Below are 58,162 nucleotides of genomic sequence, written 5' to 3'. Positions count from 1 at the left end.
CTCAGTGGTACAAGTGGCCTGAGTTAAAGCAAATAGGCTGGACTGCACAGGGTACCACAACCAGATCCAGAACAGCAGAATCCAAGGGTCACAACACAAGTGCAGCCCTTGAAAATCATCTTGCATCTCTCCCGATGAAGGAGAGCTGGGAGGCCAGACTGGTTGCTAACTGCTCCCGCAGCACTGCCAGGCTCCCTTACACCTGGCATTTGCCCCTGCAAGCAGAATTTAAAAAAGGCTATTTTTCCTTGAATGTGTGTATTGTGTCCCTAATAGCCCAGAACCCTGGTCCCTTCCTAACAGTGGCCAAATCTTCCCCCATCCAAACAGCGTTTCTCAACCTTTATTTCCTCCCAAATCATCCCAACCAGAAGATGAGTAATATAGTCCCTCATACTTCAGTTTCATGTCTTCTGACTGGCTGGCCTGTACAAATAGAATAGCAAGCCAGCTGGCAACAATTTATTTTTTGATTCTTCCTTCTTTATCTCACTACTGTCCCACCTCAGCCTTCATACCTTCTTAAAATCTTAGGTGAAATCAGCCAAGATTCAGAAGTTATTAATTGGTGGCAAGAACTGCCAACTCAATTTCCACAAAGAAGGTCAGATCATACTGCTTGTTTAAGTATCATGGCTTCAGTGGCGTAACAGTGGTTTCTAACAGGAGAGGATCTAATCAAGGGCTTTCTTTACTTACTGATATCATTCCAACTCCTGATTCCAAGTGTAAACTCCTCAATGCCACTGGGATTCCCCAGTGGAACCCCAGCATCACAGGGATCTTCTTGTATCTGATGCAGAAGGACAGTAACAACTGAGGAAGGTATCTTGTAGAACAGTTCTCTGACCCTGCAGCCCTGTGGAGCAGGTAAGACCTGAAGTCTCAAACCAGGATGTTTGCTGCCCACACCCACAGAGCCCATGATCTGGTTTGCCCCACATCATTTTTTGAGCTGAGAACTCAGTAGGAGGCCCTGAAGACTGAGAGAAGTCCCCCCAGACATGACAGGCAACTGCCTTTAGGCCCAAGTCTAAGAAATAAGCTAGAAGCGTCACAAAACACAGCTTTTATTTCACTGTTCTGTAATCTCTCAGTGCATCAAAGTGCAGCAATAGAAATATAACACAGCAGCAACAAGGAGGCACTTTGACCTGGAAAGGAGAGGGTGAGACATACCCTCTCCCTCCCTTCTCTGATTCCCCTCCCTCCGAAGTCCCATGGTAGAGCAGGCTGATCCATGTAAGTCACTGAACCACAGACCCATGATGGCATTACCACTCAAGCAGCAAGCAGAGGGAAGCAGGGGCTGGCTGCAGCCAAACACTGGGAAGAAGCCTCGCTCCCAGCTGGGTCCAATTGCTCTGCCCAGCTAGCATGAAAGATGGTGAGAGAGGAAGACAAGGGAGGAGGAACAGAAGGAAAGACACAAATGTGCCCTAAAATCCCATCTACCTTCCCAGATTTCTTCCACAGGACTTCATGCATTTGCTTCATTCATTTATTTTAGCCCAGAGGAAATGCCACAGTAATTAGAAGCTTCAGTACAGCCAAGTCCTTGGGACTTGACAATGCCACCTCCTGCAGCACATTTCTACCACCATGGTGTCAAGGGGCTTTGAGAACCACCTTTGCACATACACATTGCCATAGGCAGAATGAACACACCACACTTGGAGCAACAAGTTCTCTCCTCCTGCTTGAGTTTGGGTCAGTCTGAGTAGCTCAAGGGGATACTTAAAGGGACCTGTACGACTCCTGCTGCTTCTAAAGCCCTTAGACTGCCCGGAAATCCCTTTAGATACCACCAGCTGGCAACAAGCCAACCGTGCTAGCATAAAGGAAGTGAAAAAGGCCAGCCAGCCAGCGCAGCTTTTAGCCCAGACACACAATGCTACTGGCTCTGGGGAGGAGCACACAGAGCAGCCCAACTTGTCAGCATTCCTGAATGGGAGAGTCCCAGGAGCTGGAAGGGTGAAACCAGCCCTGGGTCTGAAACAAAGGCTCAAGCCTACAGCTTATGGGGGAAAAAGGGATACTGGAGGGTGTGGGGGATAGTTGGGTCTCCTGATTACCCTTCTAGGAATAGAGAGGGCTGGGTGAAGGTGAAAGAGGGAACCAAAGCTAGCCCAGAGCAGGCTTGCAGTTAGCCCTAGTTGTAGCAGGTATGAGAACAGAAGGGCAAGAAGTGAGTCAAAGATTAGAATGAAGTTAAAGAAGGAACCAGAGGAGAGATCCTGGCTGCAGCCCAATGGAGCAGGGACACCACAGGTCCCAGGGTCCCATGCTGTCATGAGGCAACAGGGAATAGAGCCCGAGGTGCCAGCCCTGTTTGTCTCTTATTGAAAAGCAGTGTCAGCCTGGGAAGGAGGAAGTTCCCCCTTTGTGCTGGGGGAGCAGGGAAGAGGCGGCTACACAGAGCAGTTCTGGGGGGAATCTCTGCGTAACCTGGACAACCTGAAATTGAGAGCCCTGGGTTGGGAAGTAGCTTTGGGGGGATAGCAGGGAGAGAACAGCCTCCAGGAGACCCACAGTCCAGTGGGCTTTCTGGAGAGCAGATGGGGCCAGGAACGCTGGCTCAGCACAGTTCCAGGCGCTGGCACAGACTTATTTCTCCAGAGTCAGAAGGAGAGTCCACAACCTGCAGCACATCGACAGGTGAGGGAGTCCACCAGCTCTCAGCGTGCACTGCACCAGCTGCTCCGCACCTTATACGTTCAGCTTGCCAGCAATGGTCATGAGGACTTTCAGGATGGGCATGAAACCAGACACCTCACTGAAACTGCTGCTGCTGACCACCTGGGTGTGAACCAGGAGACCCTGTTGGTAGTTCCTAGCTTCAATGCAGTGGGCAATCTCATGGAGACCCATAAGGATGGTTGGAGAGAGCTGTAGGAAGGGAGTAGAAATAAATCAGAATGCCCAGCACTGTTACACAGGCCCCCGACTCCCTCCATACCCTTCCCTCCTGATCTCTACCTAATCCTCACGAAACGCAACACCTACACAGCCAAGCACTGGCAGGAGGAATAGCCTGCTCTCTCCCTCAGTTTCCCAGCCCATGACAAATATTAAACCAATACCCAGGCTGGGTTGCAGTGAATGCAGGTCCTAGGTAATGCCATTTCAGCACTAAGTGAATATCTGATGTATTTGTGTAGGTCAAAGGTCCATCTAGCACAGAATCCTGTCTCTGTCCAAGCATAATTTGGACACTCAGGGAAAGAATGTATGTTACAAGGATTCTTCCCTTGATTGATAACCCTCCAGCAATTGGCATCAGCTGTTTCAGTTTTCCAAGCTAGAGCTTACACTAGATTCACACTTAATAACCACCCCGAAAACATTCCTTTACAACTTCCCATTCCCATCTGGAACCTGTCAATATATCAGTATCCTTCCTGGGGGAAAAGTATCCTGCAAATACCTCCCCAGCTTTTCCTTACATTATATCTGGGCCAAGGTTAAGGGAAAAAAATGTATAAGGCAGGCTGGATTCAAGGAACATGATAAGGTTTGGCAATCCCTAGCTTTCTTAAGAGGATATGTGCTGGAAATACTGAGGCAGACACCAAGGCCCACAGCCCAGGACAGAGGTGAGACCAGGAAACCAACTCAATCACAGGGAATGGTGGCACCTACTTACCGCCTGCTCGCGGAGCTTCTCGTACAAGGTCTCCAGCCGCTGCAATGCATCCTCCAGCTTTCTTCGAGTTTTCTAAAGTAAAATAGGCATTGCTAGCTCTGCCAGGGATTAAAGCCCACTGCTTCCAGTATCAGTTTGCTCTTGTTCAGCCCTCCCCTCTATTCTTCCCACAGCATCTTGCATTTCAGCGGCATCACAACCTCTGCCAGACAGATTACAACCAGAGACTGTGATACAACCAGCCATGACCTCACTGTGCATGTATTTATGCACGTTCTCTTCCCAAGACAGGAATTTGTTCCCATCTCCCAGCCTAGACATTCCTCCCTTGTAACAGTGTTTGCAGACTACACAACAGAGCAACTACTAGAAAGGAGGGAATATACTTTTTAGTCCAGGCAGCCACCAACAAGAGGATCTGAGTACTGATGAACTGGTGGGACTGACCCTATTGGGGTCCCACCTTGGATAATCCACTCACAGGTACATTATCATTATACTGTGGATAGAAATACCTGTCTCTGGGCAATGCTGGGACAGGCCTGGCACGCTCAGGAGCTCAGGTGCATTGTATTGCTGTACAAATCCAGCCCCACAACTTCCATGTCAGCTTAGAGCTCAAGAACATTAAGCCCAAGCCACAGGTCTTTCCATCCCTAGAGGGAACCTTTAGGTTATCTCCCAGAAATTGCTATACTGCACTCCCGGAATGCACACAGCAAACATGCTGAAACTACTGTTACACATAAGCTGTCTGACCCCAGGACAGTTTGACAGGCAGGGCTCAGTGCTTTTCCCAACACCTACTAAGTAGAAGTCACCTGGAAGGCTTCACGGTAACCCCAAGGTCTGGGAAGACCTTACAGCCTAATATAACATGATGTGTCAAACACTGTTTTGCTTCTGAACACAGCCTGGCCTGATACATTCATGCGATGCAGCACACGTGCCAACAGCTTTCCAGGAGCTGAGGTGGAGAAATTTCAGTGACTCAGACACAAAGATCGTCTGGCTTTCTCTCTCAGCCAGGATATCTCAGCCTTTCCCTTTAAGCTCTGAGGATGGCTGGCAATACCAGCTCTGCAGGAACTATCTGCAGATCAAGCCAGTGAAAAACGAAGCTAAATCAGCTGGGTCATTCCTTCTGCTTTCCTCAGAAAAGAGCCAGTAGGACAGAACCATTGATCCAAATAGGCAATGAGAAGTACTGGGTAAATCCTAGAGAATGCACCTCAGTTCCCATGAGACGAACAAGCCTATAGCCTAAATGAAGGAGGGAGATGGAGATTAACCTCGCTATATGGAGACGACTCTCCCTCTCTTACCCTGACCAAAGAAGGAAGTACATAGAAGTCAAGCATCAGTGAGGACAAAAAAGCCAAAGGCCAGAGAAAGGAGGACTTACGGGATCAGTGGCAATAGCAGAGCAGCGCTGCACCAGCCCTTCAAAGGTAGTCTTCAGCCCCTGGTGCTCAGGCGGCAACTCTTTCCTCTCAACTCTCTCTGCAGGTAGCTGGTGATACTGCCAAAGACAGAAGCAGCTGAATGAATACAACAGGAACATGTAAGGCTGGAGCAGACAAATCCCCCTTCTGCAACTATGAGCAGAAAGAACGTCACCCCTTGGAAAATCCAGAGAATACCTGGAAGCACTGAGTTATATTATCATCCTCAGACTGCAGTATAGTTTCAGGCCGCTGTGGATTCCCAACTCTCAGCAGGCCGACAGCCTGTCTGCTCTCCCTCCCTCCCAGACATACCCAGGTGTCATTTTCCACCCTGGCAGCAATTCTAACTATTCCTCTAACACTCAGGCAGAGATATGTTACAAGGACAAAGGAGCAGGCACAAGCCCTGCAGCTGCCAAGCAATAAGAATCTCAAAAGCCAAGTTGTTTTTCTACTTGACAAGGAGCTGGTGGCTGGGGAACACCACACTTTCCCTGGATACCTGCAGGCTGCCTTCCTTGGGTGCTCCTGGGGGTGACTGGCCAGATTCCTGCAACCTGGAGAGCGAAGGATGGATCCCTTGGGGCTCAGTGGGAAGGCTCATTACTGGAGCTGTGATGGGAGCTGGAGGAGTAAATTTCTCAGGCAGCTGTCAGCAAAAAAAAAAAAAGAAAGATTAAAAAAGAAAAAAAAAATCACACACAAAAAAAACAAGTCCAAGGAAGAAGGGTTGGTTACACTCCCCACAGTCAAATTCAACATCCTTTCTAACTTGCAGAGAGCCCAGTTCTCAAGATGTGTAACACATCCCCGTTCTTTGAAGCCCCCTGACTCAAGAGCATGGGGCCCTTCCTCTTGCATCCGAGATGAACAGTCAAAGCAACAGCATGAAAACCCCTCTGGAATTGTTCAATCAAAGAGATCCGTTGCCCCTGAAAGCACTGGTCCTCAGAAAGCCGCCTTGGCTCTGCGACGGCACGAGTCCTGAATGTAGAGATTAGCAGCAGTAAAGTGTCCAACAGAGCAAGTGTTGAAGAAAATCCCACGACATGGGGGGAGAATCCTCTTGCAAACACTTCATCGTGCCCCTGCTAAGCCAGAGAGTCAGGATAGATTCACTCTGACAGGGCTAGATCAAAAGGAGATGGCTTTAACAAGAGGCTAATCCTGTTGTAGTGAGCACAGCCTGAAGCAGGTTCCCAGCTATGCTGCCAGAAAAAGGGCGAGAAGTCTCTTCCAAGCTAAAGAAGAGGAGTGGGGGGCGGGAATGGTGCCAAAGAAGCTTCTCATTGCACCTGCCAGCAGGCAGCAGTAATAGAAATGGGGTATTGAGAGCATTTGTTGCAAAATAGCTCAGCTTACAGGTCCTCCAGTGCAATCACTACAAGGTGGAGAGCAGCAAGGCAAATGCAGCACACAGCTCAAAGCTACACCTGTCCCAATTTCTTTCAGAAGGTGCCATCTCAGCGCCTAAGGAAAATCACTGTGGGTCTCACCGTGCTTAGGGGAAATGCTGCCCCCAACAGTCAGGTGCTAATTTAGCATGATCTTTCAAGCTGCATCAAAAAAGGTGCATGGGCAAGGGGATAAGTTTAAATCTGTATTTCTAGCAACAGGTGACTGTAGTCAGCCTGGGAAGTACTGAGAGAAGATACAGCACCACCACCAACATAACCATGGTACAAAACAGCCACCCTGCATAACGGTATGTGAGTTTGGATGGCAAAGAGTCAGGATGATTTAGACTGCAATCCTAGTATTGTATATCATGCAGGATCAACATGGAATGAGAGGTGCTGAGCGTGATGAGGAGCAGTTAGAGGAATGCATCTTTTGCATGCAGCTCCCTGGGTAAAAGGCAACCAACACATATTCTAGTCGAAAGCTTACCTTTTTTTTCTGAAGGCCTCCTCTTGCAGATGGATCGGTCCAAGATTCCTGAGCTGTCAAGAGACAGAACAATACACAGATGTCAGACTAGGAGAAGATGGCCACAGCTGAAATTTATGGTTTGGAACTCCTATCAGCAAAAGGCCCATGTCTCTAATTCCCCCATCACTGCACCTTCAGACCATTTCAGCTGAGGAATTTGAGGTTCAGTTCACAGACCCAAGAACTGCTCTTGATTTCCTTTCTCCTAATTACCTTCTCAGCATCTGAATATGTGCACAGGCTTCAAGAGGTGACATCTGATCAGACTGTCCTGGTACCCCCCTAATCCCACACAGAAAGCCTTTTCTTAACTACCTGAAGCCTTCCACATTCTGCACAGGCTGCAGAAGTCAGCCTCAAGAGTCAGGTCTGGATGTTAGTCAGGACCTGCATGTAGAATCAGGGATTGCCTGGGGTTCCCCAGACAGAGAATCTAGTGCTGTGGTTATGCAGCAAAGGCTACTCTATGGGTGAAAGGGTTTCTCAGGAACACTTACAGGAGTGCCTCACTGTGGAAGTTCACAGCGGTGCAGGTTACTGTGATAGGGGAAGACTTCAGAAGTGGGCTGAAATTTTCCCTTTCCAAAAGGATACTCAGGAACAAAGCTTACTAAAATTTGCTGCCTTCTCAGCTAGAAAGGAACAGACTTGGCCAGCAAAGTTCTTGGGAGCAGAAGGGTGTCTCAGCAGAGAGTCAGTGGTACCTAGCCCTGAACCTCTCACTAGGTAATTAAAAATCCATTAGACCACATGACATCAAAAGACCTTCAACCACACTTCATTTTGCTACAGCCAAATTCCAACTACCTTGTCTATGGCTGTCTTGTAAGGGTACCTGGATCTCTAGACAGAACCTCAGTGCTTCTTTTGTCATGACAGTATTAATAACCTCAGGCCCACGAGACGAGCAGGATCTGTGAGAAAGTGGCATAATTCTATGGGGCAATATCAAAATTGCTGGAGCTCAGTGCCACACTTAATGAGCCACTGATCCTCAACTGAGCTTTAAAAATCACAGGGGAAAGATGCAAAAGGTGCTTCATTACTTTAATTACCTTTATTATTAAAACTCTGGCAGCCTCTTTTTGCCCTCCCTTTTCCCATGATTTCAAGACTCACTCTCTGATGAGTTTGGATCAGTAGTTTAATTAAGTTGGCACTTATTTCTAGCTTGGGGATTCTGTGCCCTAGAACTCTGCTGGCCCCCACCGAGCTTGTGGCCTAGCAGTCCCTGGCACTATTCCAGCCCAGTGGCACTTTGAATCCTCACAGGAAACAGCTATTTAAATTGTAGTCTTTAAGCCAGGCACTTAATCATCAGACACGAGACAACAGGAACCTGCTGCATTTTGCTGGGATAAAACCCTGGCTATCTTGCCTCTACTACTTGTGAAAGACAATTTCTCAACAACCCTGAAAAGAACACTCCATAGCAGCAGTCTCCAGCAATGCCTGTCCTAGAAAAAATACAACTGTCACAAGATGAAGTCAGGGATTAACCTAGCCAGACGGGAGATCAGCCAACACGTTACTGTCCTTCACCCTGTCCTTGATGCCCACCGAGAGCATGGGATTTCTACAAGCAAAGATCTCTCTTCACTATGCTAGTGAGAATTTCTCGACGAGCTCATGTTCAGGAGTTTAAAAAGGAAGTATGTCTGGCTAGATTTAGGGATCCTACAGTCTCTTTCCAGGCTAAAAACAGTACACATCAAAACCTGGGCAACAGCAACCCTGGTTGCACAGCTCTCCAGACATGCAAGGAAACAACAAACAGCAATGAGCAGGCATGCATGCATGCATACTAAACATGCACACACCCCCCACATTTCACTGGAAGCAGCAACATTGCCTCCCCCACAGCTCTGGAGGCTTCTTGGTGTACTACCTGCGTGATCCATGTGGGGATCTAGCCAAGGGAAGAAACCTGAAAATCAAGGTAGGGTGGGAGTCATCATCACCAACAGCTTTTACTCAGCAAGTAATATCCCTGGATACTATCCCTAATAGCTTTTCAGAAGGAACTTGCACAGCCTTAGTACACTGCAGAGAGGAAACCAGAGGAGACTCCATGGCAAACATTTTATGGCAACAGGAAATGATGAGGAGAATTAGAGCACAGCACACAGGAATTTTATCTTGAAGCTAGGCAAGGGGCATCCCACAGACAAGGAAGAACCACCTTGCTACCCCAGCATTTCAAACGTACTTTTCATTTAAGTTACATAAGCAGGGATAAGATCGGAAAGCCTTCCACCAATAATCCCCCAGGAACTAGCATCCTTTCAGTCAGACCAGATGCCTCTGGAGTGAGTGATTACTCAAGGGTGCGCTAAGAACCTGAATAGACAGCATCTTGTAACCACAACCCAGGGGACAGAGAAGCTGAACAGCCTGACTGAAACTGTCATCACTGCTGTATTCCACCACCACAGCAAGCCTCAGCACAACGAACCTGTAAGGTTAGCCTCCAAGAATCCCACATCTAGCCTTTAAGGAAACAGACCAGAGCTCAGAAGGCCCGTGTCCATTATGTACTGCAAACTGCCTCCAGGAGTGCCCAGGCACCCAAGTCACCCAAGCAGTACTTACCTGTGGGAGGAGGAGGAAGGCTGGCTGCTGGCAGGGGCTTAGTAGATGGAGCTCCAGGACCACCCTGAGGGTAACCCATGTTCATAGGGCAGCTGAACGGTGCTGAAGAGAAACCTAGAGGAGACTGGCTGGCCACAGGGAAAGGAGAAGCTGCAGGAAGCTGAGATGATGGGAGCGAGGCTGGAGTGAAGAGGGCAGGTCCAGGTGGTAGAACACCAGGAGATGTCATGGGCATGGACTGTCCTGACAGAGGAGGCTGGCTGGGGAAGGAAGCAGGACCACCAGGTCTGGCTGCTGCTGGGCTGAATGGCTGAGACTGTGACAGAGCTACAAATGAGAAAGAGTGCATCAGCATCACTTGTTGTGTGTTCAATCTACTCCTGGTGCTCTCCTTCATCCCAGTAACTCTTCCCTTCTCCAAGCCATGCCCTAGTGTGTCCATGTGAAGTGTATCCCCCACAAAGTTAGTAGTGGCTCCTCCATCCCTATATATGCTTAACAACAGTAGTAGTGCAGCAACAGTTACTAGAACTAGAAATGTCAGAAGCGCTGAGAAGCTTCTCTGACAGCTGACTTGTTCTTTTTAAGTACAACAGACCTGTGAGAAAGAGGTAAAGCAGCCATCTCTGCTGAAGGTTTTGGTCTGTGGAAGTCTACAGAAGACCTGGAGAACAGACACAACTATCAGGCAGTGCTTACCTGGCCCTGAAGCTGTTGCTGGAACCATGCCCAAGTTGTACTGTGGGTACGGGGGCCCTCTGGAATAGACTCCTGTTTGCAGACCAGCGCTGGCCTGGGGGGCAGCAGCAGCATGATGAGGTGTCATGGACAACGCTGGCACTGGCTGAGGTGTGAAGAGGGAAGGCACTGAAGGCTGAGGGGGTGCCGAAGGGGTAAGTGACTGATAGCTGGGCTGCAATTACAAAACGAAGGACTTTGAAATGGCTAAAGGAGTCATGTAAGACACATACATAAAACAGATGTACTTTCTGTCCCTGTCACTTCTCAGGCAAGAGATGCTGCTGCTTCTGTCAGTGCTCTGGATGGATTGGATCAAAGGCCTGATTGCTACCTGGAGCACAAAGGACCTCCCTCAAACCATCACTGTGTTTGGCGGGAGAAGGCAAAGAGAACAAGCCTGGGTGCTTCCTTCTCTGCCGGCACAAGACTTGATGGCCCTTTCTTTCCCATCACATAGCTTGCTCTAGTGGCTGGGAAACACACTCTTCAGCGTATTCCCAGCCTTTCACAAAGATTTGCCCTCAGTAACCAACTTCTACATAGTCACTTCCTGGAAGCAAAACCAGAGGAAAATAATAAAGAAATAAAGAAGTAAAAGAAACTGGACGCAAAACTTCTTGAACACAGTTTTCTTGAGCCAGGAACTGAGACGAAGCCATACTGCACTAATTTTACTGAGATCTGAGGGTGAGATGGCATAGGAGAGTGAACCACAGCCCCCTTTTTGCTCAGTATGTGAGATCTCAGACACTATTAGAAGTGGCAGTGGATCACTGCGCTTGTAGTGGTCTTCCTCAGTGACTAGATGTGGGTCAGGACTTTGTGAAAAGAAGCCGTACAGCCCACTTTTGCATTTTTAAAGAGCTCGTGTTTGCTCCAGCGAAGAATATCACTGATGAGATCCTCAGCACCTGCAGTCTGCGCCATCTCACATTACTTCACATGCCTTCCCCAACCCAGCAGCCTTCTTCCCTCTCCCCAAGCCACGAGCACTTGAACTTAAGGCCTACCTTCTCTGGATGTTTGGGACCTGTTTTGCGGGCCGCTCCTTCAGGGGTGGAACCCCTCCTGGCTGCTGGAGATGTCTGTTTAATGACACCTACATTGACACGAGCGTAGGGGAAAGGGGGTGGCTGCTGATCACCCACATTCCCTCCTTGAGCATGGAAGAGACGGTCTCGGAGCTGTTCAATCAGGAGCTGAAACAAACTATGCGTTAGGAGAAGCATCCTTAGAGCCTCAAATGGAGGCTACTGAGGTGATATTCAAAGCAGACTCTGATCCAAAGCACAGCTAGCTTTGCAGCCTTATGCTCCATTTCTACAGTAGCCACCAGGAAAAACAAACCTGTAAGTGACAAATTTTAGGACGTATTCCCTCACAGATGAAGCCTCCCTGATCCTTCTCACAATCTTTATGGTATTCCCTCCCCAACCTCCATTCACATTTGAGCACTGGACACATTTGCTTTGAACTACAAGCTGGCCTCCCCATTCCCTTCTACCAGCTAGGTATCAGAACTAGACATGGCTTCCCTGGAAAGCTACTTCTGAACAGTGCTCTCCAGGGACCCTATTACAAGTTTTTTAGTTTCCTTCTTTTCCCCAAAGGCACTACAAAGAAACAAACAAAAAACAACAAATGCCATGGTCTTAGACAAAAAAGCTCTACTCTCAAGTTACAATAATTAAGGTGAAACCTTAAGTCCTGATGCAAGTCAAACCCCAAAGTTCTCTTGTGGAAATTATCATTTTTCCCCTTTTAGTAACCTTTCCCACAACAACTTGTTTCTCACTCACCTCTTTGGAGCTGTTGGGCAGGTAATCCATTGCAGCTGCCAAGCATCCCTGTGATGCCAGGAGACTGGCATACTGCGTGATTCGCTCTGCCAAGACAGGGCCTGGCGCTGGTCCTGCTGTGCCTCGGAGCATCTCAATGGACCTGCTCAGCACCATCACCTTCTCCACGAGATCCTGAACAGGCAGGGGGAGGGGGAGAAATGTACCGTTCAGAATCTGGTTTGCTTTACTGGCGCATTTCACACTGAGACAATGCCAGATGGCTCTTCCCTTTCAACTAAAATCGGGTCCAACATCAAGAAAAGTTACTCCGTTTGGCACCAGACACTACCACTGATGACCATTTCTTCAGGTGCGCTTTATGGAGAAAAACAGGATCCAGAAAACAAATCCTGACACAGCTACTTTTACAGTAAGGGAAAAAAGAAAATCAGAAACCACAAGGAAGTTCCAATCAGCTGTGATCTTTTTACAAAGAAATTATTTCTGTAACTCAAGGAGTTACAAGATATCATCTTGGAAGAGAAAGGATTAAAACCATACCAGAAGAAATTCACTAAAAAAAATTACTATTGCTGACAAACAGACCAGAAGTTTTTCAGTTATTCAAAGCTGCTCCAACTCCTAGAAATCAAAGTAATGGTTGTATCTGTACAATGATATATGCGTTGTTGGCTGATGACTAGGAGAAGCCAGCTACTTCTTTTGGAAGCCAGCTATTCTGTGCTAGATGTGATGATGCAAACAGATTAGGGTTACCAGACTGGCCTAGAGAGAAGTCAAACCAACATCATAGCACCTGTACCTGCAGGGCAAGGGGTGACGAAGTCTCATGGTTTTTTACCCAGCATTCCACCAACCTCTCCACATTTCCTGACGAGATATAGCAGAGGCAGGCATCGTTGGACAGGGCCGCATCTCCCTCCGACTCTAGGCGGGCACCCAGCATGTCTACAAAGGAAGAAACACAGCCAACATTTAACACTTAGTATTTGAAGAGCTCATAATCACCAAGGCTCCTCTCTTAGCAATCTTACTCTGGCTTGGCATGAAAAGATGTTGCCAACTTTTGATCTGAACCTAATTCTGGGTTAACACAGAAAAATTGGCATCATTAAGGAATACCAAAGTCAGTTTGTTTGGAAAGAGAAGTCATTTCTTTATACATCTATCAATTCTTATTTGTCTAAGCTATAAAAGAAGGAAAAAGCCTTAAAAATAACAGATTAAATTGGCAAAATCTCCAATGCTCTTTTTCCAGTAAGGTGTGGATATCTCCCAGCAACAGTTGTGTCCAGTAACAGAGACCATAAGTAATCTGGTAGTTATCAATGTTCAGCAAAAGCTAGGAGATAAGGGTGACCTGGAGTTATCTCACTATTGCCACTGCCAGGGCAACTTTCCTGCCCTACACTTTGGTCTGTACTAGATGCCCCGTTTTCTTGCATTTCAAGTTACGTCATCTTACTCGTATGAAGTGCTGGCACTTCTCCAACAGAGCTTAGCCATTCCTGTCAGCCAGGTGCTAGCTGCCAGCTAAGTAACATTTCTTCAGATTCAGATAACATTTCTTCAGATTCAGCCCCTTAACTTTACCTTATCAGAACAACCCACTGCTGAGTGCGTTTGGCTTTTAACAGGCTTGAGAAAACTACTGAAGACATCAGTCATTAACCCACCTCTGAGCTTAAAAGAGAAGGGAACCTGCTGGACAGAAAAACCCCTTCCAGATGGAGTGAAGCCACTTGACCTTCTACTGTCAAGGAAATCCCTGTCTCCACAGAATAAAATAATAAATATAACACTTAGTACCTCAGTCTGTTGCCCATTCTGATTTTTTTTCCAAGTTATTGACTGAGGTGACAGGAAATACCAGCACATATTTTAAGTCATGACTGTCAACTAAAGTGTACATAACTCATTCTACTAATTTAACAGTCCACACTTGAGATTTCCAGCTAGCTGTAATAAGAAGTGCTTTCCTTCCTCAACTGTGTCTGCTTCTTAGGGTAAGCAGTCCAGAAATGCCTTTCCCAGGGAATGTCTTATCAAAAGATAGCAACACTGCATACCACAGAGCTGGGTATAGTCCTCATGCTTTGCGTATGTTAACAAGATGGCCAGTGCCTCCTTCCAGCTCTGTAGATCACACGTGCAAACGATATCTTGCCACTTCTGCTGCACAATGGAGGACAGCAGCTGTGAGGAAAAAAAAAGGGCCTGTCAGTGACTGAAGACTAAGATATACTGACTGCTCAGACAAGTGCATTTGCAGGGATAGCTGACTCTCAGACACACTTCCCAGTATGATTCTACTACCTCACTGCACATTAAAGTCCACCAATCTCAGCACTCCAGTGTTAGCAGTAATTGGTGCCTAATGCCTCCAAAGAAAGAGAAAATCCCAAAAAAGCACTGAAGATGAAAGCAGTCACACTAGGCAAGACTAAAGATCAGCATGCCCTGTTTCAGAGCAGATAGTATTAATGATTGGGAATACAGTGCTGGGCTTTGGCAACCCTTGTTACCCCTTTTCCAACCTCATTAGGCTATAAATAAGCCAGGACTCTTCTAGCTGAGCTATAAAGGGGCAGTATAGTATGCTCAACAGGTTACAGGCATGGGGAGCTGAGGCAGAAACTGTTAAATGAAAAGAAAGGAACAAAGAACAGACACTCTAGGTGGGTAACAAGACAACGTCATAAAACTGTAAGAATAAATGTCTAGCCAAGAGGAGGTGAATGGATTCTGCTGACATTCTACTTCCTGCCAAAGCATTTCCATATATTCAGACAAACATCTGCCATAGTATCACACACCTTCCCCTGTTCTGTGGGTAAACAAAACAGTCACTAACCAGGGAGAGTTTTGTCTTCCGCTTGGCAAAGTAGCGCTTCTGTGTCTCCTTTAGGAGGTTCTCCCCACCAGCTATAGCTAAGATGATGGCATCAGCAAAGCGCTCTGCCCGCATGCACAGCTCCACTGCACCCTCAAAGTTCCCCAACAAAAGAGCTTGGCTGATGAGTCCATCTGTATCTACAGAGGTGAGAAAGCAGAGTCAACCCACAGGGGCACCATACAGATGCACTGATCAAGCATTTTAAAAAGCAAACAATAAAAGACAAATAAAACATATGGAAGTCCAGCTAAAGGAAGATCTGGAAACACAAATCAGGTTTTGCAGTTAAACAAACAGACCCACTGATTTGACAGTAACTCTTCCATCATCTAGACATTTCTCCTCCACTTTTAACAGGTGTCTTATCTGTGAAGAGTATTTTTTTTGCACAATGCTGAGGCATGATGCATGACAGTAGGGTACATCATGTATTCTAAAGGTATTCATCTGCTGGAGTGGACCAAATTCTTCCTGGTCCCTAGAGAATTTTATGGTTTACCCTCCTCCCGTTATCTAAAGACAGAAGAAAAAACCTTCATATACTATACCTTCTGTGACAGGAATCTCCAATGCACTAATATTCTGTGGGATGAGGTTGTCAAAAAAGGCTGAAGAGGAGGAAACAGCAGCTACATCATCACTGGTATTTATCAAAAGCTGTGCAAAGAGTGCAAGAGGTTACTTTATTCGTTGAACACACAGATTCTGCCCAAAACAGTTTAATGGTTTACAGGGTGTGGTGGGGCTACTCTTCATTTGGTTGAGAATGCTCATATAAATCTGATTTCAACTTGGAAATCCTTCATGCCTCCTGTCAATGCACTACCAACGTGCACAGTTTCACCGAGGTAGCAACAAGAAAAGTGTGACTATTGACAAAGCTTAGGAGACTTGACAGTGTAAGACATGCAATGACATTTTGCTGGACAGCATTCATTTACTCAACTGCCAGCAAGCTGTACAATTTCGCATGGAGCAGGGACAAGCCCAACAAGGAATACCTGTAATTAATAAGCAGGATCACAGACATGCTTGGTGCTTGATGGGAATGCAGGATACAAATGTTACCACTAGAATACCTCAACAAGTGTTTAAGGCTTGTGAAGATCACTAATTTGAGGATAGCAGGTTTAGATTCCTTAGAAGAACAAAATTACAGAAGATGCTGAACCAGGCCTTGGAAGGCATGTGAAGTTGGACATCCCGAAATCATATGAAAATACATTTCAAAGGATAGAGGTGAAAAGGAAAGAAACGCAAAAGAAATACCACAGCAGAAGCTTCACAGAGGAAATCCAGAACTGTAGCATGAAGTTAAGCTGGGCTGAGGCTAAGTCTATCGCTGAAGATATCAGCACTGGTGAAGCAAGCCTTCTTGCAGGGTTAACAGCCGGGAGTCCGTCTTCATCATTCGCTGATTTGTTTTAAAGCCAGAAGGGACCACTATGATCGCTTAGTCTGACCCTGTGAGGGTCAGACAGGCCTGTGAACTGCCCTCTGCGATTCCTGCATCGAGCCCAACAACTTGTGGTTGGAATTAAACCTTCCTGTTCATTCTGCCCTCCGCTGCTCTCCCAGACTGGCAAGATGTACAGGACATACCTGATCTGACTGTGCAGTGTTTGCCTCATTGGCCTCAGGAAGGGGCTGTTTATCTGGGATCCCATTACTCAAACATGAGGCGATCTAAAAAAGTAAGAGACATTCCCTGGGTGAAGCCCCTGTTAAAGTCAAACACATGAGCAGCAAAGCCACCAAGTGACTGACAAGTCCCAGACAACTCCCCTGGCTCTTTCACTTGTTTGAAAAGTTCTACCTCTCCCTGTTCCTGGCTGGCCACCCAGCAGAGGTCATTTATCCTTTTTAGAGCATTGCCCATGGTGCTGAAAGGTGCATGCTGCTCCCCTGAAGTTCCAACAGCGCTGTGCCAGACTGTCTTCATTTGTCATCTTCTTTCTGGCTGAGGAACTCTGAGACACAGAGAGCTGGATGCTAGAAGCAGCTCTCACAACTGTGCTGCTGTTATACGCTCTTCTGAGCAGCAATGACTGGTAGTAAGATAACAGGGCTCAAGATCCCTCTGGTCTGATCCAGTAAAGCTACTGTTATACTCTTACAAGTTCCCACATCCACTTTTTAATGAGGATTTCAGGTGTCCCTCAGCAGAAATTTCATACATTTTGGTTCTGTGTGTGCTGCAAGGGCACTCACTCATTTCCAGCAGTGACCCCATAACCTTCCTGCAGCATCTTTAGTCCTGTAAAGGTTTCTCTGTATTGAAAGACACCCTTACCTTTTTTTGCAGATCCTCTTTATTGTAGCCCAGCAGCTTGAGGAGTTTAGCCCTGGATTCCTGCTCCAGGTTCACCTGAGTCACAAAGGACAAAGAAAAAGACAAGAAAAATGTGTAAAATCCAAGACACCTACACACTGCCAGTGGCTGGCTACTTCTAGCAGCAAAGTCTACAGCTCATCTTATAGATAAAGAACTATTACAAGTACACCCAGTGAATACCGTGAGTAAATCTATAGAACGTAAGGTAACGAAAAGGGTGAAATTCAAGTTCTGTCATATAGCTACAACTAGGTGCAACCTAGAGTCAGAGCTATGCCTTTGTGCATATTTAGTGCACTTGGTCATTAATTCTCTGGATGGTCCAGGATGTGCTAGGCTGATCTCTGTGCAGTGACAATGGACTGATCTGAATCTGGATGAAACAAGGTGGTTGCCTGAACTCCTAGCTGGCTTCACAAAAAAAAATAGTTAACTAATTGTTACAGAAGCTCTCTAGGTGGGGATTTCAGACAGTCCCAGAATTGCCCACAAGCTGTACACAGCCCACTTCATACACGCTACTCGTATGCTTTAATGAGTGATTAATGTCTTGCAAGAAGAACCTGGCTGTTTTATTAAGTCTTCCAGGCTGTTCCTACTATAGAACTGAGCAATCTGTACATAGATAAGATATTTGTAAATGGCTGGTAGAAACTGTTCCTGCAGATGCAGAAATGGTCATGCAGGACAGTATTCTGTACAGAATTAAGATGCTTGGTTTTTAGTTTAAGAAAATCAATAGCAGTGGGTCTTGCCTGTCCTGGTTTTTTTTTGTAGGACTACAGGCATTCTGAATTACAAGAATTCAGTAGAATGACATTTTGAGGTATCTCATCCAATGCTGCTGAAGACATTGTTGGAATGACCCTTGTGACAAAGACTCTTGTCACCACCTAGACAGCAACTGGCCCCCCATTCAAGAGACCAGATTCTCCATTCAAATGTTATGCTATGGAAGAGATCTCAATATTTCCACAAAGGCAAGCAGGCTGCCTGTGAGTGTCTATAAAAAACTATCAAGAATAAGTCCAGCCTCTCTAGAAAGATGGTCATTCCTCACTACCAAACTCTTTCATAAGTAAGAAATTGCCAATGAAACCATCATCTTATGTAGTGCTACAGGCAGTTCTCATGCTGCCACAGATCTTGCCTCGTTATTGGGGAATATCATTAGCCACTTGGACTTAGTTTTGAGAAATTGTAATGGTGAAACCCCATGGGTAGTAGATTTAACTTGGACTTCAGTCAAGATGAGAAAATTCTGTTTAGCACCTTGACAGAAAGACCAAACAAAGACACTGAAAAGACCATTCCTATGGAAAAACAATGCAACCTTCAAGACCTCAACTGTCAAGATTTCTTTTAGACCATTAATTAACTAGCCAATTCAGTTTGATTTTATATCTTAAAGAACAGAAATATAAAAGACTAGAGAGGAGCATAACCAGCACATTTTACCCCAGCAATGTGAAAGAAATGACCTCTGTGCTTCACCATTGCCATCCTACCTTCAAGAAGTTCCATAGGTTCTCATCAAACTGCAACTTGGCTGTCTGGATCTTGCCCTTGCAGTAATCAAGGAGGTTTCCTGACTGCAGAGCCATCTGCAGTTCTCTGGATCGGAGCAGGAATTCAGTTTCAGTAGTGACTTGACTGATGAAAACCTGGTGTGGGTAAGTCTGCTGCATTTGCTGTCCAGGAGCTTTGGTAAGACCAAAGGTAATCAGTTTTCCTCCAAACTGAGAAAGAGAGGCAGACAAAGTAAACATTTTCTTAATAAACAAAAGTAAAAACACCTCTCTTAGCTCTCACTTAGCAAGGCAGACTCAAGCTCCAGCTGTGATCACAAGGAACCCAAAGTTTCACATGTATGGATAGTAGGAACACCGAGAGAGTTCCCATCACAAGCTCTTCCAGCTGAAGAAGCTGCAGTTCCCACTGATAACGAAGACACGTATGTGCTGTCAGGCACAGCCAATTGCAAATGCCAGAAAGGCAGAGAGGAAGAAATACCATTTGGAACTGTTTGTTCTTTTCTGACACAGATAGGCAGGCTGCAATGGTGCCATCATTGCAAAAAAAGCCATCATGCAAATAGCAGGTACTAGACAGACAGAAAACAAGTAAAGACAGGCTAAAAGAAAAATCCAGAGTTTTGATTTAAGGAGGAAAGAGGGGAAGAAAATTAAATACTTGGATAGAGAGCAGAAAGACAGGAGAATGGAAATGCATACCACAGCCTACAAGGACAGGATTTATGAGTCTTTCCTAGCTCTGTTAACTCCTCCTTAAAACCTCGCATTCTCTGCAACAGGACTCTTTCACGTTGGAAACATACCTGAACACTGAGCAAAAAAGCTTCCCTATATAGGAAACCACACAGTGCCTTAAACAGGCATTAAAACAACTAGCAGCAGGAAGATATTTTCACAGAGAAAGAAAGGGATTGCATTACTAGAAGACACAATCTATTGCATTTTCAGCTAAGGATGCTGTATTCACTTACTGCAAATGAAACGCCCACAGGTCTGCGAATCCACTTTGGTGGCTTTTTTAGTGGTGGAATCAAAGTGGTCTGAGCTACTTGCTCAGGCACCTGCAAAGGAGGAAGGATCTGTCCTGTGCCAAAGGGATCCAGATTGTTGAAGGAGGAAGAAATCTAGAATCAGATGGAGAAAGGGATAAGATACAATTCAATTCTTGTCTGTATGGAACAAGCACAAAAAAATACTACTAATAGTTATGCTCCTTGCTGATGAAGAAAGAGACTATTACAGCATCTCTTCCTGAAATATTACCAAGCCCAATGTAAGACAAACAGAATTTCCAAACAGTCTTAGAAATGATTTCTCAACAAAACTTCACCTTGAGAGACTTTCGAGCAAGTTTCCTTAGCACGACAAAAATTCCCTAACACATACTGCTTGGCTTAGCACTCAGCTCATAAACACAGGAATTACAAAATTACTTGTTTTATGCAAGACAGTGACAAAATATGGTCAAAAGTTGTCAATTTATTTCTTGTATTGCTCATAAAGGAATGCTGACTCCCTATCTGCTGCTTGAATCTTTCAAATTAGTTAAAGACTGTCTCAAGCTTTTATAGGACTTCAGTGAGGCTGGTGAAATAACGTCTCCAGACTTTATTGCCTAGACAAGAGTATGTCAGAAGTAGCCTCTGATCTAGATTTCTGATGTTTAGGGAGTTGGTGAGTATATATACACAATGCTGTTCACAAGCATTCTTTATTTTTAACATTATTGGCATAGATTTGGTGTTAGCCAAGGATAACCCTGTTCAAGCTTGACAGGATCACATGGTGTAGCTCCAAAAGACCTCTGACTGGCATACCTGAAAGGAAGCAACACCAGGCTGGGCTAGCTAAGGTTGCCAAAGGATCCCAGGCAAGACCTACATGTTTTGTCTTTTAAGTCAAAACGTGAAATGCGTGCTTCTAATGCTCTCAGAAGTCAGGAGAGTAACTGCCAATCCCTCAAAACAAAATACATTCACGGGACTTTACCTTGTCAGCCTGTGTCTTCTGCTGAGCTTCCAGGCTCCCACCCATAACAGAATAAATGTTGATCCATCCATCAAAAGTGGCAGCAGAGAAGATTGAAGGATTCCTAGGACACCACTGAACATCAAAGCACCACTGACTCTGAATAGGTAACTCGTAAACCATCTGTCACAAAAAGAGAAGACAGAAGCACACAGTATAAGAATAGCCCTCTGCTTTCCCCAAATTACTTGCCCACAATGAGTGTGTTAGACTTATTTACATACCACCATTGTAAACGAGTCTTATATTTTAGCTTGAAGGATGCATTTACAACAGAGTTGTAACACACTGAGCCCAAATAACAGAAAGCCACAAAAAGCTGCTAAACAATAGGATTCTAACGGTAGAGCAAAACTCAATTGTTACTTTGGGATTTCTTTCTGCTTTGTAAGTACTACTGTACCCGAGTACAATAGCATTGTCGCACCTGCTGTTAACCACAAGAGACACACCAGAAAACAACCCAAGAAAACCAGAAGCCAATAGGCAAGGTGTCATGATCAAGAATGTGTAAACAGAAAGGATAGTCTAGAAGAAAACATTTGACAGGGAAAATAAAAGCCTACAAAAAAAAAGTAGAACAAGAAAAGAGGGCTGTAATAGCTGTAGAGAAACTATGAAGGATATTGTAGACAACAAGTCAAGCACTCAAAAATCTGAAGTTCAATTCACGACCAGTCACAGACTTTTTGTCTGATTTGGGGCAACGTACTAACACAACTTGACTTTGAGCCTCCAGTTTGTAAAACAAAGAGATTTGCTTTATGCCTCACAGGCACAATGCTTTCCAGCATACCAAATCACTGCTTCATTCTATGCAAAAACATGATCTTTGCTCTCTGTTCCTAGGTATAAAACTTTGCATTCACTTCTAATAAAATATATGTATTTATTTTTAAGCAGTTTAACAAATAATCCTTCCCCAAAAGAAAATCTCCTCCAAACCAAACCAACCATTCCTCCCAAATTACCAGATCAGCATTGTAAATGCCCTTTTGTTACTATTGAAAACTCTCCTACGTCTTGTATCACTTGAAAATTTTCTAATAATTGGCACTAAGTCAAGAAAACCTCCTAAAAATACTATGTACATAGATGCCCAACTTGAATTTGAACTCTACAAATCTACATCAGCATGAATAAAGATAAACTAGCTGCAGTAAATTTGGCTTTTAATTTCTTCCTTTAAAATATAGTGAAAAGGCTTTAGTAAAAATCAAGACATCAGGAACATTTCAGAGTCTGATTCTCTTCTAACCACTACACATCTGTACACAGTGAGCTTCATATCCCCTGAAACCATAACAACAGCATTTCATGTCTTTTATAAAAATAGTTTAATTTATTTTCTTTTTTTTGTCTCCAAGGCAAAGGTGGTCAGCTAAGAAAATTGCCCCAGTAAAATGAATCCAGCCTGGGACTCACAGCTGGACTTTGCTCATTATGGTAAGAGTACTTTCCCTGTGCTATCATCAAGATCAACACAGTGAATTTTGTTCAAAGTTCAAAATTCAGTTTTATGCAGAAACTCGTAATTGAATGAGTAGGTGTGCAGAGAAATTTTTACATAGTCCAATTTAAAATGTTTAAAACAATTGTGATATTTAAGTATTCAGAGATAATAACTTTGAGATACATGACTAAGTAAGCAACTATATGTGAAAATGCTGTACTACAAATGAAGTTTGCAGGCATATTATATTGTTCCCCTCTCAATAACTCTAACAAATGATCCTCGTTCTCCTTAAAGCTTTCCCCCTCTTTTTTTGCTTTTTTTTTTTTTTTTATTTTTTAAGTACTCTAAGAAAAGGAAGAAGAAGCAGCAAAAACATAGAGAACACTATATGAGTGAACACAGAGGGAGTAATTATAATTAGTTGAAACTAAGTTTATAGTTAAAGCTTTCTTCCTTGTACAACTTCTGCACACAGGTATGTCGGAGGAAACCTCTGCTCATACCTGTTGTTTTTAGTCTTATTTAGTCTCTCACAACATTCTCATTTGCTCCAGAAATAAAGAATGCAGAAGACATACTACAGAAATGATATTGACACTCCACATGGATAAAAAAAGGGACACACATGTAGCATAGCACACAGCTCTGTATAAAGCAGATAATGTGTACTTATAGCTGCTGTTATGTACCTCCCCTGTACTGGGGTTCCAGCACAAGATCCGGTTGTCTTTGGCACTGCTCAACAGCAATTCAGGGTCAGCCTGGCACCAAGAGACGGACAGAACTCCCCTAAAACAGATAGGAAAGAAAACAGACTTCATACCCAGCCCTCTCTCCTATCCTATCAACAAGAAGTGCTGGTACACGTCCTTTTAAGTTCAGAACACTGGTTTTCATCCCAGCTAAAACCAGAGTCAACCGTGAAACAAAACAGCCTAAAACAAATAAATAATTGTAGTTCTCCAAAGTCCAGTCTCCCAGATGTTGGCCTTTTAAAAATGGAGATCCTTGAAAAGGCAACATGACATGTGGGTCCTCACCTAGCATGCCCTTCCAGCTGGCTCAGAGGTGAGGTAGCAAAACGTAAGTCCCATATTTGGATCACTGGCAAGCGGTCATCCTCAGAGGAAAGGACTAGCTGGGTTGCGACTTCTGGGTGCCAGGCCATTCCTGAGCAATGCATCTAGAGACAAAAATAGCACAGAATGAAAATTCAGCAATGCAACCTTGCAATGATGCAAATGGCACAGAGCCACATTGTTCTGTAATTAACTTGCTTAGAATACTTGACATAAAGCAAGCATAGCAATGTCTTGCTGTGGAAAGCAAGTATTTCTACCTTCTCTACATAGCCAAAAAACTCTAAGCATACAGAAGTTGAAGGAGTCGTTCAAAGTTGATCTAGGAAGACAGTTAGGGTTAAAACAGAGGAGGCCTCTCATAAATGAGCTGCGAAGACAGAAATGTAAAACAAGGATGCGCTGTACTTATGGTTAGGGTACTGTTTTCGCAGTTCATTAAGGAAAAAAAAAAAAAAAAAAAAAAAAAAAAGAGAGATGCTTTGATGCTGTAGTTCCAAGAAAACCAGTCACAACAGCTCCCACACTACGAGCACTTGATCCCAAGAGCCTGTGCCACTGCTTTGCAGTTATGGTGGTGGCATGTTGTAAGCACGTCAGAATGACAGTCTTCACTCACTCTGTTGCTGTGGTCACTGACTTTGATGATAGGCTCATTCTTCCTGAGGTCCCAAACCACGGCCTTGCCACTGGGGTGAGCAGAGGACAGGATATGCTGTACTTGCCGATTCCAGGACACGACACTGATGTCTTCATGAGGCTGCCAAGATAGGAAAGGCCATAGTTCCATTATCCCTGCATTGAGGAAACACCGATCACGGGATTCTGACATTAGCTTGACATCAAGCAACTGCAAATAATAGCAGCACTGTCCAGAATCACTAGGGAGCAGGCAAAGTTCTTTCCACAGAGAGTACAGTGGACAACCAAACTCTGTGGGGGAATGTCACTCGGAAAAGCACCTTTGCATTTTGGGAGCAGGTACTGGATTCTGCATTGACCAAGTGTATCATAAATCATGGGTCCAATAAAGGTCCAATAAGCATTCTTAATCCATCACACATGCCACAGCTGGATCATGAGACAAACTGGTCAGGTGTATGATTCAAACCCACAAAGATCTTACCCATCCACACAAAGTGCATTCTATCGCAACTTGCCAGCCTATCTTCCCTCCCCTTACAACTCTCTTTCCATATCCCAGAATGAAACCCTTAATTCAGTTATGATTCATCTTTCTCCTGACAAAAGTCAAGATCATTCTCTCTTCAGAGAGTTTAGACCAGGACGACTCCACACACTCATACCTTTTACCTTGCCTACTGATATATAAAACTGCATGGGTATTGCCCAGAGGAAAACTCAGTTTACCTGTGATTTAGCCCCTGGAGTCATAGGCACGCTGAAGTTATTCAAGTCCCAGATGAAAATTTCAGAATCATTGGCTCCAGAAGCCAAGAGGTTACACTGCAGAAAAAAAAAACAGAAGCTCAGCTGAAATTCCTTCTTACTGGGAAAGAGGACAGATTTCTTAAAAATAAATTTAAGTAAAAAAAACCCTTAAGCTTCCAAAGTCAGATAAGACCTGCATTTCACAGTCAATGCTAAGAAGATACTAACAGGATTATAAACCAAGTACGTTTCTGGCCTCCCATGTTGTCAGCCATGCCATGGTAGAAACCTGTTTAAAATTTGTCTAGCAAGCTAGATTTGTTGTCAGCTAGTGTTGCTCATCATGGAACTCTACCACAGGTCTGAAAGCCAGCCTCTGGGTATTTGAGCCTTTGACCTGCAACCTGGCATCAAAAACATTCCTTTTGAGAAGGTACAGGCTTCCCAAAAGGGTCCGTGGACAAATTCCAATTTGCCTTTGTGTTACCATAGGAAATTGTGTTCTGTTCATTTCTTGGTTATTTTGTAGTCCCTTCAAGTGTGATCAGAACCCACTGAACTGGACACCAACTAAAGAAATAAACAAAGATGTTCTGACTTCAAACAGTTAACGGTCTAATGTATAACAGCAGTACAAGTCATGTTTTATGGTGAAATAAGATGACTTGATCCAGGTCACTGAGGAATTCAGTGGCAAAGTTGTCAACAGAGCCTGAATCAGAGTTCTAAATCACTCTTGTGTCACAGCCACCATGCCTCTTTCAGGTTAAAAGCTGCTTCTTCAGTTAATAAATCTCTATACACAAGGGGAATAGCTCATGGGGTTAACTTTCATTTGTTTATAAGTATCTTTATGTTACATACCTGGAAAGGGTTAAAGTCAAGAGCTCGAACAGGCCCTGAATGCTTCTCTGTCTGCCCAATTACAGGCTCGCTCTTTGAAGCCAAGATCCGATGCGCACTGTACATTGTCAGTACCCCATTATCACCTCCGCCAATGATCACTCCAGAGGACTCCGGGGACCCATTTCCAAAGTTACCCCAGATCAGCTTATGGAACCTGAAGAAGAAGAAAATAAAGCTGACATAGGCCACAATATTTGGTGGAAGACTAGACATTCTGCATTACCAAACACCAAGCATGATTTATGTAAAGCCAAATATATTCAGTCCTCACAGACAGAGATAAACTGATTCAAAAGATCACTTTATACCCTGGAAACACTCTCTCTCCCTCTCTTTTCTTGCACAAGGAAAGCCCTTTTCAGTTCCACTAATCGGTATGTTAGTATGAGACACTAATACCTGTTTGAGGCAGGAAGTGTTCCTTTCTGCTTCATGTCCAGGGAGGGATCCCTGAAGTCCACCTCAAATATTTCCAAGGTGGCATTTGTACTGAAGGATGCATCCAGTTGCTGGGCAGATGTTCCTAGCAAAAGTACAAGAGTAATACTTAGAACTGGATACGGTTTTCAAGAGCACAAGATATAAATAAAGCAAGGAACTGGTAACCAATCTACCCTTGAGAGTCAACACAACATTGATACTGTGCCCATTCAGAGACAGTACATGGATGAATATCTCAGAATCAACTACTATTACAAAGGCTTTGAAAGAAATTAGAACTTCAAGAAATTCTGGGCACCCGGGTGACTGCTGTGCAAACACCTTCCCCTCTTGGGATAGATATAATTCCTATATCCAAACAGCCCAATCTTCTGATATTAAGGCTTTACCTAAATTACAAATAGAGTTGCATCATGAAACCCAGATACAATTATGATCCCAAATACCCCTCTACACTGTTCCTCAACCTTGACCCGAGGTCACGATCATAACTTCTAAACTTAGTCTACGCCGGAAGTTCTTCAACCTTAGCCAACCAAACATTCCTTGATGACCCACATAGATCTGGCAGCCAAATAGTGATGGCTTCCTTCCTTCTCCCTAGCTTACAGAATAAAAGCTAAAAATAGGCTTAACATTGCCTAATGGGACACTGCCACGCAAACAGTCACCCATCTGCCAGAGGGATGCTTTGCAACTGGCTATGGCGGGGGAAGCACCCAAGAGACTATAAAAAAGCAGTACAAATAATGAAACAATGCAACCTCTGATCAAAATCAGATCGAAGCCAAGTCATTTGGTCCGACCAAAACTGTGGCCTTATTAGAGAAACACAAAATAGCCTATCTACCCCAAAAGTGGTAATGTTTTTAAGGCCACAGCTGAACTTTAGTCACTTTTTTGACAGTCACTCCCCCCCAAAAAAAAAAACAGAACAATATGGCAGCCCTGCACAACCCAGACAAGAGACAGGCCTAATTACCTCTTGTGCTGGGTGGACAACCCAAGCTGACAGTTCCACATGAACACTATATTCACCTATGTACTGGGTCTGGCTGGGATGTTAACTTTCCCTGCAGCAGCCAACTGCCTACTGCCATCTCAGTGAACAGGCTGACTTCATGTTTCAGGAAATAATCTGATTATAAAAGCAGCGAATAATGATTAATATAAGAAATGGAAATTCAAGGTTTTGAAAATGTTGAAAATTGAATGTAAATGAAAACAGGCAATATTACAAAGAAGAAAATTTTATTCTTTGGCTGCCAAGCTACATGATGATTAATGAAAACCATCAAAGTGAAAGTAAGCTGAAATGAACATGATAAGAGTGAACTTTGTGACATCCCAAGTAAATAACCTTATTTTGTTTTATTTTTTTTTTATAGCAAGCAGGTACTGGAGGTCATACAAGCTTAAATAGAAATTAAATTAAAAAAAAAAAAAAAAGTGTTTTCACCCTTTGAAAAATCACAGCCCTTTAAGTGGTCAAATTAAGCCATGAATGTAATCCTCTGGAGGTCACAAAACAAACAAACAAACAAACAAACAAAAAAACAGAAAACACTGTAATGTTTTCAGCATGCTGCTTCTAAGCTTTCCAGAGGTTTTTAAAGTGGGAATTGTTGAAAGTTAAAGCCAATACAGCTGTACATAACAGTCTCTCTGTGACTCGTACTTCGATTTTATTGAATTGTGAAAAACTTTACCTGTTGCTAGATAAATGGGGTGGTTGTTTGCTGGACTCCATGCCTGGACAGCTGTTCGCTCAATCTCCTTTAGCTTCATTTTCTAGGCTCTAGAAGTAATTTCACATAGCAGTTAGAGTAGCCAGACAAAGCCAACATGAAAATAATCATACCAGTAACAAAATAGCCCCTTTACTATAGTACTAAGAGAACAAATTGTTCTCAGAGATGTTACTTACTACATCCTGAGTTGGTGAATACAGTTTTACAGGGATGAATGTGGGTATTTCAGAAATCATGAAAAAAATAAATAATAATAATTAAAAAGAAAAAACAAACACAAAAACCACACAATAATCCCAGCTGTCTGATTCTTGATTTTCTTTCCTACATAGCTCTTTTTCCATGTACCCCAGTTATGTGCAAGTTTCAGTTAAAGGAAGGTGATCTAAATTAAACAACATACTCAAGTCTTCAGTCCAGCCTGGTTTAAGTCAGCTGTGGAAATTCACTTAAATGTATTTGCAAAGCACTAGTTGCTCCCTCTGAACAAGCCGATGTCAGTGTACGTATATGGAAGCCAAACAGAGCCAAAGGAATCTCAGGACAGGCTAAATTCCAAGCAGCAGAGTGATGTGGCAACAGAAAACAAAGTGCAACGCTATCATGTGCCAGTTCAGTTAACGTACTTTGTTCTCGCTCCTCTGAGATGCCAAAGGATAAAATCATTTGCCTTTCTGCTTCACTTTGTAAATGGCAGGTGAAGGTGAGAGGAAGCGATCCATAAGTTAACCATTGGGTTTCAAGCCCAGCTCTGACAATAATTCTTTTTATCGGCTCTGGATAGATCAACTAATACCTGTAAAATGGCAACACAACTTCCCCACATCACCAAAGAGAGACTGGTTGGGCAATAATTTGGCAGGATAACTGAAAGCCAAACATAAACAGTACACAGCCAGGAGGCTGCAACACTCTGAATATAAATACAAGCAAATTGTTGTTCCATGTAGAATCCCGTTTTACATGAAAAGAAAGCCCCCAGCACCTCTCAGTCCCAGGCTATGTCTGTCCCAGGCCTTTTAAGCATGTCAGTGACATAAATAATGAGTGGAGATATTCACAAGCTAGCAGCATCACTCTCGTGAGCAGTTCCTAAACCTTCTGAGCTTAGCTGCAGTGCAAGTTTTAATTCTACCTAAGCAAAGCTGCTAACTATGCCCTCAGATAATATCATGCTGAATAATGTACGACTGGAAGCAGGCAGCACAGCGAAACACTCCGCATCTCACCAGCTTGCTGGGATTAACCTCTCCTGGCTACTTGATGCTGTTTGCGTTAGCCAGGCTGGCAGTTAAGCCACAACCTGTGTTCACAAGCTCCCTCTGTCCAGATGCAGGCTACAACCGTCAGTGATCGAGAGTTTGGCCTTACTTAGACCAAAACACGGCTGTTTTTTCCTAGCCAAGTTCACAGAAGTAGCTTGCTGCAGCCAGCATGCTGCCTGGCCAAACCATATTAAAAAACAGTTTTGAAAAAGTCTTCCATCATCCTGTGGCTTGTATGAAGCTGCAGTCTCCAATTGCCAGCGGCCCACACACGGGGAAATCCAGTCAGCATCGCTTCTTGGACTTGGACCTCCTGCCTAGTAACTCCACACCCTATTTAGGGTTTCTTCTCTACTACCGATCAGAAGATAAGGGCACACTCTCTCTCTCCCATGTACTGTTAGGACATGCTGTTTAATTAGAATTTGATATTTTCTAGCATTAGCCTGCAGCAGTATCTCCCAAAGCTCAACGTACCTGCTGTTCTCACATTAAACTTACCCCAACTTAGCTGAGGCCCAGATGAAGCTGAACAGAACTCTTGCACAACAAAACAAGTGCAACTATTTCCTCTTGCAGCCCAGGAACAAAGGTGGAAAGCCACATCCTCCTCATCATGATAATAGACCACTAAAGCTTATTTTCCTATCTTCCAGCACACACTTTACCTAGTACTCCTTTGGGCTCCATCACACCCCTTCTGCCAAGTTCCAGCTCCCACTTGTCTGTGTCCCACACTAGCACAGAAACATTGTCCCGGTCAGCAACCTTTATCAGCAGTGGGGAATGAAAATATCCCCAGAAGAAGTCACAGGCCTACTGCACAAAGCGCTGCCTGACTCCGCTCATGTGGGGGAGCAGGACAGCTGGTACGTTCCCTACCTTCCCTTTCCTGCTTTTTCCTCCTCCACTTTCAATCACGTTGTAGGAGCTGGCTGTACATTCAGGCCTCACTGCCGCTTGACTTTTGAGAGGAGAGCTCCGCTATTAGCCCATCAGCATTATTAGAGAATGGCCAAGAGACCTCCTCCCTCTGGTACGGGAGGGATGAAGCCTGCAGCCACCACTAGCTGGTGGAAGGTACAAGCTCCCAGCTCTTACCCTCCCTGCTGCTAACAGCCCAGATCCATCGCAGCTGAGGCTCTGCATCAGTGCAGCAGCACCTCTTTACATCACTAGGCTGAATTTGGAAGGAAAAAACGCCTGAGCCTTAAGAATAGAGAAGAGCCTCACTCTTCTATATAGTGAATATGTCGATATGGCAACCTCTTGTGGCTGCCTGGGAGAAATGCACGATGTGGGATTCTCCCATAAGATGTTTGGGGACAGATCGCCACCTGCTGTCACCTCTCCAAAATAGCACCTAAGCCTTCCGAGAAAGCTCATGCTTTTCTCAGGAGCTCTAATTAATTAATCATGACAACTCCTCCTCCTCCTCCTCCCCCAAACATCCGATCGCGGATCTAACGTCTTAGCGACTCGCAGCCGCGGTGGGAGCCCCAGGCGGGGAGCAGCGATCCCCCAAAGCCTCCCCCAGCCGTTTTCCTGCACAGTGCCCTTACAAGGCAGCAGTGCTCAGCAGCACCCGGCCGTGCCAGCGCTCCCCGCGCCGGGCAGCTCGCAGCAAGCAGCGACAAGTGCGGGCACCGGCTCTGCAACCACCACGGGGTAGGCTGACAGAGGCAGGGCTCCTCACCTACACCACCTTCAAGCACTTGTGGCTTGGAGTACATTGTAAAAGACCTGCTGTGACAATCAACTCTGGTGTCACTCTAGTAAGGCCTTCTCTCTCTTACCACCATCCAAATGTTGTCGATACAGCCCTAAGTTTTCCAGTCCTCCCCCAGCCGGGCAGCCAACCCCTGCAGGGTTCCTGCTGCCCCAGCCAAGGACCTGATCTGATCCCCTCGGCTAAGGGTGAAGCGTGGGCAGCGGAACAGAAGGCACTTGTCCAAGGTCACCCAGGAGGCGAGCAGCCACCCTAAGGGCTGAGAAGGGCTGAGAAGGGCTGTTCAGCCACGACACCAGGGTTAAGGTGCAGACTGCCCCATGCTCCCCACACCCCAGCATCGATCAAAACCTTTGCGCTGCCCCTTCCTTTCGCAACCACCTGGCACCCTCCTGCCCCAACCCTCCAGCTCCCCAGCACCCCGGCTGGCCCCCTGAGCAGCCGCTAGGAGCCCGGTGGCAGGAGGCACAGCGCTAATCCCAGCTGGCGACACGAGGCGGGGCTGCGCGGGGCAGAGCTCAGCACATTCCTCCCTGACAGCCGCCGGGGCACGGCACCAAGCTCCTCGCACCCCAACCCCTCGAGCACGACGTGTGTGGGACAGACGGCTCCGCACCGAGCCCAGAAACCGGGGCGGGGACACGGGGACGGGGACACGGGACCGGGACGGAGCCGGGACCGGGGCAGGGCAGGGCAGGGCAAGGCAGCGGGACCGGGGGCGCTGGGGCCGGGGGCAGCCGCTCGGTCTCGGTCTCGGTCCCGGCCCAAGCGGGGCGGAGCGGGGGGGGTCAGGGAGGGGCGGCCGCGGCCCTTACCGGCTCCGGGCCCTCCCCGGCTCCCGGCCGTCCCCGCCGAGCTGAGCCCTCGCTCCGGTGGCCGCCGGGAGCCCGACAGGCACCGCCCCCCCCCGCCCCGCCGCCTGCCGGAGCGCGCCCCGCCCGCCCCGCCGCGCCTGCGCGGCCCCGGCCCGCCCCCTTTTACTTTTTTTGCTTTAAATAATGTAATTCCCTTTAAATAATGTAATTCCCTTAAAGCACCGAACTGAGTCACGGCAGGGTGGTGGTAGCAAAGCACGGCGTGGGGTTTATAGGAAGCACTCCAGGCCCTTAGCCTGCTGTGATTGCCTGCTCCTGTAGCCAAAGAGGCACAGCAACAGGGGAACTGAATTTTCACCATAAATCGGTTCTGAAGGTATCGCCCCTTCAGCAACAGAAGGGGAAAGCTTATGGAAAAGGAAGGGTGGCGCAAAATAATATAGGAGCTTGATCAAATGTAACTATACATAGCTTTCGCAACCAAGCTGCAGATAAAGCCGTGGGAGGCTGTGGTCTGCAGCCAGAGAGGCGCGCTCCGTGGGTCAGGCTAACCCTAAACCTGGTGGCAGAGCTCAGGTCACGTAGCAGCCAACTGCGGCATCGGTGCTCGTGGACCTCTGTCACTTCACGTGACGTGATTGCGCTGTAGTTCAATTCCGAGCTGCACCTGCAGTAACCCACTTCGTAACAGGCAACGCCTCCTGCATAAACAGGCTTAGCAAAGGGTGATTTTTGCATGAGGTAAGTAAATGTGGCAGCAGTCCTGGGACTGCTCCCAGAACTTAGCCCCATGTAACAGCCTGTCTAGAAAAATGACAGGCATCATTTAATTTTATCGGTCATCGCTCAACCTACTCAAATTGATAAAAGACAACTAGCACAACAGGTATTATTGATATATTTCACTGCAGTTAGTGGTCAAACGTTGAACAACCATTACTGTATGTTACAGTGAACACTAAAGATGCCACGCCCTGCAGAGCTGATGCAGGAGAAACACTTCCAGCAGCTTTCAGATTTCATAGTGCGTCACCACCGGTGCCTCTTTATTGGGGTCTCCTCCTCTCTCCAGATACAGGTCATTGAAGGGATACTGCTTCGGTCCCTATAAAAGCAGAAACATAGCAGCAAATATATGACATTCAAACAAGCAACTAAAGGGGTAAGGAGAAAACATCTCATCCAGTTCCCACCACTCTCCCCTACTTCCTCCCTTACCTCCCCCCAAAAAGGCTTGTCAGTTACAACTTAAAATTCATATTTAAGTGCTTCGGTAGGAACATTCCAGACTTTCCTTGTACTCTAATATTCAGACTTTTTTTCTGCATAAATCCATGTCCTTTATCAGAAACACCAAACATTTGATCAACCAATAGCTCATCTCCATATGTTCAGACTTATTTATCGAAAGTATTCCGAGTGATGCAGATCATGATATAACTTGAAACATAGAGCAAAAGAAGAGGAAAAAACATTCCATGCGTGCGCGCGAGCACACACACACACACAGAGCAGAATGCCCAGACCAAAGGAAGGATCCTGTAAGAAAATTAAGAAATAGTTCCCCAAGAATGGGAACTGCTCACTGAGACAATCTGTGAGCTGAGCCAAGCCAGCTAACAGAATAATTCAGATTGAAAGAGGCCTCCCTGGCTGACAGCAGGGTTTCACACTCACACTCACTCAGCTTCAGCAAAAACACCTTTCTGCCATCAACACTGACAAGCAAGAGCTACTGTTCCGCCCTTTACCCAAGGGTGTAACTCACCACAGGCCTGTAAGATGGGTAGAACTGTCCAATGCCAAACATGATCAGCATGGTACTCAAAAACACGAGGAAGTGTTTGCGCATAGTATGCCATGGAATTTGAGTGGGGGATGTATCAAAACGGTTCCGAATATACATGTCAAAGTCCCAGTGCATCTAAAGAACAAAGGAAAAAAGACTACACATTTACCCGCAGTACTCAAACTGCTCTTACCTAGGAGAGAAGCATTTACAGCATTCTCATGCACAAAACTGCCAGAAGCTATGCTTCATGTTTCACAGAGGCAATAAGTCACCTATAGTCACGGCAAGTTGTTGATTACAGTAAAAGTCAAGACTCCAAATACCTTGTTTATACCTATATGTTTATACCAGGCAAGCATGCTTAATTATAACATACCAGCAGCTTTTATTTATCTGCATAATCGCTCCACCTTAGATTTGCTCCCCAGTGCTTCTGAGAAGGCATGGCAGAAATTGGCTGTTTATGGAAGATCAGTCACACACCTCAGCAGAAGTAGCACTTATTTCAAACAAAGAAGCAACTACCTGCCATTTGGAAGCTGGCTTCTCAAAACAGGCAGAGCACCTGCTGCTGCTGCTCCATGACAAGAGCAGGGGCAGTAGCAAGCTGATGCCCTTCTTGACTGAAACAGAAGGGCATTCAAGCTTCTGCCTCAAAACATACATAGGGAGGTCCTAAGCATGTTCTACCTTTTCTCTTATCACGTTATGGGAAGCTGAGAATTCATTAATTTGCAGCTCAGGTACCTCTAAATTCTCCACTTTTAAATTTTCATACACAGCCGTTTTGCTATCAACCCAAGAAAGCCAGACTGAACAGAGTTCAGCTGCCTAAACAGAAGCATCTGCCAACACCTGCCAGTATATTCCACTAGGTCCCCAGCTGCTGACCCCACATAGAAATTTCAGACCCCCTCAGGTATGCAAAAGGCACTAAAATCTGAGATTAAGCAACTGAATCTGAGCATTATGGTGCCATCCCTAAAATGCAATGAGGTATTAAGGACAATGTATGGGCAGGAGGCCTTGTTTTCAAGCACTTGTTCAAACCTAAATTAAAGCTATGAATTATAAGCAAGAGTCAGTTCTTACAAGTAAAGATCTTATCCCACCTCAAGGGCCCAAGTAACTATACAAGCATTCCTGTACCAAGCAACGCAGAATCACTGCAAGGTCTTTCATGTAATTGCTTCTGCAGTCATTGCAACATAGACTTTAAATTTTACTGTGGTGCACACGAAAGGGTGCTCTTGCATGCTTATACTATGACACATGACATACACGTGCTTACATAATCTCTAATTCTAATGAAAAGCATTCAAGTTAATTACCAAGTTCAGTAATCACTGCTAGATCTCAGTCCTTCACAGAAAGACCACGTATTAACTGAAAGTTACTCCTGACATGGATCTTGAAGAATTTAGATTTTGCAAGTTGATGTAGATGCTCTGTCTGTCCATTTCTTTTAAAGCTGTCTTGCACACTTTCTTCAGAGAAAGCCTCCTTATTTCTATTCTATCCCAGAAGAATTCCAGAGTAATAAAACAGCAATACCTGCTCCCATTGGACTAGAAGGACTTTTACACAAATGAGGGCTTCCTAGCTAGATGAACCTGAACTAAGTTCTGATACCGAGACAGATCAGGCAAAGAAAATGGAGAAGCCTTTCCCATTGCTGCAACGAAAGTTTAGTTCGTAAAGTTATTCTTACAGGTAATGAGATGTTAACATTCCTCAGCACTTCCATAGCAATTGTTTAGTCTGATGACCACAGCCTAAACTTACTTCTAATTGACTGTCCCTGTGTTGTGCATAGGCAACACACCCCTGCACTCGAGGATGCAACTGGACAAAGAATTACAAAGAAAGCACTAAGGAGACGTGTGTTAGTATTTAGTGACAGTAGCATTAACGGAATGAAAACTGCTGCTGGCATTCTTACCGGCTCTCCCCAGTTATGCCTCATATCTGGCTGGTCCCACTGGTACCAGGGGTCTCTCTCATGAGCAGAGCGTTTAGGGAGCATGGGATAGTCACCATACCTGTGACAAACAGGTACACAGGAAACAATCAGCTAAGAGAACTGCATTAAGTTTTGATATACATTGTATAAGATGCTATAAAATAGATAAGAACACTTTCTACGGATCCTGAAGTATGCATAAACTTTTTTTTTTTTAAGTACTCACATGCAACTTGCACAATCATCACCTTGATAGGAGTTACTGTAACAAATAGCATACCTCAAGGTGTGCTTGTCAGGTCATGATACAGGGGAAAAAACTATAAACTTCACTGAAATACAGAATCCTTCTTGCTTACTATTTTACTAGTCTGAATACTTCCCAGAATTTAAGCTTCTGAAATATTTATTCCATAAACTGAATTTACAGAGTTTATCCCTCTGATTACAACAGCATATAAAGTCTCTCAGGGGTATCACATTTACACAGACCTCCCATTCATTCTGTTTGCTTCTGTTTGGAGCATTTATGTGTTCCTTCTGAGCCATAAGCTCACAGCACGCCATCCATCAGTACACAACAGCGCAGACTTTGAGGCTGCTGCAGCCCCAGGGGCACAAAACCCCCCAAGCTCACCCTAAGCCGTCGTCGGGGTAGGGCTGGTAGTCCTCCACCCTCATGTTGTACTTCTTGGCAGCGGCTGCCCGCTCCTCCGGCGTCCGCGGGTAGGGCCCAGGCAGCATCTCCGAGGACAGACCCGAGGCTGCGGGACAGCACCGAGGCAGGGTGGGTGCAAGCCGAGCTGTGGGGCCGCGCTGCCCTCCCAGCCCCACGCCCCCACCCCGCAGCCCTCAGGGACCCCTCCCGCCTCACCGCGGCTCCCCCCCGAGCTCCCCCATACCCGCCCGGGCTCCCAGCGGCGCTGCCACCCGCAGCGCCCGCAGCCGAGCGGCCGCCCGCTGCCAGAGGACACCGCCGAGCCCGGCCGCCGCCATCGCCCCTCCTCCCAGCGCGCAGGCGCCAACGACGGCGGCCGGCGGGGCCAGAAAGGCTCGGGGCAGCGTTAGCGCCAGCCCGGCCCGGCCCGGCCCTGCCCGCCTGGGGTCGCTGCCCGCCGCCGCCGCCGCTCCCTCCGCCCGTCTCCATGGTGCCCCTGCTCTCGCTTCCGGCGTTGCTAGGGGCGGGCGACTTCCGCTTCCGGCGGCCGTCCACTTCCGGGTTTCCCGGTGGGAGGCGGCGATGGCGGCGGCCTCCTCCTCCTCCTCCTCCTCGTCGGCGGCGGCGGGGTGCCGGGAGGGCTCGGCCGCGGGGCCCGGCTGGAGCGAGGCCCAGCTCCGCCGCTACTCCTTCGAGACGCGGCCCATCCCGCGCCTCAGCCACAGCGACCCCCGCGCCGAGGAGCTCATCGAGAACGAGGTGCGGCGGGGCCCGTCCCTTTCCCGTCCCGTCCCCCCCAGCTGTAGCGAGCGTTCGCCGCAGCTTCGGGTCGTGAGAGCTGCGGGAAGCGTGCGCGTCGCGTTCTTTTCTCTCCGGGTGGGAGTCGCGGAGACGTCTGCGCTTTTTGAAATGAGAGCGGCCACAGATGTGGAGTTTGTGTTGCTGCGCTTCTGGTGGGGTTCTGGAGGACGAGCGCACACTGGTTTTGGTAAAATTACCAGGTTTTGGGGAGACAAACCTGCAAGAAGGGAGGTTGCGTGTGCGTAGCCTGGGAGCAGAGCAGCTGTTGTTCTTATTTACGTCTCTGTGTTTACACACGAGGAGGCAGGTGGCTACCTTTGTATAAAAAAAAGTGGTTCCTTTTTAGCGTAAGAGGGATGAGATAATTTTAGCTTTTGGATGGCTGTGGGTTATCTGTGATTCTGTAGGAACAAAGATGGGTGCCATCTCCTTTTCCATCCTCAAAAACATCTTTTTGCCAACATTTACCACTTAGTAGCTGGAAGCAACCGAGGAGAATTTACTATGTCTCCTCGCTACATGGCAGGACCAAGCAGCCCTAAAACGGTTCCCAGCTGGTGTTTACCTAACCTTGCGTGTCAGAGATCAGCCAAGTAGGTAGCGGAACCTGTCCCATTGCTACTAGGAGCCTGCTGCAGGAGCAGGCCACCACTCTCTTAAAACTTCGTATCATATTTTGCTTTTGTCTGTATGGATCAAGGATCTTATCACAATAAACACCTCTTCCAGTTGCCCATGTACAAAGGGAATTTGTGGGGTTGCCGTAACAAATGCGATCATTCTTGAGTTCAAAAGGTCCTTGAATCAATAAACTTCCTGTTTTTCTCCAGGAGCCAGTGGTGCTGACAGATACAAATCTGGTTTATCCTGCTCTCAAATGGGACCTGGACTACCTCCAGGAAAACATTGGCAATGGGGACTTCTCAGTGTACAGTGCCAGCACACACAAGTTTTTGTACTATGATGAGAAGAAGATGGCCAATTTTAAGAATTTCAAACCCAAGTCGAGCAGGGAAGAGATGAAGTTTGCAGAGTTTGTGGACAGACTCCAGGAAATACAACAAAAAGGGAGTGCTGAGAGGTAAGTGGTATGTGGAAGTCTCTCCGTTTCTGCAGGTCTATGTACTGGGTATGTTTCTCTTCAGTGAGTGTTGATGATTAAAACCTCTCAAACTTTTCATTTCTATAGGCTTTTCCTGCATAGCTGCTACAGCTGTGTTACCTGATTAAAGAAAGCCATGCACTTAAACCATCAAACTGTTCAAACTGTATGTCTACAGAGATTCTTTCTTCTCTGTTCATGGCAGGGTTTGGATAGAGAAGGCACTACACCTCACTTGGTTTGGGCAGACTGTGCTATTGGTAGAGGAGCTTAGTTGCAGATAGGAAGGCTGGATGGAAACATGCTCTTTTTCCTCTCGGCCCTCACAAGCTTGTAGTAGATGAGGTAACTCATTGCAGGTGACTAGAAGTGGTGACATTTATATGGAGATCATTTGTGAGTGTTTTTGATACTTGATAGTGGCCAGTCTGGTAAGGGCTTCCTCCTCTTGCATGGTGAGGTGTTGTTCTTGATCTAAAATTATATTTTTTTCCCCAGTGATTGTTCATGCAGAGTTGTGTTCTATTCCATTTTGTACCAGAGAATCACTTGGCAAAGAGTGTGGACTTCTGGAAGCTCTTCCCTTCCACAACTGTTTATGGTGCTGATAGAACAGAATCTCTGGAAGTTCTCTCTCTCTGTTTTTAAAGTCTTCCTGAAGAGATGCAGAGATGCATCTTTATGTTCATTACAATGCTTAACATTTGATTCTTGCCTTCCCCTGGGGAAATACAGGCTATATCTGCAGCAAACCCTGAATGACACAGTTGGAAGGAAGATTGTAGTGGACTTCCTTGGCTTCAACTGGAACTGGATTAACAAACAGCAAGGGAAACGTGGCTGGGGTCAACTGACTTCTAACTTGCTTTTGATTGGCATGGAAGGTAAGTGGCTTCCTGTGACTGGAGAAGGGGAGAAAGTTTGTCTTTCAAATTGATTTTGCACTAGTTTCTAAATGTTCCTTCGAACCAAGCAGTTTAAAGTTTTTGGCTGGAAGGGGACTGTTGTCATGACTCAACACGTGTTATAGAGAAGAAAAACCCCAAAGGAATAGTGTGCTTGCTGAGAATGCCTGGAGGTCATCTGCTCCTGGAAAGGCTCTGTGTGATGCTCTCAGGGCTGGGTTTTCAGTGATTGCTGATCACACTTTGAGACCTCTTTGTTGGTTGGACACTTCAGATAAGGTAGATTTGAAATGCCTGGAATCAGAGTTTACAAGTTGAGCAAAGTTAGCCTTCTGGGCCTTTCTTAGGAGTGACCAGTCCACCCCAAAGAGATTTTCTCCACATGAAGAAACATTGATTCTTCTACGAGGTATTTGTTCTAATTTGAGTTGACGCACCATGGTAAAAAGGAATTCTATTTCAATTAAGAACCGAATAGAGGGCACTGGAGAACTTGAAGATGGATAAACCCTAATATAACTAGATAAAGTTCCAAATCCGCGTGGAGACTCACTCATAGGCAGGTGCATTGGGAGATGGAGGTACTCCTTGTCAAGTGCAGTAGAGCATTCCAGTAGAAAGTCATCTCAACCATTGGGCCAGGAATGCACACAGTTCTGTGGAGTGGACTGGCCTGGAATCAATGTGGTTATCACATTTGTATGTCCAATTATAATTACTCTGCAATTCATGGCCGTTCAGTTCTGACTGCAGGTATTTTTTCCCCTCTGCATTCAGTCATATTCAGCTTACAGCAGTTTGTCTTTGCTATGTGGTTTTCTAGCTGAGAAGAGAGAGCGTCATATGAAAGAACTGCATCAACACTTCCATGTAGGTCATAATATGATCAACAAAAATCCTATTATCAGCAGGTTCTGCACAAAACAAGGGATTGATGTGAACCAGTGTGTACTAGTAAAAAGGAATGTCTTCATGGGAGCATGTGATTGTGTGATCTACTTAATGACCCTATGGGGTTAACTGTTATCTTAATTCTAAAACATATCTTAATTTGAAAACACTAAAAAAAAAAAAAGTCAAAAGAGCAGTATCTGAATTGGCAAACAGCCTGAAAACAAGAGAGGGGTGTGAAATGACTCGCTGTATTTTAAGATTTGATTAAACTTAACGTCTAGTGGTGATAGTCAAGCTTCATAATCAGTGCCTTAGGCTGAGCAGGGGCAGTTGTGTTATGAAGCTGCAATGACTAGGAGATTTGTTTACTCATTTTTTTGCAAAGCTACTAGGACATTTTTCAAAATCAGACTATTAGACTCCTCTAGACTAATAATAATTTTATAAAGTCCATTCCACAGCTTGTCAGCTAAACATTGTTTTATGAAAAAACTTCCCGTCAACATTTGCCATCTGCTGTTCGTGGAGACAAGCTGGAAATCCTAGTCCTGCAGAGCACAAGTTGCTGAATATGGATTTAGAATGGCAATTGTTAAGTGGGGTAGCAAATGCTCAATAAAGGCTGACTGATGCCATGTTCAGATTGTGACATTTCTGGGGTCATTTTCATTGCTTAGTTTTCTTGATATATGGAAGTGTATTTACTGTCTTCACTCTAGCAAGGAATATAACTTGCTTCAGTCTCTTATAACTGCTTGAGCGTCTTGTTTTGATTATCCTCTGCCCTTTTATGTGTAGGGAACGTGACGCCAGCTCATTATGACGAGCAGCAGAACTTCTTCGCTCAGATTAAGGGTTACAAGAGGTGTATCCTTTTCCCTCCTGATCAGTTTGAATGCCTCTACCCTTATCCTGTGCACCATCCATGTGACAGACAGAGCCAGGTGAGAGTAGCAGATTTATTCTCTGCTTCATCGGGGAAACAAGGGCATTTATGAAGATGCTAGGTGGGGAAGAAGCTATACTAGAATTAAAGCTGCATACCACTTCTGAACTTTGGCAACACCTGAGTTCAAATCTGTTAACATTGAGAATAGATGGAAGAACTGGAGGAGTTCCTGTTTGTGTCAGTTCCTAACTTGCGAGCATTAGGATTATAAACGTCTCCCACTGATAACAAAACTGGTCTGCAGCTGCTGCTTCCTTTGTTCTGGTTCATTTATCGTTTGGTCAGACAGATTTGCTTGTAGACAAATTTCAGGACTCTTTTTGAGGTGGTGGCATTTCTAGAATACTGCAGGAGCTTGCTATGGAATTAAGACAAATGGGGATGTAAAAACCATAAAGGAAAGATCTGGAGGATTTCATACTGAGACCTAATAAGGAGAACTTTCACTGCAGGAAGTTTTTCCTGAGTTTCTTACTATTCTCTCGTGTTAGGTGGACTTTGACAATCCCGACTATGAGAAGTTTCCAAATTTCCGGAGCGTGGTTGGCTATGAGACAGTGGTGGGTCCGGGGGATGTGCTATACATACCTATGTACTGGTAAGAATGATGACGGGAACTGTGCTGTGACCAGCAAACAGAGGTTTAACAGAGGTTCTTCTCTTTAAACTCTTGCTATGTCTCTTAAGAAAATTTTGTTTTGCTGTTCCAGCAAGTATGATGTTTTCTGTGATAACTTGGGCCAACGTGCTTCAAACTTTAGGATGGGAATGGTAACTCTCCCTGATACATTGTTGTGTGTGTTCTCTACTAACATATGCAAGAAAAAGGTCTGTATTTAAATAAGGAGACTTCATCATCTGTGGTCTTTGTGGTGGATGTATAGGGCCAGGGTTGTCCAATGCAGTTTGAACACACAATGTTTGCCAAATACTTGCCTATAATCTGTAGCAATAGTTTCTGATTCTTTTTCCTGCTGTCCCTGTGCAGGTGGCACCACATTGAGTCTCTCCTGAATGGCGGGATTACCATCACTGTGAACTTCTGGTACAAGGTGAGTGCAAGCTTGGGTAGATCTGTTCCAGTGGACTTCTTAAAATAGAGCTGCATTGGCGTGTGTTGTCATTGCAGTAACTTAACTGTGCCAAATCCTGTGCTTTTGAAAGTTTAAAACTACTTTCTGTATTTCCTGTGGTGTGCAAAGAGCTGGGTGTCTGGGAGAAGGTAGAATAGCCTGTCAATTCAGTAGGCATGTAATGAGTTGCTTTTGGTATTTCAGGGTGCCCCAACCCCAAAGAGAATTGAATATCCATTAAAGGCTCATCAGAAAGTGGCGATAATGAGGAACATTGAGAAGATGTTGGGAGAAGCCTTAGGAAATCCACAAGAGGTACAAAAGAACTAAATAGTTGTTGCTGTTGAAATGGTTGTAGGTTCATGCAAAACTCGACGTCTGCTTATTTGGCTCTGCAGACATTGTCACAGCATGGGTAGGAGAAAGCAGCATTCATCTTTTGCTGTGACTGGTTCTTCATGCTGTATTCAGAAGGTCCTTTGGCTAGAAAAAAAGCAAGCTCCTTAACTTACACTTCCAGAGAGGAAAACTACAGGCGATGGAATAACTGTTCTCGTATATGGGGGAAGGTGTATTTTGGCTTTGGGCATTGCCAGGGAAGCGTTGCTCTCAAACTGTCTTAAGTCTTCTATGCGGCAACAGTACCCAGTATTTGCCAAAAATTAAAACCATTTTACCTGTTGAATCTAAATCAGTTAAACTGGAAACAGCTTTTCAATAAAGTCATATACTTCCCTTGTAACACATCCCAGTCATCTCTGCATTTTTTGCAATTTTAACCAACTGGTATTTCAAAAAACAGTACATTAAAGTACTAATACATGCTTTTGAAGTTCTCGTGTTATGCTGAAAGTGGAAATATTGGATGTGAATGGAAATACTTTTGTGGTTTGTATCCCTTACCACTGTGCAGGAACTATTCTTTAGTTCAATAGCATGAGGGTCATGGCTTTCCTCTGTGGTTATCTTACCACCATAGCATGTTGAAGTTTTTCCCTTCGGGCAATGCTGAGAAATAGGAGTGGTCTTGGCTAGAAACAAAACCTTACAAAACTGCCAGTACTAACCTTCATTCCAGGTGACCTCAAAGACCGGAGAGGGTTCAGTGGGTAAGAGTATTCCTTCTCTGACCCGCAAAAAGCAACTGATGTCTTTTAATAGCATCTACTGAGAAATAAATCTACGGTGGGAAGTGAAAACACTTCAAACCAATGCTACACGTGCGATGTTTGCTGTCAACTAAAATTGAGTGTTGACTGAGAACTCTGGATGCCCCAGGGTGTTACCTAGAAGATACCTAGAAACCGATTCAGTGTACCTTAGGATCAATTTGCATGCTGACATCCTCTGCCCTGGGCCATTCAGCTCGTAAGCTGTCTTGATGTGGGAGAAGCAGGCTGTGGCAATTGCCACTTGTAACTGTTCTGGCTAACTGTATGTTTTTGCTTTGAACAGGTGGGTCCCTTGTTGAATATGATGATTAAAGGACGGTATGACTAATGCCTGGCTGCCCCGGGTGACTGATGTTGGAGCTGCTTTGTTCACAAGCAACGGAAGATTCTGAGCGCTAGTATTGCACGCAGCACTTAACAGACTGATGGGTTTCCTGGCCCATCCCTGTCCCTGCCCCACTACAACAAAGGGGGCTACTGGAACTGCAAAACCATTAGTACCCCATTCATCCTTCACTGTCATCTAACAACCTCCCAAGAACGAGTCTGCACTTATTGGAAGCTGGATTCATGCTCACTAACTTGTTTTTTTCCCCTTCCTCTGCCCTGTTTGCCACAACAAGGAGCACGGCTTCTGGCACTCGGGTGTGTTGCTTCAGGATTTTCAGGCATTTGAAGAAGAGCTTGGAGGGGAACTGGGATTGATCTTGTTTCCTCAGCCTCATGAGGTTTGGGCCTCCTGGCTGCGTTTATGTGTTGGTGCCTGCAGTGGATATAAGATGGGAAGTTATAGGTTTCACAGTTCTCTGTTATTAGAGGACCTAGCCATGCTCAACTCTGGCACCTTTTTCTATAGTGGAAATGAAACTGTGAGCTGGCCTGTGCATGATGAGCAACTGGACAAATGATTTGATTTCTTCAACGCAAGACTTTCACGCTTGGGACTTTGCACAGGGTAGAGAGAGAGAAGTGAATTCATCTAGTATGTGAGCACCAGATCCCGTGCTCTCCAAATGTCTGTGTTGTAGGAGTCTAGATAAACCTCCTTCATTCTGACAGCAGTTTTGGGGAGTGAAGGCTTCTCTCCTATTCTTGTGGAGCTGTAGTGTGGTTAAAAGGGGATGAAGCATTATGAAGGGAGATGTATAAATGCCAGGCCAAATTTCAAGTCTTCAATGATTAAGCCACATCTTTAAAAAAAAAAAAAAATAAAAAATTAAATAAAGCTCTAGGGGCACAGAGAGAGACTGTCAACACAACGTCAGACAGGTACAGAGCCTCCCTTTTTCCCACCAGGGGTGCTGGCTCCTCAGACTAACGTGGGAAGTGCCCTTTTTACTGAAACTGCAAGAACTCGAGTGTGTGTGGCTGCGCACACGTGCGCATGTTTGTGTGATGTTGTGTGACTCCTGTCCATCAGTTTAATCCATGATAGTGTGTGGTTCCTTTCCTTGTACAGTCACTTGAAAGAGGTCAGGGCTTTCCGTTTTAATGTGGTTAAGTTTATCTTGATCCTTCTTGTGTTCTGGGGCTTGACGTGGCAGGCTGGGAAGTGGCAAGACCAGGGCACAGGAACAAGAGGAGCTTCTGGTTGAGTCCTTGGCAATCATCCTAAAAAATTATTTTGCTTTCTTCCACCTCTGCCACTAAAAGCCTTAGGCTCATATGGAGGCTGGCTTTTTATTCCCATGGTCCACTGCACTGCTTTTCCTGGTTTGGGGCAGAGCAGTGGACTTGTATATTGGATGCAGTTGTAATGGGTCCCAAGAGCTAGAGGTGGGAGAAGGTGTTGTATTTTATTGCAGAGAATAGCAAATGTTCTATTGAGACTTCCCATTATTTTCCTTTTTTTTCTGACATAGTATTCTGATAAGTGTTGAGAAGATGGTGCTCAAGAAGTGCTTTGCCTTTGGCTTCAGGCTCCATCTTTTTCTGGGACAGCTCATGTGCCTCTTGCTGTGAGCTTCTCTTGCGCAAAGGTGAAGGACTTCTTGAACAGGAAGTCCTGGGGGATAGTTTTATGGCTGCTTACAGGTCAGAACAAATTAAGTGTAATTGGCAGCTACAGGGCCCTTGATTAAGAAATATGTCCATGTCACCGAGTAGTCTGACTGCCGTGTTATTTGTTGCAGAGTATCCAGAGCTGTGGTTAGATCCAAACGAAGGGCACTCAGCTGGATGCTTATCAACACTCAGCCTTTGGGCATGGGGAAGAAAGTTAGGCTGCTGACTGGCCAAAAGCAAGACCTTCCCAGGAATCCTGGGCATATGTGCGGTCTCTGGCCTTGGTTGAAAGAAGCTCAAATGAAATCCCATCTCTGTGCTATTTATTCAGCACAGTAGTCTCCAGTGCTACTTGTTAGGCACCATCAACTCTTGAAGCTCAGGGTGGGAGTTCACGTCCCATGTGGAGAGAGAATGGTACTTACAGAACTTTAGGATCCTTTTTATCTTTATTTGCCAAAGGTCTAACTTTTTAAGTGAACAGTTTTTGCTGCACTTGACTTCGTGAAAGCTCATTTACAATGCACTGATGGACTGACTCTCCCCTTCCGTTTTCACCTTGTGCTTTCAATGCCCCTTGCCATGGTATTGGGAAGCTGTGTGTGTTCTCTGCTAGGGGTGTGTGTGTGCAGGGGGTGGGGTGTGACAAACACACGGTACCTTCTGAAGTGTAGTTCTTAAATACAACCAATGTTGAACAACAGAACTGTGTGGCTTCTGTTTTGTGAGTGGCTGTATAGGAGAGCTGTATAAGGAGATGTGTGTATGGAGATACTTCTCAGCCTAACTTCACTTTGTTATTCGCTGTTGAAGGCTGCTGGTCTCCAAAGCTGTCTTCAAAACAGCAATACCAACTGCTTTACTGTGTCCTTGAGATTTTTTTTTCCCCGTACTACTCCCATCACCCTGAAAAGAAAGCTGGGAATAAAATGAACATCTTTGAACTCTTTAAATGACAAATGTTAGGGGAAGGAACAAATTCCCCTCCCTGCTGATTTGAATGCTGTCACTATGCTCTGGTCTCTGATGAAACCAATGGAGCAATCTACATCATCAGGTCTATTGAGTTCAATCAGTTTTTACTCCTCTGGAACATCTTGTCCTCTGTTTGATCCTTTATCTAATTCATGCTTTAGTCAAGGTGATTTTGGTGGGAGGCTTCCTGTTTGTGTACCTCTGCTCCCTGTTAGCAGCCTTGGGTGTGGAGTCCTCTCTACCAACCAAAGGCATAGATCATGTTATGCTGGTGATAACTACAGCAATTCTAGCATCTAACCATCAGTGAAACATCGTTGGCAAAATCAGCACAAATTTCTAATGTGCAGTAAAATGGGGAGAAGTTGAACAGAGGATAGGGATGTTGGGGGTGGTGGTGAGACAGAGACAGCTGTCTGACCATGGGGTACCGTGATTGGCAGTCTCCTCACATCCTGAAGGGATAGTTTGAATGTGGAGGGAGGAGGAAAGACAAGTGGTAAGTCTTCTGTGGCCATGGGCACTCGCCCTTCCGTGCTGTGCCTGCTGGGATCATCAGCTCTTTGACACACTCAGAATAACTCTGTTATTCAGAATAACTCTGTTATTCTGAGTTTAGTTGCCTGAATATGTCAGATTCTGTAGTCTTTTTTTGTGCATGTCTGTCTTGAGTAGTATGCACAGCTGGTACCACAAAACTCAGCAGTGTCTCAGGTTGTGCAGAGAAACCAGGAAACAGGTATGCAGACTGTGTCATTTGGTGGATCTAGGTGAAGTTTCATCAGGATCAGTGTTGGAAATAAGAAGGAATGGGACCAGGTGCAGAAATAGTTATGATGCTGGAGCAGTGTAACACATGTGGGGGTGAGGGGTGAGACCTTCAGCTTTAAAGCAGCTCTTGAAGGAAATAAATAATGGCAGACCTTGAGCAAAGCTACTGCTGCTTTTCTTTAGGGCAGTTCTTAGCAAGGAGCAAGCTGACATTGAACACAGCCAGCTGCTCAGCTCTAAAGCCCTAGAATGGGGACAGTGCACTCCAGCCTTGGCACTCTCTCCTGCCGCATGTGCACAAGGGGTTTCCTTGCACTATGTTTATTTTATGGTCCTCATCTTCCCATCCTGGTTGGGAGACAGCACCTCTGCTGTCAGTGTCCCAGGAAGTTCTGAAGGCACCAGCTTCCCTGGGGGATTTTCCATATTGGTGCTGTGAAGGAGTTCCTGTTTAAGGAAAGGAAAAGACGCCATTACTGTGACAAACACATGCAAAGTAAGTTCTAATTACTGCCTTGCAAAGTCAAATATTTGTTGCAAGCAGAGGACTAATTGTGGGGGGAGGGAGCGGAAGTAGAGGCTCGTGGAGTGTAAGTGGAACAGATGCCCGGACGCCTTGGGGAAACGCAGCTTTCCTCTACAAATCAGAGCTTTAAATTACAAGGCTTTTACCAAAGAGAACAGTTGTGAGAAGTCGTCTGCTCTCATTTGCGTAATGGCTTCTGTCACTGGTGATTAGACACAGGATGAAGGAAAAGAAATTTGACAATTAGGAATGAGCGATCATTAATCAGAATCTTTGTTAGAAGGAGGGAAGGGGGGGAGAATATCCCTCAAACAATGGAGGCAGCCACAAGAGCCACAGTGAAGTCCATGAGATGCATAACTGAGTGCTACCGTTGCTCTGCAGAGCCCCCTCCGCCTAGATGTGGAGCAGCAGCAAGGGTCTCAGCTCTGCTGAAAGGCTTGTGGAGGAAGGCAGCTGGGCAAAATCTTCCCCATGCTGCTCAGTGTCAGCTGTCTGTTTAGTAAGGGAGATGTTGTACCTTGGAGCCCTCTCCTTGCCTGATCAACACCTTGTATTCCTTCTCAGTGCCCAGCCACACGCTGCCAGCAGGAGGCACAGAATCAACTTGTTAAACTTTTCAGACTCTTTTCCCCCAGTCTTACATCAGCTTTGCAGTTTCTGGTGTAGAGCAGAGCTGGAATGGGCCTTGACTGGCATGTGGAAAGTGTAGGATGAGCAACATGAGAGAGCTTTTTTTTATCTGGCTCTTCTGATAATGTCATTGCCCACAGGAGCAAGGAGGAACTTGATAGGCTGTGTGGCAGAAGACAAAGAGACATCTCATGTACTTTTATTTATTTGTTGGCTTAGCTCATCAGACAGCACAATCCAGTGTATGTATTTGGTTTTTGCCTATATGTTGCCTGTTCTCCTACAGCCGTTGTATTTGAAGGCATCATGTGTGACTGCTACTGCAGGGAGGCACAAGCAGAGGTATAGTGAACAGAACACCACCTACCTCACACTGAGCAGATGCCTCAGTGAGCAGATGCCTACCCCTCAGATGAAGGTTATAGTCTTGTCCAAGCAAGGTGTGACTAAATGGACAGGTGAGGTGCAGTGCTCACACTGAACAGATCTATAAGGGATACAGCACCTTTGTAAAACCCTGTGCTTTCACTAGAACAGCACTTAGACCCCAAAACATGCTCAGCATGTAGTGCTCTTTCTTTATTGAATATAAAGCTATGTCTCCGTAGTAGTCACTATGTATTTAATTTTTGGCAGGCTAGATTTTACAAGCAGGATGCAATCAGTTTAATGCACAACTTGGTCAGTAAGCCAGTGGCCAGCAAGGCACAGAGGGATGTTCAACCCAGAAGCTAGTTTGCCTTCAGAATTATAGCCCAGGCTGTTCCATCAACTGTCACAATAGCTTGCACCTGTTTGAAACTTCCAATCTACTGGGAAATATATGGAGAAAAGGGAAAACTGGGTAAGGTATTTGAGTTCTCAAAAGAGAAATAGTTATACATTTACATATATAAATATTATTTTTATTTATATATATATATATATATATACACACACACACATACTTGTTCAACTGGGACTAACTAAGTGTCTTTACTGGGTTCCACTGGGACTAAGTGTGTTTACTGAGTGTGACTGCAAGGAAAAATCACCACTCATCAGCTGGAAAAGGCAGTGGCTAGCTGATTGTATACCTACATGCACACAGTGTTTGCCCAGGCAAACAGCAGGGTGAAGGTCAAGCACAGGAAGGGTATTTAGGAGTGAGTGTCTGTCTGGCTAGCTAAAATCAAAGGACATGAGGATATCATGGTGTTACAGCAGATGTTGGGAGCTTTAGGCATATTGCGGTAGGGGTAGGGTTCGTGTGAGCTGAAGTGGGTATTATTGCAAAGCTGCAGTTCACATTCTCAGTTCTGACAATTGACATGTTGTATATGTATTTCAAAGCCTTGTCAGATATTTTATTGTGGTTTGTAGGAAGAGGCGCTGCCTCTGATTAGATCAACAAATACAACTTGCAAGGGAGGATGACATACCATTTGTGGGGCAAACAAGGTTGCTTGGTGTATCTTACCAAGACTGGAGCTTACTGGATTCATTGATTTCAGTGACAGCTTTTGTCTTTGCAAGGCTGGGTCATTCACTTGAGGCAGAGGTCTCCATCAGGGTGATTATTCTTTCTGTGACTGGAAATCAAAGCAGATATTTCCAAAGGGGAGAGCTGAATCTATTTCACCCCATTCCTAGCTGACTCCAAGTTCAGACAAATGATAGCACTTGGATTTTAAACCTCTTCCTTTCAACCTCACGTTTTTTGCACAAGGCAGCTTGTGGTGATGTGGGACTGCTGTCGGAATACCTCACAAACATGCAGTAAGCCCTGAGAACGCCCAGGCTTTGACATGACAAGGTATTTTCCTTGCTGTAAGAGGTGTCACTGAGCTGGGCGGCCAGAGCTTTAGGTGTGATTTTCACCTCAGAGTCTCAGCTGTATTTTTTCCTGAACAGTCAGCACTGGCCATTGAATGCCTTGACAAAGAGGACCTTTGGGTTTGACTTCGTAACCCTTTGGAGAGCCAGGAAAGAGGGAATGCTCTCCTGTGCTGAGGTAAGCTGTGTTGTGAGATCTGCTGCACACTCTAGGCTGCTGAAGCACCCCTGGCCTCACTCAGGGAGCCGTGTGAGGGCTCTAGCTAAGCTGAAAGCAGCTGGAGGAGTGAGGTCAAATTGTTGATTTGCATTGACAGTCCTGGTGCCCACAGGGAGGGCACGTGGGGTGGGTAGCAGCATCCAAGGGGTGGATGCTGTGGGAGGGCTTAGTGCCAGGGGCACTGCACTGATTGTCCCAAGATTGTTGAACATTCTCTTCAAGGACTCATGTCTTTGGCAGTCTCTCAGAAGTTACTCTTACCCATCTCTTTCACTGGGGTAAAATGCTTCTGGCAGTAAACAACTAGTGGCACTGGTGGGTGGTTAGGTCAACTGCCATCCACTATTAGATGTGGAGCTGGGGAGTTGCAGAGCTGCGTCACTTGGTCTGTTGGGTCTGACATTGCTCTGGCAGGGCAACCCATTGGGGCTATATATGGGGTGATGCAAGTCTGCAGGGTGAGCAGGGCCACTATGCTACCAAGCTACCCCAAGCACAGCCCTTGCTTCTTTCTACCTCTTTCCCAGCACAGAGGCAATCCTGTGTCTCCTGCTTTTGCTGTTTGTTTATAGCTCTCCCCATCCCATCTGTCTTTCTCTCCTCCTTCCTCCCCTTCCTTCTCCCTCCCTCTCCCTCCTCCCCCTCATTCCCTGTAAGCGATTAATCATTTTGACAGGCTCAGCGATGGCCTTTATTTCCTTGAGGCAGCCAAGAAATGTCTGTGAGCACCTTCCCTGACACCCCTCGTGTTCTCTCGCCAATCAGATCAGCCACTTCTCCTGGAGTGACACCACCAGAAATGTGGGGAGGAGACAGGGGAGGGAGCAAACTCCAGCAGATCCAGCTGGGAAAGTGGGCAGTGGGGCAGGATCCAGTTGGGGTGCCATGTGGGCTCCCGTTAGCTGTGATGGATATGTCATTTCACTATAGCTTGAACGTCTCATACTTCGCTCCCTCCCTCTCCCCAGGCTCCCCTTCAAATCCTGGTTTCATTGCAAAGGCAGTTGGGAAGAAATCAGGCTGTTCAGAAAAATATCACCCTCCAACAGAGAGGCTGGAGGGAAAAGCTGTTGGAGGAGAAAGATGAGTAGGCTGGGATTATCAAGGGAAAACAAATGGGAATGATTTTGTAGAGGGCCTTCCCGGGGAACTTGCCTCTGTCTGGTGCAGGAAGTGGCTTCTGTATCTCTGCCTTGGTTCACCTGGACCCATGTCATGAGGGGAAGGTCTTAGGCCACTCTACATGCTATTGCAAATGTTCTGTCACCTACCTAGAATTAAGAAGGAGTGGATGAGGCTCCCTAACAGATTTTTTAATCTACTATAATGAAGCTTTACAGCATCCTCCATCCCCTCAGCATGGAACCGAGGAATGCCATATTTCTAGAGTTATTTTTTCTCCTCTTAGCATGAAAGTAAAAACACTCCACAGCAGGAAGGAGCAGCCCACAAATGACCACTCTGCCCAGGATTTCTGGGGAGGCCTAAAGACCCTTTGTGCAAAGCACTGAAATGAGCTTTTACAGGAGCAGAGGAGGTAGTGAAGGAGAAAAACTAGTAATCAGATGAAATGTGATGTAAAGTTCTTGCGTAAGGCAGGAGACTAGATATAGTGACCTAAGGGATCCTCTCTAGTCTCATGATCCTGTTAGACAAGTAATAAGGCCTGAGCAGAGCCCAGAAGACTGTGAACAGACTCCTAGTGGATGAAAGGTCCTAGACTAAGACTGTCCCAACTCTTCAAGAAGGTTAACCAACTCTTCAAGAAGAGTAAAGAGCAGGACAGATAGAAGCTACCACCTCTTGCTCAAAACCACCCCTAGCTTGATGCAGCTATGCCTCTGGGAGGAGTAGTCAGGCAAATTATAGCTCCCCAGAGTCAAATGGAAGCTCACACCCCCTTATGAAGCATTGATACCCACTGTTCACATGAGCTTGGTCTTTGTCATACATGATAGGCATGTCAGCAGGGCACACTAGTATCAGGTTGGATAGGTTTAGAGAAGTTGCTGAGGGAAAACCACAACCTCACTCCAACACCTCCCTGTTATTTGGTTCCTCCTTATAAAAAGCTTGCCCTTGAGGGGTACAGGCCTAAGAGCTGATACAGCCCAAGTCTGAAAGGAATGCAGTGAACTCACCTGGAATAAAATGTCTTTGCTGACAAAGTGACTGACTGCGGGCTGACTGCATCAGATCTCTGGAAGGTAAGAAGACTGGAGCAGGAGAGGAGTTAACAGGCGCTTTCCAGCAGACGAAAAGGCAGTGAGCACTCCACTTGACAGACGTGCTGCCCCATGTCTTGGGAGTGACCTCTGCCAAAGCCACTGCTGAGTTTCTCCAAACCAGCATTCTTCTCAAGGAAATATTGATTTTGTGCTGGTGATGCTAAGCAGTGTTGTTGAGCAAAAGGCTATAAATGCTTAGCAGAGCAGTGGTGGCCAGGCCAGTTGATCTGGCTTTCTTTCCACTGGTTTGTGCTCATGTATCCATGGTGAGGGACACTGGCTTTGTGATCCCAGGCTAGTTACCACTGATGGCTTCAGTGCCTCTTCTCTGGTGCAGGGTATTTATGTGTGTTCCTTTGTTTTGTAGGAGGGCTTTATTTTTCCAGCAGAAAATAGCCAGGACTGTTTATATCTGTTAATAGGAAGTAATGTTTATTTATTGAATGTAGCATAAGAAGGAAACATGGTGAAGGTCTTAAACAGTTTATCTCAGTTGGAGTTATCTCAGTTGGAGTTTTCAGAGCGAATGCAGATTAGCAGAAATGAAGTCTAATCCATGTAGCTAATGCTGGTTATTCTAGAAAGACTGTTTAAAATCATGAACAACCCAGATAATATCTAGGTCTTTCAGGGGTTCCTGCCTGTTGCATGCACTCAAGATTTTGAATCACATTGCACTACAGTGACAAAACTCGTGTCTTTGCCCTCTCACGCCATGAGCAGCAAAACACAATACTGTGTCTCTTGGCAGAGTTCACCAGTAGGGCAGGCTCAGGTGGGTGATACTTGCTTGAGAGCTTTTAATCATCACATGGTAGATTCTTGTCAGTTCCCCCACTGAGTGTCCGTACCATGCACCAGAGAGGATGGGATGAGGTAGGGTGAAGGCAGAGCTGTTCGCAGACCTGAAGCAGCACTGCCACATCAGCACGATGCTGATGTCTAAATCAGTACCATAAAGGGCTGAGCCAGTTCAATAAATGAGCTTGTATGGGGATATCAGTGCTGCTGTGTAGATGAATCCATTGCTTGTTCTCTCCTTGAAGGCTGTGGCCTGGCACTGCCACGGCCCTAAGCCAACTGGAGTGAATTGTACCCTGTCCTCAGGCAGGGGCTGACCTTCCTGCCAGGGTGCTGTGTGCTGCAGTGGGGTGGCAAAGTGACCTTCCAGCTGCAGATGGGAAGGTGTTGCAGCTGGAAGCTGTGATCCACACTGTGGACAAGCTGGGCAGTGCCTAGGTAGCTGGAGGCTGAGGGACACATTGCCCCTGCCTTCAGAGGTGAAGAATCCAACTTCAAAACATGTCCATGCTGCAGGGAGGGGAGAATGATCAAAATCCCTTTGCATGCTGCACTGTTGCCATCTCTATGGATTTCTGCAGGTTCACATGCTAAACATCCTTATAGTGGCCTGTGTCATCCCGTGTCTCCTGGAAAATCTGAGATATCCTCAGTTATTGGCAACCATCTCCATGTTGTGCAGCTGTTCCAGCCATCTGAGCAGTACCCGATGCTTGATGAGAAAGCTGGAGCTTGAGGCCAACTTGGCGTGCTCCTTTTAGGTGGCAGAGGTACTTGTGCCCTTGGGGTCTTTGCAACTGGATGTTGGGTCAGCTGCACCTGGGAATCTAAAATTTTGAGGTGCCACAGCCAGTGTGGAGACGTTCATGTTTGGGCTCTGTCTATCTGGGCTGCTCTGAATGTTATGGATGTGTTGCTGCTGTCTTTGCGGAGTGGATGAAAGTGTTTGTGGTAAAATGTAATCAAGTGGAAAATTGCAGTGCATATAAACACATATGGCACTCAATGACTGGGCATTAGGCACAGTGACTGCAGGCAAAAAAAATTATCTGTAAACGTTTCGCAGCAAGTTTCGAAATCTTAAAGAACAATAAGATATTAGCAATTTAATGGGGTGATTCAGCGAGGCAGCGATCCTTGGGTTGGGAGAACGAGGATGCATGCAGCTGCAGTGACGGGAGCGGCTGGGATTACTCAGCCAAGCTCAACAAGCCCTGTCTGTCAGCACAAGACAGCTGCCAAAGGTTTCCTTCACATGGCAAGGTGGCTGTGCTTGGAGAGGAGAGAGCCAGGAGGTGGCCTGTGAACCTTACCAGTGCCACCTTCCAGCCTCCTCCAAGAGCCTGCTGTTTACAGCAGCGCTTGGAAGAGGCTGTGTGCGGTCGATGAGGCAGAACTGATGGGCGAGGTGGATCAGGCCTGGCTCAGGTTGGGAGCTGCGGAGTCGCTGCAGGTTAACGGCTGGCTTGGCCTCCCTGAAAGGGAGCACCAGGTCCTGTTCACTTTCTGTGCTTCCAGGCTCCGTCTGCTTGTGCTGCCTGGGGTATCACGTTCTCAGCCACTGCAGAGCCTGCAGCAGTTCATATCCTTCCTGGGAGCAAGCATTTTTCACCCTGCCAAGGAGCCGTGTCATCTACTGGAACTGAACTTGGGTCTTTCGCACATAACGCCGTGGGATCCATCCTGGATCTGGTGGCCAGGCTTGCTCAGCAGTTAATGAGGGAACAGCTTTGGAAGGAGGGAGGGTGCCAAAAATGGAAATCCCAAGGGTATTAGCAGCCTGGTTGATTCCAGCCCTGTCTGGTGTGAAGCCTTCCTGTATTAACCTAAATGAAATAAAGTACTCTGGATAGAATTGGTGAGAATAATGATGGGAGAAGCTTTTAATTAATTGCTGTTAAATGATGTTTATTTTCATTATATCTTTTTAGCCATTTAAGAAATTTCTGCTTTTAATCTTATCTCTTTAAACTTGGTATAGTGGAAAGAAAGAATATATTTAATACCTTGTGTTGCTTGCTGATTTAGGCACTCATAGTACTTATGTCTATAAGAATGCTAGCTCTTGCTGCCAAGTACCATGGAGAAATTGTCCTACAAGCAAATCAAGCTGAGGCATTCCTACCTCTAATGAGTACAGACACATTTTCCTACAGAATTCCTCTCTCACTTTAACCTTCAAACAAAGGCAGCCCTCAAAGTACACCCCCCTAAACAAACAAACAAAACCCAGAACATTCTGCTATGGTCAACTTAACATTTGAAGTTCTTCTCAAGACCTGTCTCTTAAAAAGGGCCCCATATTTACTTAAACTAGATTCCTCCTTACATCGTTCTCTGCTTTACTTTCCATGATCTGTTTTTTTTGTTTGTTTGTTTTCATCTTTTCTTTCAATATTTAGCATGCTACTGCAGCAGTAAATCCAGGTGGTTTGAGTCTCAATTCCCTACATTAAGAAAGGGGGTGAATGGGGCTCTTTGCTTGCTCGATCCCACCTGCACTCTTCTCTGTCCATTCTATAACTCCTCTTGTGAGCCTACATAAAAATCCATACTCAGGACCTTCTTCAGACTTTCCACTGTGATGTACATTTGCTCCAGGTGTCATGGATTTTGAATACATCAGAGGAGAGTGACTCCCCTCACTCTGCCCTATAGCTGGAGTGGCTCACTGTTTGGCAAGAAGCCTCCGTGTCAAGAGAGCGGAGCTGTGGTTTGGTTTTGAAGGGCTTCAGGTGGAAGTAAACATGTGAGGGCTGGATTGTCTTGGAGGTGTGTTTGTCTGAGGCATGTGTTGGCCTAGCTAAAGGTCTGGAGTATCTGGGGTCCTCGCATAATTCTGTGTGAGCTCTCAGTTACGGCATGAGTGGATGGACAGGAAGGGCCTCTGGAGGATGATGTGTTTTCCTTCTGGCTTATGACCAGGTTAAGAATAGAAATATATTCCTCTTGCTTATGATAGCAGGTGGATTGACCCTAAGGCAAACTGGAAATGGTGGGGCTGATGAAATGCATGTGCTGCTTGTTCCTGCAAAAGAATATGAAGCCACCTGAGTCCCTGTCCCACTGTCCCCACCCACATGGAGGCTATGATACTGGAGGCAGGTCTGCCTGTCACACCTGAAAGAGCTGTACAGCTCAAGCACAGCCAGGGAGAGATTTTAAGTCAAGAAGCAGCTGTTCAGTCACTCGGTGTAAGCTCGTGGGTAACTAGGGGAATTCTCCTGGTTTCTTTTGTCTAAACCCTCCTTCCCAAAGGGCCTCCTGTCACAGTTTGAAAGCACTGGGACAGAAAATCCACCACTGCTCTGAGGAGTTTGCTCTAGAGGTGAAAGGCCCCCATTGCTTTGTATAAAGCCCATCACGGGATCTCATTTTTGCCTGGTCTGCTTTTACTGTTTCTGCAGGTTCTTCCCCTTCTCTGTTAGCATCAAGAACCTGTTTAGAAATGGGCGTGCTCCCCTGCCCCCCAGCAATCAAGCTGATGTTGAATTCTGTATTTACTTGGCCTGCAGCTGCACCTGCTGAAGAAGAGCCAGACCTTACTGGTCAGCATGGCCCCATGTGAGGATTTGCCATCAGGCTGGAGCTGCGGGTGATGACCCACCTTTCCCAAAGTGGCTCTTCATTTCTGTGACAGTCCCTCTGCCCCTCAGGAGCAGCTGTGATGAGATGTTCCCCACGGTGTGGCTGGCCAAAAACTTGCTGTCACCTCTGGCAGCTGCTGTGCAGTTGTCAGACCCTCATTCCTTCTGGAGCACAGCTGCTGATGCTGGAATTGCCTTGTGCACTCATGAGGCTGGACTGTTGTCACTGGTGTATTACATGCTGCCCTTCTAAAGCACCTTGCTGCCACCTCCCAGTGGTCTTGCATGCTGGGCACAATGAGAGACTCTGTGTCAGGCAGTTTTGAGGCACTGGGGCAAATGCATCCATGAGGTGGATAATGCTGGATGTGTTCGCGAGTACCTACACACGCTGGGGCAGCAAAAGAGCAGGGGTGGGTGAGCAAATTCACGTGGTAATCCCTGGCCTAAGGTTATGGTCCTGTATAAGGGTTACAATTAAAGGTGTTGGCCATGGAATTTGATTTTAAATGCATTTTTAAAAGCAATTTAAAATGCTTAAGGATATTCTGGTAGTTGGGTTAAAATTTGGGGCTTCAGTAAGCAAAAGGGGAGCTATTGTGTGGGCCCAGGAGAGGAGAGCTCAGGCCAAAGGGAGTGAATTTTGAAGTGTCTGAGTTGTGATGTTGTTTGGGGATGCCACAGTTGACAAAGGAGGAGGTGCCCGAATGGAGGAGGAGAGCAATGAAAAAACTCTCCGAAGAGGAAGGTAGGGGCAGAAGCGTCTTCCTTTATAAAAAAGCAACCGAGAAAAGGAGGTGCGCAGGGGGGGGGGGTTCCCGGCGTGGAGGGGGCTGGCAGGGGCCTGTCCCGTCCCGCAGCCGCCTGTGCTGCTTCTCTCTGGCCACGGCGTGGAGCCCACGCTCCGTGCCCAGCTCCGCGGGGCGCCCACGGGGGGCAGCGGGCAGGGCTGCCACGGGGACGGGCGCTCCCGGCGCCTCCACACCCCGCTCCCCTGGCACAGAGTCTTGGTGTACTGAAGGCGCTGGGCATGGGCTCCAACGCGGCTTCAGCCTCAGCTTTGGGAATCCAGGCTGGGTTTGCTTCTCCTGGCACACACACGTGTGCTGGGGACGTACAATAAAACAGGGACCTACACCTCCAGGCTGGCGTTGCAAGATGGGTGCCCTTGGGCTAGGTGCTATTCTACTCCAAGCATATGCTGTACATCATATTTTCAGGGGTCACATATATTGTCCCATACCCACGTAATCCAGTTGAAGTAATCGTGTGCTCTGCTCTGTTCATGCATCAGGCAGCCAGCACAGCCCACAGATACATCAGCCTCAGCTGTGGTGGCCGTCTGTCCAGAGGAAAGGAGGAAGGACAGAGGGATGGCCTGTGATGCACCTTGCAAAGCACTTTCTGTTGTAGGGGGCTTGTTCCTGACCCCTTTTCCCAGCTCCACACTGCAATGCGTGCGCTGGGCCCAAGAGGGCAGCAACACACTGCGGGAGGAGCGGGC

The 58,162-nt window shown here is 46.0% G+C and overlaps 3 protein-coding genes across 4 annotated transcripts; 1 reads left to right on the top strand and 2 right to left on the bottom strand.

Annotated features, from left to right (window-relative positions):
• Positions 1-1,054: 1,054 nt before the first annotated feature.
• Positions 1,055-31,853, bottom strand: SEC31B (SEC31 homolog B, COPII coat complex component). 2 transcript variants are annotated; one of them, XM_032191323.1, is made up of 27 exons: positions 31,790-31,853; positions 27,939-28,027; positions 26,188-26,311; positions 25,747-25,942; positions 24,862-24,957; positions 24,110-24,250; positions 23,452-23,594; positions 23,101-23,200; positions 20,917-21,078; positions 19,899-20,051; positions 18,901-19,131; positions 17,351-17,425; positions 16,660-16,743; positions 15,606-15,714; positions 15,016-15,194; positions 14,231-14,357; positions 12,964-13,109; positions 12,159-12,332; positions 11,370-11,558; positions 10,318-10,531; positions 9,619-9,945; positions 8,915-8,953; positions 6,985-7,037; positions 5,597-5,743; positions 5,052-5,168; positions 3,647-3,718; positions 1,055-2,889 (listed from the first exon to the last, which is right to left on the bottom strand). In XM_032191323.1, exons 2-27 carry the CDS (start codon positions 28,015-28,017, stop codon positions 2,710-2,712), a joined length of 3,657 nt encoding a protein of 1,218 aa, XP_032047214.1. In that variant the 5' UTR covers positions 28,018-28,027; positions 31,790-31,853; the 3' UTR covers positions 1,055-2,709. The 2 variants fall into 2 exon arrangements, with proteins under 2 accessions (XP_032047214.1, XP_032047215.1); XM_032191324.1 differs by lacking the exon at positions 8,915-8,953.
• An 817-nt stretch (positions 31,854-32,670) lies between these two features.
• Positions 32,671-36,567, bottom strand: NDUFB8 (NADH:ubiquinone oxidoreductase subunit B8). The gene is made up of 5 exons (XM_032191299.1): positions 36,447-36,567; positions 36,182-36,308; positions 35,524-35,623; positions 33,558-33,713; positions 32,671-32,894 (listed from the first exon to the last, which is right to left on the bottom strand). The coding sequence occupies exons 1-5, from the start codon at positions 36,538-36,540 to the stop codon at positions 32,802-32,804; spliced, it is 570 nt and encodes a 189-aa protein (XP_032047190.1). The 5' UTR covers positions 36,541-36,567; the 3' UTR covers positions 32,671-32,801.
• A 209-nt stretch (positions 36,568-36,776) lies between these two features.
• On the top strand, positions 36,777-45,805 carry HIF1AN (hypoxia inducible factor 1 subunit alpha inhibitor). The gene is made up of 8 exons (XM_032191395.1): positions 36,777-36,961; positions 37,834-38,084; positions 38,841-38,989; positions 40,703-40,848; positions 41,345-41,451; positions 41,842-41,905; positions 42,131-42,241; positions 43,382-45,805. Exons 1-8 carry the CDS (start codon positions 36,785-36,787, stop codon positions 43,424-43,426), a joined length of 1,050 nt encoding a protein of 349 aa, XP_032047286.1. The 5' UTR covers positions 36,777-36,784; the 3' UTR covers positions 43,427-45,805.
• The last annotated feature ends 12,357 nt before the right edge of the window (positions 45,806-58,162 follow it).

Source organism: Aythya fuligula, chromosome 7 (genome assembly GCF_009819795.1).
Source record: "Aythya fuligula isolate bAytFul2 chromosome 7, bAytFul2.pri, whole genome shotgun sequence".
Classification (NCBI taxonomy): Eukaryota; Metazoa; Chordata; class Aves; order Anseriformes; family Anatidae; genus Aythya; species Aythya fuligula.
The sequence above is the reverse complement of the archived record's forward strand: the minus strand, read 5'-3'. Positions and strand labels throughout refer to the sequence as shown.

Bases quoted from the DNA above. Each gene is read 5' to 3' on its own strand.
- SEC31B (XM_032191323.1), bottom strand. From the start codon at position 28,017: ATGAAGCTAAAGGAGATTGAGCGAACAGCTGTCCAGGCATGGAGTCCA. The intron at 24,251-24,861 runs GTAAACTGAGTT...CTATCTTGGCAG, and splicing joins CTCCAGGGGCTAAATCACAG to CCTCATGAAGACATCAGTGT. The intron at 19,132-19,898 runs GTAAGTGAATAC...TCTCTTTCTCAG, and splicing joins CTGTGGGCGTTTCATTTGCA to TTTGGAGGAAAACTGATTAC.
- NDUFB8 (XM_032191299.1), bottom strand. From the start codon at position 36,540: ATGGCGGCGGCCGGGCTCGGCGGTGTCCTCTGGCAGCGGGCGGCCGCT. The intron at 35,624-36,181 runs GTGAGCTTGGGG...TGTTTGTCACAG, and splicing joins TACCCCGACGACGGCTTAGG to GTATGGTGACTATCCCATGC. The intron at 32,895-33,557 runs GTGAGTTACACC...CTGCTTTTATAG, and splicing joins ACCCATCTTACAGGCCTGTG to GGACCGAAGCAGTATCCCTT.
- HIF1AN (XM_032191395.1), top strand. From the start codon at position 36,785: ATGGCGGCGGCCTCCTCCTCCTCCTCCTCCTCGTCGGCGGCGGCGGGG. The intron at 41,452-41,841 runs GTAAGAATGATG...GTCCCTGTGCAG, and splicing joins CTATACATACCTATGTACTG to GTGGCACCACATTGAGTCTC. The intron at 42,242-43,381 runs GTACAAAAGAAC...TGCTTTGAACAG, and splicing joins CCTTAGGAAATCCACAAGAG to GTGGGTCCCTTGTTGAATAT.